The sequence below is a fragment of the Ochotona princeps genome, chromosome 2 (assembly GCF_030435755.1).
Source record: "Ochotona princeps isolate mOchPri1 chromosome 2, mOchPri1.hap1, whole genome shotgun sequence".
NCBI lineage: Eukaryota > Metazoa > Chordata > Mammalia > Lagomorpha > Ochotonidae > Ochotona > Ochotona princeps.
In genome coordinates, this window is record NC_080833.1 from 103,509,895 (window position 1) to 103,570,842 (window position 60,948).

Genomic DNA, 60,948 nt, shown 5'->3' on the forward strand with positions numbered 1-60,948 from the left:
TATGGCATCACTTGGAGTCCTAGTTGCTCTTCTGATCCAACTCACAACAAATACATCTGGGAAAGCAACAGAAGATAATCCAAATACTTGGGTTCCTGCATCCAAGTGGGAGACCAGGTTGTAGCTCTGCCTACAACCTGACCCAATGCAGCTGTTTGGGGAGTGAACCGGCAGGTGGGACATCTCTTTTTCTCTCTGTCTCTCTCTCTCTCCATGTAACTTTGACTTTAAGATAAATGTCTCTTTTTGACAAGTGGATGTTTTGACATCACACATATATAATAATTCTAAACATAGAAATAACGGTAAAATAGAGAATAAAGAAAAGGATCACAAACAATAACATCACACATAGGAAATGGACCAATACAGAAAAGAAGGCTATTTTAAAAGATGGAAAAGAAACCCAGAATAAAAGGCAGATCTTCCCATTCAGAGCACTACACCAACAAGCCACAGGAAACATACAAGATCACATTGCATTTTATGATATTAAAGCGTTTTTATTTGCCATTTTGAAGATCAACATTCAACAGTGTGGTAAACGGAGCCCCAGTTAGACTGACTTGTTTTAGTAGCTCATGTCAAATCAATCTGCACAGAAAGCCATTTCTTCTATACCTATGGGGTAAAAAGGAAATAAAATTCTGACACCAGGACTCTGAATTTTGGATCAAACAAGCTTTTCTCTGCCATCACCCTTACCCTGTATTCCCATCAACTCCCAGAGACCAAGAAAAAAGTGAGGGCAGTGAGGAAAGAGTGCCCAGCCAGTGAGTCTGTGGAGTCAGAGCACCCATGTAGCAGCAGTTAGGTACTACTCTGAAAGGGATGTTGAATTTATATGGGAAAGACTTCGTGCCAAGACTGGCTCAGTATGAGATTGTACAAGAAATCTGCCCCCAAATTTCATCCTCCCAAAACCAGCCTACCATGTTGCTTTTTTTCCTCCTTTGAGACCCAAAGAGCTTTCCCTCCCTTCAGAAGGGCCTCTAGTAAATGCAAATATGTCTATAGGTGTTAAGCTTATCAGCTAACACTTTTCTTATCAGCCATGGCACCTTTGTTATCAGCAAACACCTTGGCTTAAATTATTTGACAACTTTCAAAGTGTGTGGGAAAGAAACCCTGCTTTGTCCTTGGGAGAGGGAGGTGATGAGTGAAGATAAGGCCTTGGGGAATGCAAAGTGAGAGGAGAGATTTGGTAGAGGAGAATATAGACAAGTCTACACTAACTTCACCACTTGTTTTGCTTGCCCTGCCCTCACAGGAGAGGGGACAGAAAAAGGACAGAAGGGTGTGTGTGTGTGTGTGTGTGTGTGTGTGTGTGTGTGTGTGTGTGTGTGGTGTGTGTGTTTTCTGTAAGTTATGTAAAAGGACTTTTGGGAAGTAAAAAGCAAATTTTGAGAAGAGAAAAGCATGAACTTGGCTGGAGTACAGACAGAATAGGGAATGGCTGACTTGCCATTTCACTGGCTCATCAGAAAAATACATATGTATAATCTAGCCAGCTGCTCTCCTAATACCCTATCCAGTCTGGTTTCTGTTTCTGAAAGGCCATTGAAAAACTTACCTACTCCAAATCAGCATCACTCTAGGAAGTAAAAAGGACAAATGCAATGGCTTATTAAAAATAATATCTTAAATAATATTTTATGCTCCAAATTATTGGTCACACAAATCCATCAAATCCATCTATTTCTCTCCAGATTTCCTGCATCACTTACTCAAGTCATTATCATCTCTCACCTGGGCTTCTACACCAAGCTCCTCACTGGTCTCCCACAGCAATCTTGCCAATTCCCTTACTAGCTAGTCAAAGGTGAGCTTCCCCAGATTCAAATCTGGTGACCATGGAAACAGAATGACAAATCAGCACCATCTGCTGATAAGCAAAAAATAGTTTAACAAAACCCAATATTTATTGCACAACTATTTATTTGTAGGTTTGTTGATTGGTTTATAAAGTCTAAACTCAGATCTTGGGGCCATAGCAAATTCTGAGAATGGCAGTCTAGGCAGATTGGGACTAGAAACTGTGGATTAGGGTACTAGCTAGCTTTCTTTCACTGAGTAATAAAACACCTTGCAATAAATACAAATAGATATAGAATTTAGTAAGGACAGGAACCAGCATTGTGGAATCGCGTTCAAAGCCACTGTCTGTGAGGCTTAGCATCCCATCTGGGTGCCAATTTGAATCCCAACTACTCCACTTCTGATTCAGCTGCCTACTAATAACCTGGGGAAAACAACAGAAGATGTCCCAATTACATGGGCATTTGCCATCCACATGGGAGGCCAGATGACGCCCCTGGCTCCTGGCTTTAGCCTATCCCAGCCCTGGCTCTTGTGGCCATTTGGCAAGTGAACTATAAGACAAAAGATTTCTTTCTATCCATCTCCTTCTCTATATATCTCTTTCTGTAACTCTCTTTGAATTAGATAAATAAAAATTTTGCGAAGACTCTCATATGGATGTGATTATGTGTGTGTCTACATGTATTATTTTTTAAATTTTTTATTTATTTTTATTAGAAAGGCAGATTTATAGAGAGAAGGAATGACAGAAAAATGTTCCACACAGATTTATTTACCCAAATGGATTGGCTGAGCCAATCCAAAGCCTGGAGCCAGGAGCTTTCTCTGGGTCTCTCACATGGGTGCAGGGTCCCAAGGATCTAGACCATCCTCTTCTGCTTTCCTAGACCATAAGCATGGAACTAGATCAGAAATGGAACAGCTGGGATACAAACTGGCCCCCCCCCATGGGATCCCAGTGCTTGAAAGGTAGGGATTTAGCCCCTGAACCATCACACTGGGCACCTACATATATTCTTTAGATCTGTCCACTGAGAGGTCCAGGAGCAGCTATGCCACGATAGCAGTTAGCACACCAAGGCCCAGATCCTTGCTTCTAAATATCCTTCTCCTCTTTAAGAACACTTGGGACTTCCTATAGACAGAGACTATTTCAGTTCTAAGGTGGGACAGGGACAATATGAGCCTCTAACTTTTTTTAATCTTTTTTTTTTTTTGGTCGGAATGCAGGAGGTACTCAAAAAAAAAAAAAATAGGAATCTATCAGAAGCACACATTGCCACTTGAAGAGGCTAGTAATGGCCAAAGTGAGGAAATTTAAATATCAAAATGAATATAGTAACAGGTTATAATTCATGCAATAAAATAGGAAACCATGAGATCATATAGCTATCGGCATATTAGTACATTAGAGTTTGTTTATGAATAGAACAATTACAAAGCTTCAAAGTTTTTTTAACACAAAATAGTCACTAATTACAAAGCAAAATGAAGTTGTGACTGAAGAAGCCCTGTAGTTCTCTTCTTAATAAAAACAAAATTAAACTCATCAGCAGTGGGAAAAAAATTGCAAGAACATAGCCTCATGTTTATGTTATCCTTTTGAAGATGCATAAACTCCCTAATCTGAGGAATAACAGAAGACTTTAAACTGAAAAACACTGTACAAAATAAATGGGCTGCCATCTTCACACGTGGCAAGGATATTACCGAGAAGGGAAAATGGGAAACCAGTCCAGACAAAACTTAACCAAAGATAAGTGACATATCCAACATGTGATTTTTGAACTGGGCCCCTTTGCTGTGAAGACTGCATTGTAAGAAGTGGATGAAAGTTTGAATGGGGTCTAGTGATAGTAACACATCAAGGTTAATTTCTCACTGCTGTTGACTGTGTTGTTATTATACAGAAAAATCTCTTTGTAGGAAAGACAGCAAAGTTTCCAGGGTAGTCATAAATCAGGGGTGAACATTGGACACAGTGACTAAGTCACCACCTGAAAGGCTCCAATCTCATACTGGAGTACCTCGTTTGAGTCCCACCTACCCCACTTCCAGTCCAGCTTCCTGCCAGTGCACACCCTGGAAGGCACTGGGTAATGGCTCAGGTGCTTGTGTTCCTACCATCCATATGGAAGACCTAGATTGAGTTCTAGCCTCCTAACTTCAGCCTGACCCCGCCCTGGCTGTTGCATGCTTTAGGGAGTGATGTAACAGACGGACAATTCTGCATGCATGCACGACTTTTAAACAAAATGAAAATAAAAGGCTTTTTAAAATAATTACAAATACATAACAAATGGTTTAAAAATAATATCCCAACACAAAAAAATATATAAATGCCTGAGGAAATAGATGCATCAGTTACCCCAGTATGTACAGGGATCAAAATACCACACTCTACTCCACCATATTTACAATTACTATGCATATATTCTACTCACATGTCAATATATATAATAAAAATAATACCAGGGAAAAAAGGGTAAAATATTTGCTTCTAGCATACTTGTACATGGGCATTTCCAAGTTTGTGGACAAGGAAATTAAAAGATCAGTTTATTTTTGTGCAATCTATACATAGCTTTTTCATAATATGCATTTTACATAAACTTCTGATGTTCATTCATAGCTCTCCTCAACTCTGAAATTCTTACAAAAATATTTCATTAAAAAGTGTGCTAGTAAATCAGTTGGCTGCGATTTAACTGCCACTGGGCAGGCTGTGAGCCGTTTCGGAAATGGCCTGTGGGAATGGAAAGCAGTAGTTAGTCGCCTGTATCAGGCAGGTGACAGGAAGGCCATTGTCGCACAGCAGCAGCTGCCAGAGTGTGACGTGGGTTTCTGCTTTCAGTTCACTGGCAAATCATTTGCAGTGTTTTCAAAATATTTGCCCCATCTTGTAACAGAGTCAGCCAAATCAAAGACCTGCATCTGGCTCTGAATCTCACATTCTTAAGAGCACAAATCTCTGCCCGTCCTCAAACATCCCTAAACTAGCCAGACACCTGGGCCTCCCTGGGAATGGATTTACTTGCTATGATATGAATGGGGAACGTGGCTGACTTTTGCAAGACATTTCCTGCCTTCTTTCAGCAAGTGACTAAACTAGTGATAGCTAATTCTGCTGGGAGGTAACCAGCTGTTTTTCCAAAATCCTACAGCCATCTCTGTGAATTAATTCAGGAGCATTGAAGATCCTTGAAAAGCAGCAGAAGGCTCTGGTGCCTGCTAGCTTTAGTAGGATTTAGCGTCCTCAGCATTGGACTGAATATAAAGAAACATGAAATCTATTAACAGCTGCTCCTTACAAAGCTTATGCAGCCCTTGGTGAGATAAAGAATTTCTCTGTTCTTCTGAGTGATAAGACACTAACACCACTAACCCATACATATTGTCAAAGTGTGGGAGGATAAACTGACTGTATTCCAAGTGTCTTGAGGTATGTAGCATGAGAACCTAGTATAAAGATAGTGTGTATTTATTTGGTACCTAGTAGGAGAGAGCAATTTAAAATCCTTGCCCTGTCAAGTAAAATGAGATTTGTTGGGGACCCAGCGTGATGGCTCAATGGCTAAATCCTCACACTGAGTGCACTGGGGTCCCATACGGGCATCAGTTCGTGTTCTGGCTGCTCCACTTCCCATCCAGCTCCCTGCTTGTGGCCTGGGAAAGCAGTATAGGTTGGCCCAGGTCCTTGGAACCCTGCACCCACGTGGGAGACCCAGAGGAAGCTCCTGGCTCCTGGCTTCTGATCAGCTCAGCTCTGCCCATTGCAGCCATTTGGCAACTGAGCCAGCAAATGGAAGAACTTTCCCTGTCTCTTCTGCTCTCCATAGATCTGACCTGTCTTTCCAATGAAAATAAATAAAATCATAAATAAAGAACTAAAAAAGATTTGTGGTTACCCATAGTTAATTGAATACAAATGTTAGTTTGACTTTGATCTCACACACGTACTGAGCACATGCATCTCTTGTTATATCTCCCTTCTCGTCTCTTGTGCTATTGATGTGTATTTTCTCCCTCCTTTTTTTGATTAGTTGGGCTAGTGGGGAGTGTCTACTTTGTTGATTTTCTCAAAGAACCAGCTCTTTGATTCATTGATCTTATGTACCATTCTCTTGGTCTCTATTTGTTTTATTTTCTCCCTTATTTTGATTATTTCTTTTTTTCTATTAATCTTTGGATTGCTTTTCTAGTTCCTTCAGCTGTAAGGTTAGCTGATTTACTTGATGCTTTTCTAGTTTCTTGACATAGCACTGATTGAAATGAACTTTCCTTTTAGCATCACCTTGATTGTGTCCCGTAAATTTTGATATGTTGTGTTGATGCCTTCATTTGTTTCAAGCAATTTTTTAATTCCCCCCTTGATTTCCTCTCTAACCTATTGCTCATTTAGTAACATATTATTCAGTCTCCATGTGTTTACAAGTCTTCCTTGGTGTTTCGACTTCTTGGTCTCAAGCTTCACTCCTTGGTGGTTTGAGAAGATGTATGGTATTTCGACTCTAAATTTTGTTGAGGCTTGCTTTGTGGCCTATAACAAGGTCAATTCTGGAGAAGGTTCCATGTACTGATGAAAAAAAGTGTGTTCTCTGTGGGATGAAAGGTTCAATAGATGGCAACTAAGTCCATTTGCTCTAGAGTTTGGGTGAGTTCTATCGTTTCTTTGCTGAGTTTCTGGTTTTTTGATCTGTCGATTGATGTTAATGGGGTATTAAGGTCTCCCACTATAATCATATTGGAGTCTATTTCTCCCTTTAAACCCATTAATATTTGTTTCACTTAGCTAGATGCTTTGGCATTTGGCGCATATATATTTATTATGCTGATCTCTTCTTGCTGAATGGATCCTTTGATCATTATGTGGTATCCTTCTTCATCTCTTTTGATGCTCTTCACATCAAAGTCTTTATCATCTGATATGAGAATGGCTACACTTGCACGTTTTTCCTTACCATTTGCTTGGAATATCTTTTTCCATCCTTTCACTTTCAATTTCCTCTGATCTTTGTTGGCGCGATGTGTCTCCTGTAAGCAGCAGATAGTTGGGTTTTGTTTTCTGATCCAGTCCTCTAATCTATGGCATTTGGCTGATAAGTTTAAGCCATTTACATTCAGAGTTATTATGGATAAGGGGCTGTTTGGTCCTGTCATTTTAGCGATGTGTTGTTCTATGATTGAGTCTTCTGTTAGCCTTTTAGTGGGATGTTGTCCACATTTACCTTTGTTTTTGGTAGTTGCTATTTCTTTTTTCTTTCATGGGGACATCCTTGAGTATCATTTATAGGGCAGGTTTAGATGAGACAAATTCTTGAAGTTTTTCTTTATTGTGGAAGAATTTTATTTCATTTTCAAAGACAAAGGAGAGCTTTGCAGGATAAGTTATTCTGGGCTGAAAATTTTTCTCTTTTAGAATCTGGAATATGTCACTCCATTCTCTTATTGCCCGCAGTGCTTCCTCTGAGAGATCAGCTATGAGTTTGATTGGGGTTCCTCTATATGTCACTTGATTTTTTTTCACATGCACATTTAAGGATTTTTTCTTTTTGTTTAATTGAAGAGAGCTTGATTATCAGGTGTCGTGATGAAGTTCTTTTTTTTTTTTTATTGTTAATTATTTTGCATTATGTGACAGTTTCATAGGCTCTGGGTATCGCCCCCTCCCTCCCCCTCCCCTCCCCCCGGTGGATTCCTCCACCTTGATGCAGTATTACAGTTCAAATTCAATCAAGATTCTTTCATTGCAAACATATACCAAGCATAGAGTCCAGCTACTTATTGTCCAGATTGGTTGAACAGTTTCTTGGGGAGACCTTTTCTGGTCTGAAGTTTGAGCTGGCAGAATATCATCACAGTCAATTAAGAGTCCCAATATAACATCAACAGCAATTTGCAATGTTATGGAGTTGACATGGTTTTGAGTAACCAGTGTATTAAAAAGAAAAAAAATAAATTAAAAAAAAAAAAAAAAAAAAAAAAAAAAAAGGAAAACAAGTCCTAGCCACAACCTATGATTAGCTCATTGACATTTCAATTTTAGTTCATATACAGGACCGGCTGCTCTATACCTTAAAATGGCCATAAGGCACCATTCAGCTGTTTCGTGTCCATTTCATCTTAGTATTTAGCCAGTTGTTGTGTTGAAGTAAAATTTTGCTGATCTTGGCAGATTTTAGGATAATCCAGACTGGCTTCTGTTGGGAGTTCTGTGGCCTTTCTGTAAATTGTTTTCAAATTCTTTCCCCAGATTAGGGAAGTTTTCATTTATTATTTCATTGACTACACCTTTAATCCCAACTTCTCTTTCTGTACCTTCTGGAACTCCCATAACTCTTATGTTGGGACTTTTAACCATATCTTTTAATTCTTGGATACTTTTTTTTAGCTTGATCCAGCTCTGCATCCAGCTTTTTGTTTGTTCCTTCATGGTGACAGGAAATATCTTCCAATTTGAAAATTCTTTCTTCTGCCTCATTCATTCTATTTTTGAGACTCTCCACTGTAATTTTAATTTGCTCTACTGTGTTCTTAATTTCTGTTATATCAGCCTTGATTTGATTAATTGTTGCTATTTCTTGTGTAACATATTCCTTAAATTCTTTGAACTCTCATATGTGGTCATTGTTAGTCAGAAGCTTTATAGTGAATTTTCTGAATTCTGTGTCCCCCATTATCTCAATGTCTTCCTCAGTTAACTCTGAGGGTGGGCGAAGCTTTTGCTCCTTTGCTGGAGAGTCTTCAGTAACATTCATAGTGTCTTTGAATTTTCTTTTACCTTTTGCAGTTGCCATTCTGGCTGACGGAATCTTCTCTAAGATGTATTATCTGCAGGTCTACAAATTGATTTTTATGTTCAATCAGTGCCCTGGATTTGGAAAACACAATTGTCCTGAATAATTGCTTGGTCGGTGGCACTGATTTTTTAGGCGGCACTGATCTTGTCAACCCCTGCTGGCCAATAAGTCTGAGTGCCTCCTGGAGTTATTTTGAGTGGAGTTGGTGGCGTGCCTTGCCAGGGCTGTTTTTTTCTGTGGAGCCTGTGCAGTGATTTTGTTCTCAGCTTAGTTTTCAGGCAGCCCAGCTGTCCTTCCTTCAGTCTAACAGTGCCTGGTCCTGTGACACTGACATCTGAGCGCTACTGAATTAGTGCATGTGCAGTTTACCACTGCTTCTCTTGCAGTTTATCAGTGTTCGGAGCTCTTGCCTCTCTGTGCAAGATGGTACCATAGGGGCACTAACAAAGATCGGGGGCTGTCAGCCGTCAGCTCACACAGACCCCGCAGGCTGCAAGGCTGGCGCTGCTTTTTCTGTGGGCTCAGTTCAGTGCAATTAGCCAGTAACAAATCCACTCTGGGCCTTCACTTGAAATCCACACTTGCTGCCCTGTTACACAAGATGGCTCCAGCAGGACACTGCTGGAGACTTTGGGCTGCTGGCTTTCAGCTCCAGGGACCATACAGACCCTGCAAGGAGTGAAGCTGGTGCTACCCTCCCCACTGGATCAGTTCCGTGTGATCAGCCAGAAACAAGCCTCCTCTGGGCTGCTCAGTCAATTCCATGCTCCGCCTCTCCACACAAGATGGCAGCCTGAGTCTCCTACTCTTTCTCTGCCTGTAGCTGGTCCAAGTCACCCAGCACAACTGGCAGGTCCCAGACTGCACTCGCCTCCTGAGCTCCCCATGCGGACCCAGGCTCCCACCTGGCTGTCACAAGAGCTGAGTAGAGGCCACTGCTGGATGTCTGGCTGGCGCTGGAATCAGATTGTCGGAGTCTGGATCGCCAGAGTCTGAGTTGCCACTCGCAGACCGCTGGCGGGTTTTTCTGTCCACTGCAACACTGCTCTGCCACAGCTGCTGCTTCTCTGTGTCCAGGGGGTCTCCAGGTACCCCCTGCTTACTGCCTGACCCCTATTTTTTCCCTGTAATCTGCTTCTTGTACTTCACCCTGTCTAAAGATTCTCTGTCATATCAAATTTGTCTGTACTCTATGCTGCCTCTTGCCTCTCCAGTTTTTCCATGAATTTTTAGGAGACCTAAAGCATATGACACACACACACACTACATATATATATACACACACACACTACATACTACATACTATATATACACACAGAGTATATAAAAACAGTCTGTGGTTTAGGAAATATTTCAAATTATAGATATAAATTTTATCTAGGAATAAAATACAGAACATGTACTAAGTTTAAAAAAAAAGAACAAGAAAGAGGATATACCTTGCACAGGAATAGTGAGGCATGGATGAGGTTGAAGACAGACCTAAAATTACTTTCTTAAACCTAGAGTCCTACCTGTTCTTTAATTCCTAACTTATCTAAAAAAGAAAACAAACAAACAAATAAACCTTTCTGTAACCTTCCTAGTTACAATTAATCACTTTTATTTTTCTGTGTGAGTGCACATGCACACTCAGAATCATTCATTCACTGACTTGACTAAATTCAGTTACACTGCACCAATCAACCCACTCTGCCCAAACTCAAATCTAAATGATAGTCTCTTGAAAGATAAGAGCCATGCTTTACATCTTTTACAATCGTCACTACTCCAGCATATATTGAGTGCTCTGTAAAGGCTGGCCAGATTGAATGGCCGCAACAGGACACAGCTCTTGCAGTCACAATACGTGAATCTGAACCATTGTTTAACTGTTTACTAAGCTCTGTCTAGAATTTTAACTTTGAATTTTGAGTGGGTTAATCTTTAAAATTGCCACGGTAATATCCACATGGGGGGGATTCTAAATATCTGGTGATAGCAAAATTCATAGATTATAAATAAGTTTTTGTTCCCTCTCTCTGCAGTGCCTAATTCATTGGCTTTAGCAGGGCCGTGTGGTAAGTTCCCTTAAATGGAATAAGAAGGCACCTAACATGGGTCTTCCCAACTTCCTGTGCAGAGATCAGGTGTCAGTGACTTCTGGTCCCCAGCAGCCTCCAGTCCCCACAGTCTCTTCCCATCCTGACCAATCCCAGGAGCCACAGCAAAGCAGCTGTTCTGACGTGAGTCAGGCAGGACTACTCAGACAAATGGGTTGCTTTTCCCTGCCCCTGCTCTTCACAATATCCTAATCACACAGAACCTGGGCTCTCACAATTGTTTGCAATTCAGTAAATGTTTACTTGCTTACTGTGTTCCAAGAACTGTGCTAAGGCCAAAAGAGATTAAAAGCTGACCAAGGCATAATTCTACTGAAAGGAATCCAATCTGCTGATAGTTGAGAATACACTTAGAAATCAGTCTCCCTCAGAGAAGAATACAGCAGCCAATAAAGAGATACTTCCCTGGGGCTCTCCAGGATGCTAGAGTGAGAGATCAGCTTTAGATTGGATCAGAAAACAAGCTGCAGGAATAGTGGCATGTCAATTGTGTTTACAGGTTTTCAATAGCTATGGCGGTGGAGGGGGCATTCCAGTAGAAGCAACAGCATAAGTTTAGGCATAGAGAGGTCAAAAGGATGGGACACATTTAAGTCATCGCCAACACATAATTTGTGCAGAACCTAGGAGTAGCAGTCAAGAAGCCTGGTACAGCAGGGAGCATCTGAAATGGCTTCCAGTAACTACCTCCTGACATTCACACTCTTCCTCATTTCCTCATCATACTCAATAAGAATATAAACATTTATTTCTCTCTCTCTCTCTCTCTCTCTCTCTCTCTCTCTCTCTCTCTCTCTCCTCTCTCTCTTTTTCTGGCTTTGATTAAGCCAACTGCCCTTTGGAATAGCCCAATTGACAAGCAACTGAGGGCATCCCCAAAGCAACAGCCAGGGAAGAACTGAGGCTCATCCCAGCAACCTACCAGCAACTTAATCCTGCCAATAACCACTGGGGGATCTCCAAAGCAGATCTCACCTAAATCAAACCTTGAATTGGGCCCAGCACAATAGCCTAGTGGCTAAAGTCCTCATCTCGCATGTGCTGGGATCCCATATGGGCACCAGTTCATGTCCCAGCTGCTCCACTTCCTGCTCCCTGCCTGTGGCCTGGGAAAGCAGTCGAGGATGACCCAAAGCCTTAGGACCCTGCACCCATGTGGGAGACCCAGAAGAAGCTCCTGGTTCCTGGCTCTGGATCAGTTCAGCTCCAGCCATTGGGGTTACTTGAGGAGTGAACCAGCTCTCTGTCTCTCCTTTTCTTTGTAAATGACTTTCCAATAAAAAATAAATTCATGTTTTAAAAAAAAGTTGTATTGACTGCAGTCCACACTGACACCTTCACTACTACCTTAGGAAGCACCCTGAGGTGTAAGATCCATCTAAGCCATTGCTAGAGACCTGGTCCACAAAACTCTTCGACAGTAAGTGTGTGTTGTGTTGAGCCACTGAGTTTTGAGGTGATTTGTTAAGCAGTAGTAGGTAACTAAAGCACTTGAAAAGGCTTAGTGAGCATCTTTGGAAGACATTTAGTACTCAACTATCTCAACTACAACTATAGGTGGGGACTTTCAAAAGTTCATGGAAAATTCAATAAGAAGATAAGTTTATTTTGGTGATGAACATTTTTAGATCTGTGCATAGATTTTTCTGGAATACATATTTCCATAAATGTCCTGATGTATAGATTTCAAAGATTTGCTTTGACAAATCTTTGCATGGATTTCAAAAATACATTGCACTAAAATAAACTTATATTTTAAGTCTAGTTTCCATGTATTTTTGTCCTCATATATCTTGCATATATCTGATAGGCAACAGCAAGATATTAAAGATCGTGAGGAATGACGTGATCAGAGGTCACTGGTTTGGCATTGGTGCACTGCCAGAGTTAGAACAGGGAGTGGGAAACTTCCAAAATAAGACATTATGCAAAACTTATGATGATCTTGTGACTCTGATGAGAAACAGAGAAGGCTTGAACAACGGTAGCAACAGGGAAGAAACGGGAAGCAGAAACGCCGTCAACTGAATCTGTCTGCTCTTCACTGTAAATGGAGAGTGAGAGTGAAGGAGAGGAAAGAAACAAAGATTGGAGAAGTGGAAATACATAAATGCCGTTTGAGTGGTGACGATCACAGAAGAAAAAGCAGATTTGGAGAACCTGTTGAGTTTAAAATCCAAGTGACATATCTTGATGAATTTGATACCTGAGATTAAAGTTGAAACCAGACGAGTGAACATCCCCAAATCAAGGACAACATTTCAGTTGAGGACAGGGCTACACATCTGAGCTCTGGTGACCTGAGACCACCATAACATGCAGCAAGAAAAGGTGAGGCTGCAGTCTGGGGCTCACACTCCCTGCTTTTCTTCTTGAAATCATGGAGAGTGCAACATGGAGCGACCATTGGCTTGTTGGTTGATCAGGCCAGGAGCCCGACAACTTGCTAGAGGACCTGGCTCTGCACTTGGCCTTGAATACTGGTTTTTTTTTTTTTCTTTTTTAAATATTTATTTGACAATCTTGACATAATCAGGGTAAAAAGGTTCAAGCACTACAGGAAGGATGGGCAAGACAATTAGTTCCATATTGTTTCCTTAAAATCCCTTTTTACATCCGATATATTAAGGGAGAAGCCCCACCTAGTCTCCCACCCACCCCAGGTCCCAGATGTGGCCTTGAATACTGTTTATGTGCTGTCATATGAATATACCAAAAACCAGCTCAGAGAGCAAGGCCTTCAGGTCCCTTTCCAGATAAATATTCAAATTCATTTTATAAAAAGAAAGATTATCTCATGGAAGCATAAAGTAGAATGTATTTGCCAACAACTCAAGAGAGGGAGAAAAGAATTGCTTAATGGATACAGTTTCCATTTTGCATGGTGAAAACAATTCGGGAAATTGGTTGCACAATAATGCAAATACACTTAACAACACTGAACTACAAATTTAATATCATTAAGATGTTAAATTTAATGCTATTTGTTACCACAATGTTTCTTTTTAAACAAAAAGATTATCTAAAAATTCCTGGTGTCTTATCAACAGACATCTGGTATTAACATCAAAAATGATTAAAAGCTACTATTTACTGAATAATTTATGTTTTAAATTTAAAAATTCTTTTGTTTTTATTTTAAATGTGGTATTACAGAAAGGAAAGATAGAGAAAGAGACTAGAATACAGAGAGATCTTCTATCGATTTGTTACTCCCCTATTGGCCGCAATGGCCAGACTGAGCCTAATCTGAAGGCACAAACCAGGAGTTTCTTCCAGGTCTCCCACATGGGTGCAGCGGCACAAGCTTGAGGCTCAGATGCTCTATTTCATATTCAGCTCCCTAATACAGCTGTGAAAGCTGTGGACTGACCCACCTGTGGCTGTTGCAGCCATTTGGGAAGCGAACCAATAGATGGAAGATGTCTCTCTACAAATCTGCTTTTCAAACAAATAAATAAATCTATAAAAAATAACTTGCAGATATGCCTCTTTATGCTGCCATTTCTTTTTGCATATGTTCTGTCTTTCCATGCCTGGTTGTAACACAGCTGGAGACAGTTCCATCAGGCAGTAAGTGCATAAGGTCAAGGATGGGGCTCTGTCTTAAGAACTGCTATAATGTTAGCACTTAGCACAATACCTCACACACAGTAATCTGAGAAAACACACACTCTGTTCCTCTATGGGCTCACACATTTCTAATACCTGAACGTGCAGGTTTTGCCACATCAAGCAATACTTCAATTCTCTGGATACCAGCTGGATGTCCTACAATTTCATTCAGTGTGGCTACCAGCTACTGGGAGCTAGCCCTAGCATTAGATCCCAAAGATTAAGAGCGCATTCCTACAAGACTGCCCCAGTTTCAGATACCAGTCACAAGTTTGGCCCACCCACACTTCTGATTGACCAATTATGAATCAACTTTTTTCACAACCTCCTCTTTAAGGTAGTAATTTGCTAAACTAGCTTACAGAATTAAGAGAAACACCTTACTTACGTTTACTTGTACAACTCAGGAATAGCCAGATGGAACAGCTGTGTAGGGCCAGGCATGGGAGTAGAGGGTGAGACAGAATTGCCATACCCTCTGGGGCACACTATCCTTCCAGCCCCTCCAGGTGGTCAGCAATCTGAAAAGTGATCAACTCAGGCAAAGCAGGACGGCTAGGGGACAAATCCTCACTTTGAATGCACTGGGATCCCATATGGGCACTGGTTTGTGTCCCAGCTGCTCTACTTCCCATCCAATTCCCTGTTTGTGGCCTGAAAAAGTAGAAGAGTATGGCCCAAGGCCTTGGAACCCTGCACCCATGTGGAAGACCTAAAAGAAGCTCCTGGCTTCAGATCAGTTCAGCTGGAGCCATTATAGCCACATGGGAAGTGAACCAGTGGATGGAGCATATTTCCCTCTGCCTCTCCTTCTCTCCGTGAATCTGTCTTTAAAGTGAAAACAAATAAATCTTAAAAAAGAAGAAGAAAGAAAGAAAAGAAACGACCAACTCTTGTTCAAGAGTTGCTACTGAGCTTAATCTCCAGCCCTTCCCCTCCCCAGCTCTTCCTCTAATCTCTTGGTTTTACTAATAACCAGCCCCAGCCTGTCAATCTCTACTGATCTCATGAGCGTAAAGTCAGGTGTGATTGAAAGGGATTCATTATGAATAACAAAAGATACACCTGTCATTTAAGAAGTTTCGCTGTTTGGGGAAGCTCTGTGCCTGGAACCAGGGAGGAGGAACAAAAATCTGTATCTAATTATATCACAAAGTAAGTACTCAAGAAATATTTTGTAAACTTGCGAACAAATGAGTGAAAGATTTAAAGAGAATCAAAGCAGAATGAGTGGCAGAAAATGAGGACAGGGAAAAGACAAGGAATAAAAGTTTTCCATTTGCATGTCACAAGGTTCCCCAGAGGAACCATGGGTAAATATAGCCGTTTAAAGCAAGGAAGAATTCAGTGCCACGTCTGCTCAGCTGACACATGGGAGGCAAATCGTCGCCATGTTGGTGATCTGGCGCCCAGGACTGACTGATCAGCCCTGTACAATGTCCCCTCTCCCACTTCAGGAAAAGGAGACTCCAGGTCTAGGGTTCCCAAGTTCAATGGCCTTTCCTCTTTTGTCTTAAAAAAAAAAAAAATTGCTGAGGCATGAGATACTTCCGTTCTCCACTGGCATCTTTGCACTATGCCCAGAGAAACAATCATATCACATTCAGGAAGGCAAGGGCATACCGCAGCAGGGAAACAGGAACTGTCCCCCCGGATGTCCTCCCTGGGGGAGGGAGAGCCAGGTCCGTGAACCCACACTGTGTGAAAAGGAGAGCCAGACTTCACCAGAGGCTCTGGGTGGAGGGACTGGCCTTCCGGGCATCCAGCCTGAGCCTCAGTCACACCGCGCTGGAACTGTACATTGTTCTTAAACACACACACGCTTTCCCTTCCCATCCCCTTCCCTGCAGACTCTTCCCTTCCCCCTTCCCCGCTCCCCCACCACACACACACATTAAATCCCATGTGAAATCAAACCAAGAGGCTTTGTACTGCACGGCATCTCCCAACTCCTTAGTCTGGAGGCCAGGGCATCACCAGGTAAGTGTCCATCCCCCATCTCAGTTACATCTCCATAAGTCCATCTCCAGGCTTGGTGCTCAACTCACTGTCCCTAAGCATGTGTCAAGGCCAGCCTCACCCTGATCCATCCTCCTCAGCTCCTACCTCCTACTCCCTTCCCTCCTTCTCTGGTTGACAAGGTCTTACTCACCAGTCTTTGATGAACAGCAACTCAGCCAGAGTCATCCTCACTTTCAAATCCCAGCAGCACTTCCTGACTGTAAATCAGCCTTTCTGCATCTAGTTGAGGGAATAGAAAATGATAATATTTTTACGGCACTTAAGGCTATCGTCAGCATGAGCAGCTAGCCCAGGGATTCCAGAGGCCTGGAAGATTATAGGAACATACATCAGGCACACCTCTAGTCCATGCAAAGTCACTGCACACATGACTTTTGGTAAAGCTCAAGTTCACAGGCTGCCTGTCTGACTACTAGAGAGCATTCTGCAAGCCAGTAGGGGAACCAGCAAAGAAATATATGTTAAGAAAGTCCTTGCTTGGAAGAGTTTCCCTTTCAGAAGAAATGGAAGACACCTGCATGTGGAAGTAATACATGGATACAAAATCATTTTTTAAAGTTCTTAATGTCACACAAAGAACATTTCTTCTGGCATTAACAATGTAGGGAGATATAAAATCTGATTTTGCCACCCAGCTATTGTATGAATTCAGGCAAGATGCTATCACCTCTATTTTTTTTGTCTGTTGTTTCTTTGTTGTTTTTATTTTCTCTTTATTATTATTATTATTTTATGATACAGTTCCATAGGCCCTGGAATTTCCCTTATTCCTTCTCTAACCCTCCCCACTCACTGATTTCCCCTATTATTGTAATTGTATAGTTCATCGTTCTGCTATTTAAGCGTATCCTGATATTGTAGGTATGGACAATGGCAGACAGTCCAATATCCTATTTTCAAGTTATATTTAAGCTTCATTGGGAGTCCATTTTGATTTGGAAGTAGAGATGCATACTGCATTGTATCTTCACATCTGGATCTAATAGTCTATTACACAATGACTACACATTCCCTTAAATGAAAAGCCATAGAACAAAATCCACAACAGGAAGAAAAATTGTAAATTTACAATGAAATGAAGTTAGGTAACATGCTACAGAACGACTAATGTGTCGCTTAAGGAATGAAAAAGAAAAATCAAAAAACTTCTTGAAGAAAATGGCTATCACCTCTTTGGTCTCACTTTTCAGATATGCTAACTAGGAAAAATACACACCTATTCCAGGTTGTATTTTTCAATCATCTTTATTAAAGCACCATTTACAAACAATTAAGTTCACCCATTGAAAGCATGCAATTCAGGAGGTCTTCACAAAGATATGCAGTCAGGTAATCAACACTACAATCAAGCTGCAAAACTTTTCTCAACCCCAAAATTCCTTCTGACCTCTTCACAATCAATACTCACACCCCCATTTCTTGTTCCCTGGCAACCATGGATCTCATTTCTATCACTGTGATTTATCCTTTTCTAGTTTTTCATACAAATGGAATCATAAACTTATAGTTCTTTTTACTTGGCCCCTTTAGCTTACAACAATGTTTTCTTTAACAAATTCATGCGGATATATTTTTGTTTCTTTTGGGTAAATATACAAATTTCTTCCAAATGTTCATGAGAAAAGCCTGATTATGAAAAAGTTAAACACAGATCTAAAAATATTTTTCCATCAGCAAAACAAACTTATCTTTTAATTCCATTTTCCTACAAACATTTTAAAGTGCCTTTACATATGAGTCAAATGATTGTGTTGTTGGGTAGGGTCATATGAACATTTTTTTTAATATTTATGTATTTTGAAAGCAGAGTAACAGAGAAGGAGAGCAATAGAGAGACACAAAGTGATATGTCACCTAATGTTTCATTCTCCCAAATGACCACAACAGCCAGAGCCGGACCAGTGTGAATCCAGGACCCTTCAACTCCATCTGGGTCTCCCATCTGGTGGCAGGGACACAAACACAAAGGCCATTCTTCACTGCTTTCCCAGATGCATTAACACTGAACTGGATTGGAAGTGTAGCAGTTGGGACTCAAACCGTGCTCATCACTTTTCCCGACTGGGAGTTAGTTCACAGGATGAAGGAGTGTTGCTAGATAAAGAGTAGCATGGCTCTTGATAACGTCTTATAGACAGCTCAGTGTCAATAAGGATGAAAACAGATCCCAGGGAACCAGCCTCTTCTATGTGGTCACACCGGGATTTTTCATGCAGTTTGAAAGCATCAAAGCCTCACTTACCTGAGCTTGCTTGTTTTTGATTGTTTGTTTTGTTTTTGCTTTTACTACTGGTTCCCATTATTAGCCATGGGTGACTTGGATACAGAATCCGGAGACCTTTTAAGTAAAGGTATGAAGTATCAGCTCAGCTTCAGTCCGTGAAGGAAATGGTTTTGAGCAAAGGATTAAGAATTCACATTTGAAGAAGTGCAGATCCTGGAAACCCGGTATCCTCTTCAACCACGGAAACATCAAGGGCTTCATGACAGCAGCCAGCAAGCAGCTAATGCTTTGAAAGGTAGCTGGCTGGATGCTCCAGAGAGAAAAGATTAAACATCTCCCAATGTCAATACATTTCTGCCATCTAAAAAAAGAGAAAAAGAAATCCAAAAACTATTGCCAAGGAGTTGCACCATTTGAAACTTTCACCATCCAGCAATGTGACTTCCAGTTGCCAACTTTTGGTATTGTTAGCATTCTTAACTTTAGCCATTCTGAAGGGCATGTACTGATACTTTACTGCAGTTTTCATATTTTGTGAATGATGTTGAGAGCACATTTTCACATGCTTAACAACCATTTATGTATCTTCTTTCATGAAATCTCTGATGAAGTCTTTTTCATGTTCTGTTTGTCGGATTATGCTTATCTGGTTGGTATGTGCACATTTTGTATAGTTTTATTGGAATGAAATTCTTTGACAGATATGTTTTGCAAATATCTTTTTTGCCAAGATTATGGCAGGTCTTTGCATTTGCATGCCTTTTGTGCCATCTTCATCCCATTTGAACAGAGATTGTAAATGTAATTCTCATTTGTCATTTTTCTCTCTCTCTCTTTTTTATTAATTTGAGAGGCAGAGAGAGAGACAGAGAAAAAGAGAGGAGAGAAGGGAAGGAGAGGAGGAAGAGAAAACAAGAGAGGAAGAGAAAGTATTTCCACCTGCTGGTTCACTCCCCAAATGCCCCTAACAGTCATGGCTGGGCCAGGCAGAAACCAGAAGCTAAGAACCCAATCTAGTTCTCTAATGTGGGTGGCAGGGCCCCAACTACTTGAACCATCATTGCCACTCTCAGGGTGCACATGGAGAGTAGGGCTCCAGGCTCAAACCCAAGCATTCTGATATGGAATGTGGATATGCTAGCTGCTAAACTGAACACCTGCCCCTTTTTCTTTGAGGGTTAGTGCTTTTTTATGATTTTAAAAAGATTTTTTTCCATCTCAGGGTCAGAAAAGTTGTAGAGTTTATAATTTTAAATTTAGGTCTGTGATCCTTGTCAAATTTGCATTGTGTACAATATGGGATAAGATTTTACTTCTTCATGTATTTATCCAGTTATTTCAGCACTATTTAAGGAAAAACTGGTCTTTACTCAATTGAATTGATGATTTGCCAAAACTCAGATGCATTTATATAAATGGGTCTGTTTCTGGACATGATGGTCTGTTCCTCTGGTCTATTTTTCTAGGCAATACTACACTGTCCTCATTACTATAATTTAAAACTACTTCTTGAATCAAATACTGAGAATCCTCCAAAATCATTCTTTTTCCAAAAATTTTTAAGCTATTCAAGTCCTTTACATCCCCACATGGATTTTGGCATCAACATGCCAATTTACATTTTTTAAAAGATTTATTTATTTATTTATTTTTATTGAAAAGTCAGATATACAGAGAGGAGGAGAGACAGAGAGGAAGATCTTCCATCCGATGATTCACTCCCCAAGAACCACAATGGCCGGTGCTGAGCCAATCCGAAGCCAGGGACCAGGAACTTCTTCCGGGTCTCCCACATGGGTACAGGGTCCCAAGGCTTTGGGCCATGCTCGACTGTTTTCCCAGGCCACAAGCAGGGAGATGGATGGGAAGTGGGGCTGCCGGGATTAGAACCAGTGCCCATATGGGACCCCAGCGCGTTCAAGGCGAGGACTTTAGCCACTTCGCTGTTGCACTGAGTCCCAATTTACATTTTTTAAACATACTAAGATTTTGCCCTGAGACAGCATTGAACCGGCTTTTTGAAGATAATGAGTACCTTAATTTAATACAAATTCTTTTCATTCAGGATCATGACCTATATCTCCATTTATTTAAGTCTTCTTTAGTGTCACTCCACAAGATTTTGTTCTTCTCAGGTCATGTTGCACTACTAGCATATTTATTTCTAATTATTTTGTGGTTTTGACATTATTGTATTATATTTTAAAAGTTTGTTATACATTTTTTGGCTGTTGGTCTACAGAAATAAAGCTGATCTTTGTTATCTTGGTTAAGATTTGTTTATTTTTATTGGAAAGGCAGATTTACAGGGGAAAGGAGAGACAGAGAAAAAGACCTTCCATCTGCTGGTTCACTTTCCAAGTAGTCGGTATGACTGGAGCTGAGCTGATCCAAAGCCAGGAGGAGCCAGGAGCTTCTTCTGGGTCTCCCACATGGGTGCAGGGTCCCAAGGCTTTGGGCCATCTTCCACTGCTTTCCTAGCCCACAAGCAGGGAGTTGAATAGGAAGTGGAACAGCCAGGACACAAATATACTAACTTTATAATCAATGATTTTTTAAATTTATTTGGGGACCAACACTGTGGTATAGGGGGTAAAACCATCACTTTAGACACTGGCATTCCATATGAGCTCTTGTTCATGTGTTGGCTGCAGAACTCCCAATCCATCTCTCTCTTAATGGCCTGGAAACAGCAGTAGAGGATGACCCAAGAGCTTGCGCCCTGCTACCTACATGGAAGACCTAGATGAAAATACTGGCTGCTAGTTTAACCCAATTATCATGGCCACTTGAAAAGTGGACAGCAGATGGAAGACCTCTCTCTCTCTCTCTCTCTTCATCTCTCTTTGTAATTCTGACTCAAATAAATGAATAAATTTTTTTTAAAAGTTCAGCTATCAGGCCCGGCAGCGTGGCCTAGTGGCTAAAGTCCTCGCCTTGAAAGTCCCGGGATCCCATATGGGCGCCAGTTCTAATCCCGGCAGCTCCACTTCCCATCCAGCTCCCAGCTTGTGGCCTGGGAAAGCAGTCGAGGACAGCCCAAAGCTTTGGGACCCTGCACCCATGTGGTAGACCCAGAAGAGGTTCCTGGTTCCCAGCTTCGGATTGGCGCGTACCGGCCCGTTGCGGCTCACTTGGGGAGTGAAACATCGGATGGAAGATCTTCCTCTCTGTCTCTCCTCCTCCGTGTATATCCGGCTTTCCAATAACAATAAAATCTTTTTAAAAAATTGAATTAATGTTTACACTTGGAGGATAACTCACAGGTCTTAAATAGATGATGTGTACAAGAACACCTGACAGATACTAGGTACTCACATTAAGTTACTTTCCACGCAACAGATTAGCAACCACAACCCAGTTATCTCTGTATCGCTCAAAATATCGAACTTGGCATCTTAACCTTCCAAGATCTTCAATGACTGCTTGGTAAAAGGGAAAAATGTGCTGGGCTTGGAGTAAAAATGCTAACCATTTGCTGGCTCAACTCAAACAGGTAAACCCAGATTTCTGGATTCATTGTTCTTGTCCTGGAAATCCCAACTACAAAAAACAGAAGCAGCCTCACTACTGTTTAAGTCACCGCAGATATCTGCCAACAAGAGTTACCTAGAGACAACCAACTGACAGTGAATCTGGATGGGGCTTGCTGATGACTGGCTGGCCCCAGCTAGTCCACTAACCTCATTAACTTCTTATTTTTCATTATTGAATTTTCAGACATTGCTTAATCAATAATCAGCCAAATTTTATTAACACTGATTTTAATTAATACATTCTTGAGATGTTTGCATGTTACTGAAGGAGTCAGCCAACTTGATGGATAATTGTCATGCAATTTAATAAAGTTCATAACAGAGGTGTGGACAGGATGGGATCACTCCAGCTAAACAAAGGATCATCAACGGCTTCCTTTGTTTTGTATGTTTCAGGTTAGATTGATTATCATCATTATAAATAATACTTCCAGATTTAAAATAGACGGAATATACAGGATGGCAGGTTTCATACCATTGTTGGACGAGTGCGTTGAAGTACTACTAAACTATCAACCAGCATCCCCTATTGCAGTACAATTTTCTTTCATTGATTATATTTAGCATTATTGTAATTGTGGATATTATCTCAGTTGTTTTTGAATTAAAGCTAGAGCCACATAAAGTCTATTCTTAAACTCAGCTAATTAATTCTTACACAGGTATAAACATGAACTCCATTTCACCAAGCCAGTGAGGGAAAAAAGATCAGTTAGTTTAAGGACATTATGAAAATCATTAAACTGAAAACAAACATGAGGGAGAAAAAAAATCCCTTTGCAACCAAATCTTTTTTGCTTTCAAAAATAGGAAAAAAAATGGCAATTGTCAAAATCATGCAGTTAAGGTTTAATGCTGTGTAAGACAGCTGGAGAAGAGGCAAAGGAGAGGTTGATCTCTGGGGTGTTTTGATTGGGGTGTTCAATTTGATTGGGCTAAGGCATGATAACTGATAAAGCACCCTTTTTGACTGTGTGGGGTGAGGGACCTTTAGGAAAATTCTGGCATTTGAATCAATAGACTGAGTCAAGCTCTATAGTCCCCAGTGTTGAGTGGACAGCATCCAATTCACTGATGGCCCAAATATAACAAAAAGAAGAGTGAGAGGGTAAATCTTCCCTTTCTTCTGGAGGTAAAACATCCATCTTCTCCCACTCCCAGACCTTGGAGCTCCTGGTTTACAGGCCTGAGGACTCCCTGATTGAATCAGCATCCTACCTCCCCCACTCTTGGGTCTTCTGCATCGAACTGGAGGTTCCACCATCAGCGTCCCTGGTTCTCAGGACTTCTAACTTGAACTGAATCCTACCACCAGGTTTCCTAGTTGTCCAGCTTGCAAAGGGCCAATCGTGGAACTTTGCCTCTATACTCACATGAGCCAATTCTCACAATAAGTCTCCTCTTAGCTCAGTATATCCTGTCGGTGCTGTAGAATGCTGTCTGCTACAGGCAGTTCTCAACAGCACAAGATGAACAAAGATGAGAGAACAGAAGTCCTGATTCACTAGTCTTCTCAATGTCCTTACCTTTCTCTCTCTGCACAGCTCTTCCACTGTCTCTTCTTGCTGTACACATTAGCAATCAACCAAACAACAGCCAACTGGTCTGGTTGTAAGGGAACTTCCCAGCTCCAGAAATGGTACAATGGATTTCAGAAATGCAGTTTACAAGCATAAATCTTTGACAGGAAACATGAAAGGAACTGAGTTATGCCTGTATCTTGAAACACATCTGCCAAGTCTCCCTCCCTTAAAGTGGGGATGCAATTACACAGGGACCTGTAAAAGGGATGGAGTTAATAGGAATGGCTCCCAGACTACATGTTATCAGAACTAAAAAAGAAAGGTTAGGGTAGGACTTCTATGTCTCTTAAAACAGAAATAACCCCACTTTGGTGATCAGCCATGTGACCCCCTTCTCTGTGATTCCTGGGTCATGGTCCCTTAGGTGCTCTTTCAGAATTGCCAGTTGTGTGTCTTGGTTTCTTTCACCCTGACTGATTGCATTTTATTCCCATGTTAATGGCCGTGTGAAAGTCAAGCATCTCCTACTTCAAGCTCAGAACAGATATCTGATTTCTTAGTCTTTCATTTCAGGGCGCACTCTGTAAGAGGTGTTTACCTTACAATAATGTGAGTTCTTCTTCAATTGATCCCCAGTTGAAAATTCAGTTGTACAGGGCGGCTTTGTGGTGCAGTAGATAAAGCCACTGTGGACAATGTTGGAGCCTCTTACAGACACCTGCACCAGGCCCAGTGCCAGATGCTGTAGTCATCTTGGAAGTGAACCAGCAGATGGAAGATCTCTTTATTCTGTCTCTCCCACACTCTGTAACTCCAACTTTCAAATAAATAAATAAATCTTTTAAAAGAAAAAAAAAGTCAAAAGCTCAGCAGTAGGCTTTCCTTGCCCTCTTTTTTTTTTTTTTTTTTTAAGATTTGTTTTATTGGGCCCTGCGGCGTGGCCTAGCGGCTAAAGTCCTCGCCTTGAACGCCCTGGGATCCCATATGGGTGCCAGTTCTAATCCCGGCAGCTCCACTTCCCATCCAGCTCCCTGCTTGTGGCCTGGGGAAGCAGTTGAGGACGACCCAATGCATTGGGACCCTGCACCCGCGTCGCGCATCGGCCCGTTGCGGCTCACTTGGGGAGTGAACCATCGGACGGAAGATCTTCCTCTCTGTCTCTCCTCCTCTGTGTATATCTGACTTTGTAATAAAATAAAAATAAACCTTTAAAAAAAAGATTTGTTTTATTTTTACTTGAAAGTCACAATTACAAAGAAGGAGTAACCAAAGAAAAATCTCTTTCATTTGCCAATTCATTACCTCCAAATGGTCGCTATGATCAGGGCTGGACCAGGCTAAAGCAGCTCAAGGCCTTGGGCTTTCCTTACTGTTTTTCCAGGCCATCACTAGGGAGTTGGATCAAAAGTGGAACACCTGGGACATGATACCAGTACCACAGAGGATTAGATTGCTGTGGCATCACACAGGCCTCCCCTACCCTCTTTATTAAGAGAAAACAAAGAGTATTACCAGAGTCTTGAGCCCCAGCTGTTGTCTCTCTACTTGCAAAGAACAGTTAACACAAATGGAGGAAAATTCAGGTTTTAAAGTCCGACTGAATTTTAATATAAATCCTGATTCAGTCACTTCTTAGCACTATACAAGTAACTTGATATATTCAACTTTATTTGTTACATATAAACTGGGTATAAAAGAGCTACTCTTTAAGGTTTATATGATGAGTAAATGAAATAATGTATGAGTGAATTTCAAAAGGTTCATGAAACTATGTCTTACAAAAAATCTGTACATGAAGTTCAAAAAAATTTTGCATCAAAATTAACATTTTAATTCAAACTTCCACAAACTTTCTGAAGTCCACTCATGCATATAGGTGCTGACCATAATGTATATCTGACAAAAATTCAATTTTTATAAAAATATTAACATTCACAACCACATATGTCTGTTAAGATATAAGTGTGTACCATGAGTGATGGACAGGAGAACATCTTAGCGTTTTGGTCAAGAAGTTGCTGTGCTTTCTTACTTTTTGGTCGGGTTTCCCAGCAAAGCAAATAATGAAGTATCAGAGCTGAACTACTCGCCTGTTCCAGCAACTGGTGGAACCATCCCACACCCTGTTCCCAGCCACACCTGGAGCCTCCTCCATCTACCAGCAAAGTCTGGACGAGGAAGTTTGGGAGGAAAGTGTTGGCCAAGTTCAGCAATAACCCTTCCCTACCCTGTCCTCGTCCTAATTATCCTCCGGGCACCATTGCTCTACCTTCTGCTTCAGTGGGTGTAACTGACTAGATTTTACCATCCATGAGATTCTGCAGTATTTTCCTTCTGTGACTTACATTTCTCACCTGCCAGACTGTCTATAGATTCATCTACATTATGGCAAACGGCATAGCTCTCCCCACCTTTTTAAGACTGAATACTATTCCTTTATATTTATATTTAGCATTATATACTAGTTTTCCCATTTATTCATCAATGGACACTGAGGTTCTTTCCACACCTTGTGTGTGATCAAAGGGCACTAAGTTTCAGAGAGACAAGAAGAATGGGTTTTGAGATTTATTACACAGCAAGGTGCCTATAGTCATTAATAATGTATTACACATTTCAAAATAACTAAGAGAGTAAATTTCACATGTCTCACCATAAAAGATTACAGGCAAGTAACATAATGAATATACGTGTAAATCATTTTCATTTAATCATACAACATGTGTTAAACTTTACTTCCGTTCATTTATTTGAAAAGTACAGTGACCCAGAGAATCTTCTCCTGCTATTTCACTCCCCACTTGCCCACAACACCTAGAGCTAGGTCAGTCTCCCATGTAAGTGCATGACTTGGCACGTAGGACCTAAGTGGCTGAGCTGTCACCTACTGCCTCCCAAGATGTGCATTATCAGGAAGCTGGGTTAGAAGCAGAGTTGGGGGCCTGGCTCAGTAGCCTAGTGGCTAAAGTCCTTAACTTGTACATTACCTGCATTCCATTTGATGCTGGTTCATATCCTGGCTACTCCACTTCCCATCCAGCTCCCTGCTTGTGGCCTGGGAAAGCAGTCAAGGATGGCCCAAAGCCTTGGGACCCTGCATCCATGTGGGAGACCCGGAAGAAGCTCCTGGCTCCTGGCTTTGAATCAGCTCAGCTCCAGACATTGTGGCCATTTGGTGAGTGAATCAGCAGAAGGAAGATCTTTGTCTCTCCTTCTCTTTGTAAATGTGGCTTTCCAATAAAAATAAATAAATCTAAAGAAGAGGAGGAGGAGAAAGAAGGAAGGAGAAGGAAGTGGAGGAGGAGGGGGAGGAGGAACAGTCACTTCAACGTAGGACACAGTCATTCCAATGTGGCAGCTCAACTGTGCCACTTGCCAGCCCCAGTGACACCCATAATACACCTATATCAAAACAGCACATTGTATCTTAGATGTGTATACAGCTATGATTTGTTCATCAAGGAAAATATTTCAAAGAGTAAAATAGTTAGAAAGCTCAAACACAAACACTCCAGGCTTCAGACAGAGCAACTTCGTGACTGCTCAGAGATTCACTGTGAATCCAGTTAAGGCTGGAGTGGAGGATCCCTCAATCTTTCAGCCAACACTTCACAGTTGTCAAAGGACTTTCTAATCCTCCGGACAAAGCCAACTCTTCATTCTTTACATAGTTAGCATTCTGTCTGCGTCCTTTGGTGTGACAATACCTTCAACAATTTTTTGTGTACAGTGCTTCTTCAATGTCCAGCCCCAGGTAGACAGAGCCCACGTCCAACTAATCAAGCCATTGTCTTCCAGCTCTTAGCCCAGGGCCCAGCACCTAGTGGGTAGAAAGAACTTACAGCACTCATGCTCATCGCTCTCTAAGAAAATGTTTTTAATTCACCTAATAAATTTAGTTGGAATATTAATCTACTCCCAAAACAAAAATCATGACATTTTCCAGAGCCTTTTTGGATGATCCAGGCTGCTATTTCACAGGTCACCAGGAAAAGATAACAGACACCCCTAACCAGCAGAACATCTTCCCAAATTCCTTGGCATCAGTTTTACTTAAATAATTGTCAACCATAATATGTTGCTTCTCCCAATTTACCCTTCTTGTTTTTCTGGAAAGATGGATAGTACATCACCCTCATCCTACTCTTTTGATTTTTCCAGCAGATTCTCCTCCTAGAAGACAATGGTAAGACTCAGAGAGTGACTTATCAAAGTGGCCCTGGACCTAGAACTCATACTATATATAGCATAAAAATTTTAGGAAAAGTTCAGGTTTTTCTAGCTTAATCTTTACTGATTTCTATCCAATTTTTTTTCTTAAAAAAAAAGTTGTTTAAATCGCTTCTCGGTTTTTTGGCTAAGATCAAGTGTACAAAGTTGTTTAAGATTCATTTATTTATTTGGAAATAAGAGAAACAGTGTGGGGCAGAGAGAAATCTTCCATCTACTGGTTTACTCCCCAAATGTTCACAACAACTAAGTTGAACCAGGAGACAGAAACTTCATCTGAGTTCCCACAAAAGTGGCAAGGGCCCAAACTCGGGTAATCTTCTGCTGTTTTTCAAGCACATTAGCAGGGAACTGGATCAGAACTGAAACACCTGGGACTCCATATGGGTTGCTGGCATCACAAGCAGAAACTCAACCTGTTGCACTACAGTGCCAGCCCCAGATATTTTGCTGTTGGAGACTCTAAAAATAACCAACCGGGGATGCGTGATAGAGTCCTAAGAAGTGTTTGGTCCCTACTCTCCTCTGACCCACTGGCTTCCAATAGAATCATGTTAGAAACACTGTGTTTGCCCTGTCATGTCAGACAATGTCAAAATCTGCTTTAATTTTTTTGGAACTTTCATGTGTTTACGTTCAGAGAAAGTGACAGGTGGAGACCGCCCACTGCTGGTTTATTCCCTCCCCTAAGTGCATGCAGTAGCCAAACGTAGGCCAGGCCAAAGCTGTGAGCCAGAAAATCAACCTGGGTTTTCCACATGGATGGCAGGGACCCAGGTACTTGAGTCATCACAGCTGCATTCCAAGGTGCACGTTAATAGAAAACTAAAATCAGAAGCAGAGCCAAAACTTGACATGGGCTCTGATTTTGGGTGCAAGGCAATCCAAGTGATCTCTTCTCACCAAACGTTCACCCTTAATTTTTATTTTTAAATGCAATTGGCATGTGGCTAGCGATTCTGCCTTTGCAACCTTTGGGTCAGGTACATAGTCTTTCTGCTTTGCCAAGTTCTCCATTTGCAAAACTGATGTGGCAATAGAAATTTTCTCCCCAAACTGATGCGCAGCAACAGGGAAAATCTATAAGACTGCAGGTGGAGAGGCGCCAGACAAGTACCCCAAAGTACCTTGTTTGTGGGTTCTCCATAGACTTGCCTGTATTTCTGATTTGTCTCTCTCAGACATATCCTAAGCTCTGGGCCCTAAGTTGAAACTGTTGGATAGGCAACGCACACAAATTTCATCTGAGTGCAAACTAAATCAAATGAGTCTTCTGCAGAAACACTCATTATAGCATTCCAAAGCCAAAAGCAGAGATTGTTTTTGGAAATTCAAACTACAGCCTCGCAGGCAGTGTCATGTGGGCTTTCTTTGGGTTCTTACTATGTACCACGAACCGTTTTCAGTATAAGTGTGCACGAGCCTTTCGGTCCCTACAAGCACTCGACACAGGTGCTATTGTGCAACAGCATGTGATAGGTGAGGAAACAGGCACGGGGAGCCCAGGTGGCTTCCCGGAAACCACGGCAGGGAAGCTATCAGCTGTACATTACAGATGCACAGATAGATCTGTGTCAGCTGTCTGCACTGCATTATAAGGTCATGACTACCACCACTGTCGAACCACTGGGCCAAGTGGCTTACCTCCTTTAGATCATCTCCACCTACAAATGATACAATTGAGATTTAAAAGAGTTAATTCAGCAGATACCATATAGCTCAGCATATCCCATGTAGATCATCCTGCTGAAAAGCATCCACCCACCACTCTGCCCTGGAGCCCTGGAGCTAGCCTCCTCTCTGGACCACAGTGAAGCTCCGGAGCAAAAGAGAGATGGCACCGCCCCCTAGTGGTGCAAGGCCGGCCTCTGTGGTGTTACCGGATGGCCTCGGGGTAGAAGCAGGACCCAGATGGAGAATAAATGATGTACTGAGAACCTCTGACTGTGGGCCACTGGAGTTTCAACAGAATGCCAAGGTCTCCAAAGGGCATCAGCCTGCTCGCTTTACCCTCCCAGCCGATTTTCCACGCAGAGTAACCACACCTGTCTCTAGCACTTTTTGAAGCCAGGTTGCTCCTGTAAGACTCCAGGTTTAGTTAACAGATCAAAATTGGGGACGAAAAGAGAGGGCTGATGTCTTTGTTTTCATTTCAATCCATTTTGCACAACTGAAACAGATTTTCACTCGTCATAAATCCAAAGCATAAATAAATAAATAAACTTCTCAAACCAAACAGCATTGCACACGCACCTCCCAGGAATGATGAATCATGTGTTCAGGCAAAGGAATGGATCACAGAACCACAGTCACACCTCGGGTGGTGGGTGGTGGGGGTTGGGAGATGAACTGTGCTCCTCTGAGCACAGGTCCTGGCCTTGCACAAGGCTGGAAAGGGCGCAGGACCTCTGATGCCCACGTCAGCGCTGGTGCAGCTCTGTTGTCTCCAAACTTCACCCGGTAGGCAAGCAGCATCCTTTTCTGATTGATGTTGATTGAAAGACTGAGGTCTGGCCACCACCCTGAGGTTAGGCCCACCCCATACCTTTCCTACCTCTGCTTGGACGAAGTAAGAGGAAAGCAGATACCAGAGGAGGGATCAGGGCGTGGGTGAAGCAGCGCCCTCACGCAAGTGCAGCGCCTAGACCCACCCTGGCCAACACAGCAGCAAGAAGGGAAAGAGGCAAAAAGGACAGGGGAGCCAGCCTGTTTCCATAGATACGGATTTCAGTTGCATTTTATGACAGCTGTGCCAGGCTGCCTGGAGAGGCATTGTTTGGATGCCTGGGGACCCACTCAAAAGGAAAATGAAGTAAGAAACGATTTTTTAAAAATCTAACTGGTTGCCTTTCAGCTTCAGGCCAAGAGCCCACTCTGCCCCTCGCCCCCTGGCAAAGGTCATCTCAGATAGTACCCTTGCCTTCTTAAGGGCAACAACTTGAGTAGCTCTAGATCCCCAACCTCATGCCCCCCGGAGGTCACAGTCAGTATGATTTGTAGAACAAGCCACTGCTAATGCTTTTTTCTCTGCCACCCCTCCAGAGCGACAGCCACCACGGGGACTGTGAGAGATGAAAGCTCATCCTGGTCTCTCTGTGGGGACCTTAGCTTGAGCCCAGCAAGGACTCCCCTTCCTCCTAGACTCAAACAATCTACTCCTGCAAATATTCACTTCCCTTCCCACTTCTCCATCTTTACCCCCTGCCAATTCTACCTGGAACACCCTTCTGTCTGCTCATCATTTACCAAAATCCCACCGAGTTCTCTCGCCTGCCAGGCCTTCATGACAGACCCTCGTGGAATGCATTCCCTGCACTCAGCAATCTTACAGACGAGGGAGGAAGACCAATACTAACTGGGTCAGACAAGAATTGTAGGAGAAGGCAAAGCCCAGACGGGTCGCAGTGGAGGCGTGTTGGGGGAGGGGAGCTCCAAAGCATCGGCAGACCGTGTAGGGAAAGGCAATGGCGGCGAGACAATGGAAGAGGCAGGTGGGGAACTCAGACCGCCTGCGCTGAATCAGGTGCAAAGCCGCAAGTGACAGCAGAGGGGCCCTATGGCCACGCTAGAGGCCCCAGTCTTCACCCTGCAGGGTTTGGTTTGCCTTAGTTGTTTGGTTGGTTGGTTTGGGATTTTTGTTTAGTTTGGGTGGGGTTTTTTTTTTCTATTTTATTTGAAAGTCAGGAAGACATGATTCATTTCCCAGTAGCCAGTGCTGGACATGGTTGAAACCAAGAGCCTAGAGCTCCATCTGAGTCTCCCACAGGTGCAGCAGGGACTCGAGAACATGGGCCATCACCTGTTGCCTGCCAGAGTGCACATTAAAAGGAAGCCGGACCTGAAGCAGAGGAGCAGGAACTTACACCAGGCACACAGACTTCTTCAGTGGAGGCCAGAGGCTGTGCCCGAGGCTGCCTTCTGTCGTGGTGGTTCCTGGGCCTCACTTCTAGGAGCTGCAAGGCTTCACCAGGATGTCTCTTGTTCTTGGCCCAAGCAGCTTGTTTTACATCCACTTATCTGAGTGCTAATGAGCCACAGTGGTTTTAAGCATAGGAAGGACCTGGTGCCGTTGGTAATTCAGAAAAGCCATCCCAGCAAGCTGACCTCCGCATCCCATCAGCCCACAGGGCAGCCTCCTCCCCAAGGAAAGCTCTAATGGTAATAAATGGTTCACAGCAAAATCACAACTTCTTCGTTGCTGCCAAACACACAAAGGAGAAAATGAAATGAGGCTCTCTGTTCCCCGACTTGGATTGCCCGCGGAGACGTGTAGCAAGCTGGCTGTGTTGATGTCGCCATCTAGCGGTAAATGTGTAGTATGACCCCCGAGGCGCCTTGTGTGACGTTTATTCCAAAAAAAGTACTTTCTTGCTTTAACCCCCCAAAGACCAGAGCAAGATATTTCCATATCCATGTTGCAGGTCAGTAAACTGAGAGTTTGGACAGGAAATCATGCCTGCTTTGAAGTTTCTGTGGGCCAGCAGCGTGTTATTAGCATCCGTGGGATTGCCACCAGGGCCACTTCCAATATGGAGAAGCTGAAGACCTCGGCGATGAAGAAACCAGCCACACTAAGCCATAGACACTGAACTTTCCTTCTTTCTAGAACATTCACTCATGTTCTTCCAGATGGATCTACTCAGCTTCAAATCTTTGATCTGGGCCAGTTTTCCTGCTGTTCAGGATAACCAGACTACAACTACAGCTACTTCCTCTGTCATGAGTGGCAATCAGCACACGTTTGTAACTGACACTGCTTACAGGAAGGTTCTCCACAACCAGAACCCTTGAGGAATCTGTGTACCTGGGGCCCATCAGATGCCCATCAGGGCACATTCCTGAAGAGTATGTGGCCACCTCTCACCGCTCTGTCCTTGAGAGCCGGGAATCCATCTGGGAACCGTCATCTCAGAGCCACGCATTCTGCATCTATGGTGGTCAGACTTGCTGCCCTGCTGGCCGCCGGGCTCCTTGGACAGAGCCTGGGTCTCCTAGGGCTGCTGTAACCCACTGCCTGCAGCTTAGCAGCTCATGACCCCCGGGGGGTTTCCTTCTCTAGCAGCCGCACTCGGATCAGAGGTCAGGGATAATCTTGCCCCTGCTGAAGTTAAAGTGTCCACAGAGTTCCTGGGGTGCCAGTCTCCTGCTTGTTCCAGTTTCTAGAGGGGACTCACTGTCCTCCACTGTGTAGGTAAAGACATGGCGGCAAGACAATGGAAGAGGCAGGCGGGGAACTCAGACCTGCGCGCCACCTCCACAGTCAGCAATGACAGCTGGGCACCTCCCACGCTGTGAGCTCTCCCTCTCCGGCTGCCTCCTTCCCTTCCTGTGACTACCTGGACTCACATAGAAGCTGCTCCCCAACACAACTGCTCAGGAACCTGCACTGCACCTGAAATCTTCATCCCCATTGACAACATAATGCAGAATATCAAAGGCCAAGGAGTAGGCTGTGGACGTCGGGGGTTGGAGGAGGAGGTTGTTAATCTGCCTTCCACATAAAGCAAGACAGAAGAAACAAGTAGCCGTCAGAGGGTCAGCTCAGGCTGTGGGATTCCCAGTGCTGTTTCTGAGGCGGAAGCTGTAGACCCAATCAAGCGAGAAGCAGAACAGCCTTATATATGCATAAGAGATAGCAATTTTAAAACAAATACATAAAGCAAAACTAAAAAGAAATGTTGGAAAGCTTCCTACCCATAAAAAGGATTGCTTAATGCCCATAAAGAAAACACGAATACTCTTGCTCTCACCCACCCACTGTATCAGCATAAATCAGGAACTCAGAACCTTGGAGAGCCCAAAAACAGCAATAGCATCAAAAACAAAACAAAAAAAAACAGCAACAACAAAAAACTCCACCAACAAACTGCAAAAATCATAGTTTACTCCCCTGGTTTGACTGTCTGATGAGCAAATCAGATGGACCCTTGCAAATGATGATGATGATAAAATTTGCTACCAAATACACAAAAATGCTGAACAAATTTATATGCCTTTGTTGGATTTTTTATTTTTATTTTACTTGCAAGTCAGAATCTTACAAAGGGAAATAAACAGAGAGAGAGAATTTTCCATCTGATGGTTCATTCCCCAAATGGACTCCACGTCCAGGAGCCAGGAGCTTCCTTCAGGTCCCCCAAGTTGGTACAGAGGCCCAAGGACTTGAACCATATTCTACAGCCATCCCAGGCCACTAGCAAGGTGCTGTTTCAGAACTTGAGGCAGCCAGGATATAAAATAGCATCCATATGGGATACTGGCAACACAGATGAAGAATTAGCCCATTACACCACTGCACTGGCCAATTATTTACTTTTTTTAAAAAAATGTTTATTTATATTCATTTTTATTTGAAAGGCAGATATACAGAGAAAAGGAAAAACAGAGAGGAAGATCTTCCACCCACTGGTTCATTCCCCAAGTAGCCACAATGGCCGGAACTAAGCCAATCTGAAGCCAGAAGCCAGGAGCTTCTTCCAGGTCTCCCATGCAAGTGCAGGATCCCAAGGCTTTGCACCATCCTAGACTGCTTTCCCAGCACATAAGCAGGGAGCTGGATAGAAGTGGAACAGCCAGGACACAAACTGATGCCCATATGGGATCCCGCAAGGTGAGGACTTTAGCTGCTAGGCTACCAAGCTGGGCCCCAAAATTGGTATTTTCAAAGATCAGTTTTTAAAAAACTGCAAAGTAGGAGGAAAGAGGGGTTTTGTGGTGCAATGTCCCCATATGAGACACCTACATTCCATATTGAAGTAACTGGGTTCAAGTACCAGCTACTCCACTTCTGATGAAGTTACCTGCTAATGCACCTGACAGGCAGCAGAAGATGACCCAAGGACTTGGGTTCCTGCCACCCATGTAAAAGATCCGGATGAAACTCCTAGCTCCCAACTCTTGGGCCTGAGTGAGCCCTGATTCTCGTGGGGATTCAAGAAGTAAACCAAAGGGTGGAAGGCTCTCTCTCTCTCTCTCTCTCTCTACCTCCTACTTCCCAGAGAAATCTTTGCTTTAGAAAGAAATACCCAGAATCAAGATGGCAGAATAGGGTAAGGACACATTTAAACAGACGGAGAAACATTTAACCAGGATGAAGCAGAGAGGACACATTCCAGGAAATAGGTGAGGACAGAATAACAGCAGAGGGGTACCTGAAGAATGACAGACACAGAAAATCAGCGGACATGATGGCGTGGTGTTGCAGTGACTGATACTCCAGCAGCATTCAGCTAACAGCCATCTGACCTCCACCAGCAGCCGGAACTCCACCAGTAACAAAGTGGGAAGGGACTTGCACTGGGAGCTTGGGAGGTGAACCTAGACAAAGAACCGTTGTCCTGCTGGTCCGTTTGATTTGACCAGGAGCAGAGACAGAGCAGCAGCAGATCCCAGATGGGCAGTGCAAGAACAGGGTGCATTTCACAGTACAATCAGCCCCCTAGAGCCGAATTGGGCACCATTTTGCGTAAGGAGGCAAAAGCAAGGGAAAGGGCTGAGCACACACTGAGCTGGGAGTAAACTCATTTCTGACTCAGAGAACTGCATCAACGTGGCATTCTACAGGTTCCACCCAAGACAGGTCTAGGTAGCCCTCAGACAGACCTGACAGCCAGCAGATCAAGAACTCTAGTAGGGCCCGGCGGCGTGGCCTAGCGGCTAAAATCCTCGCCTTGAACGCCCCAGGATCCCATATGGGCGCCGGTTCTAATCCTGGCAGCTCCACTTCCCATCCAGCTCCCTGCTTGTGGCCTGGGAAAGCAGTTGAGGATGGCCCAATGCATTGGGACACTGCACCCGCGTGGGAGACCCGGAAGAGGTTCCAGGTTCCCGGCTTCAGATCGGCGCGCATCGGCCTGTTGCGGCTCACTTGGGGAGTGAATCATCGGACGGAAGATCTTCCTCTCTGTCTCTCCTCCTCTGTGTATATCTGGCTGTAATAAAATGAATAAATTTAAAAAAAAAAAAAGAACTCCAGTAGTGGTACGTCAGGTGCCATTTTGTACACTGTGGCAATAGCTTTAGGACTGCAGGAACAACAGTGAACTGAGCATGTGCTGAGCTCGCGAGAACTCACTGAGTTAAGTGGATTGCACTGGTCCTGCAGGAAAATATTACCGACTGCGGAATCGTATGGGTCAAAATAGGTCCATGTAGCACCCAGACCTAACATTCAACAGGTCCTGGCAAGATCAGCACCACCAACAACCTAGCTATATAGGACACCTGGTGTCTCTCTAATCCTGGGACCTGCTCCAACTGGAAGTGGGAGAAGGGTTGCAGAGACAATGGTGCAACTTCAGCATGGTAGCACAGGAGGTGAAGAGTGGTGAGCCAAGAGCTGGGGCTATGGAGACCACGGTGGAAATCTAACATAAGAACCCAGATCTGGAACTCGCTCAGAGGGAGTGGCACAAGTGGCTGCAAGCAAAGAGTTGTGTACCAACGGCAATAAGTGAAATCAAACTGTAGACCTGTGAGTGACACAGCTTAGAAACCTGCCCCAAGGAGAAGACCCTGCTAACCAGAAGTACAATGACCAAGAGCAAAAGAGGAAACAGAGTCTCAATGAATATTACTGAAGGCTCCTCTGCAAAGGAGCAAAACCCTATGCCAACCTCAGAGTTAACTGAGGAAGACATCGAGAAAATGGGGCACACAGAATTCAGAAAACTCATTTTAAAGCTTCTGATCAACAATGAGAAGCACATACTAGAGTTCAAAGAATTTAAGGAAGCAATAAAGCAAATCAAGGCTGGTATATCAGAAATTAAGAACACAGTGGAACAAATTAAAGTACAGTGGAGAGTCTCCAAAATAGAATGAAGCAAGCAGAACAAAGAATCTCAGAATTGGAAGATACTTCCTGTCATCAGGGGGAAGCAAACAAAAAGCTGGAAGCAGAGCTGGATCAGGCCAAAAAACGTATTCAAGAATTGAAAGACACTATTAAGAGGCCTAATATAAGAGTTATGGGAGTCCCAGGAGGTGCAGAAAGAGAAACTGGTTTTACAAATATATTTAATGAAATAATACAGGAAAATTTCCCTAATCTAGAGAAAGAATTGGGAAACAGAACTCCCAACAGGCTTGATCAAAAGCAATCTTCACCACGACACATGATCATCAAGCTCTCTTCAGTTGAACATAAGGAAAGATCCTTAAATGTGCACATGGAAAAAATCAATTGACTATAAAGGAATGCCAATTAAACTCACAGGAGATCTCTCACATGAGACTCTACAGGCCAGAAGAGAATGGAGTGACATATTCCAGATTCTAAAAGAAAAAAATTGTCAGCCATATCCAGCAAAGCTTTTTTTTGTCTTTGAAAACGAAATAAAATTCTTCCACAATAAAGAAAAGTTAAAAGAATTTGCCTCTTCCATACCTGTCCTACAAAGGATACTTAAAAATATTCTCTTGACAGAGAAAAGGAATAGCAAAGGCAAATGGGAAGAACATCCCAGTAAAATGACAACAGAAGACTAAACCAATGAACAACCCATTCCTAAAATGACAGGACCAAAGTACCATCCATACATATTAACCCTGAATGTAAATGGCTTACACTCAATCAAACGCCATAGATTAGTAGACTGGATTGAAAAACAAAACCCATGTATTTATTGTCTAGAAGAGACACAGTTCCCCAACAAAAATCAGCGGAAACTACATCGCATGGGTTTTGATGTTTTCTGTTAATTTCACCTCTTCAAAACACTTTCTTCTGATTAAATTATTCAATGACTCATAGATCATACAGTAGCATCATTTTCTGCAAGAAGGTTCTCGATTTTCATTTCTTCAGCTACACATTAGTCATTTAGTAGCATGCTATTTAACTTCATGGTGTTGTTAATTTCTTTTTTCTTCCTGATGCTGATTTTGTTTTGTGGCTCTTCATTTAAGGAGATGTACAGTAGCTGTGTAATGGAGACTGTCATATCTAGTAACATGTTATTTAACTTCATGGCATTGTAAATTTCTATTTTTCCTTTTATTGTTGATTTTGTATTATGACTTTTCATTTGAGGGGATGTACAGTAGCTGTGAAATGGAGACTAACATGTCCAGATGTAAGGATAGAATGTAGTATGCATTTCTACTTCCAGACAAAGATGGACTTACAATGAAACTGTTTACTATATCGTGACAATAGGATGCTGGACTCTCGGCCATTGTCCATACCCGCAATCATGGACATATGACTGTGTATGAAGAACTATACTTTAGTAATGATATAGAGGAACTAGGTGGGGTGGGGGGAATTGGGGCTGGGATAAGGGAAATACCAGGAGCCTATGGAACTGAATCATAAAATGATAATAATAGTAATAATAAAATGTAAAAAAAAAGAAAAAATACCCATAAAGAGAACAAGCAGCATTCATTTTGCTCTGATAATTCAGCTTCTTAACGATCAAAGCCCAAATGCTGAACCGAGACAGAAAACTACTCTGGCCGATTCTTTTTTCCTACTGGTTTCCTGAATTTTAATAACATGTAGAAGCCTTTCCAAGTCAGGCGCAAAGTCAGGAAACCATAAAATTTTAAATGACAGATTTGATTAGATAAAGGTTTGAATTCTCTGTACAGCAAAACTGACTAAAAGCAAAGTTGCAAGGCAAATGATCACTTGAAAGTTTTACAACATTTGTAAGAGAGAAATCCTGTCCACTGCCTATAAAAAAGAGCTTATAAATCAAAAATAAAATTTAATAATCAACAAGGACAAGAGACAGAACCCTCCCACCTCAATGGCCAGGGACATGAGTAGCCAAGTCAGCAAGAAAGAAACGAAAACCAATAATTAAACAGGATAAACCATTTCATGTCTTGGGCAGTCAGAAAAATCCAGAAAACAGTAAGAAGATCTTTTCTGCCTACCTCATTAGAAGAAACGTGAAGACGGACAGAAAGTCTTGGGGAAAGCGATCAGCATGTGGTCTCACAGGGTCTACCCACTGGTGTTCCAGGTCCACTTCTTTGGAATGATCAATTACACCTCTGAGGATACATCCTCCTGCAATATTCCCATGTGTACTAAAATGTCTTCATAAGGATATTGTTACTTAAAAAATTTTATACCAAGAGAAATAAAGCCCTTCAGTAAAGAACACTGAAAGAATTTGCAGGCTGGGCCCGGCGGCGTGGCCTAGCGGCTAAAATCCTCGCCTTGAAAGCCCCGGGATCCCATATGGGTGCCGGTTCTAATCCTGGCAGCTCCACTTCCCATCCAGCTCCCTGCTTGTGGCCTGGGAAAGCAGTCGAGGACGGCCCAATGCATTGGGACCCTGCACCCGCGTGGGAGACCCGGAGGAGGTTCCAGGTTCCCGGCTTCGGATTGGCGCGCACCGGCCCTTTGCGGCTCACTTGGGGAGTGAATCATCGGACGAAAGATCTTCCTCTCTGTCTCTCCTCCTCTCTGTATATCTGGCTGTAATAAAATGAATAAATCTTAAAAAAAAAAAAAAAGAATTTGCAGGCTGGCCCTCATGTAGAGAACCACCATGGGAAAACTTCGAACCTTCAGACCATAGACACCCCAAAAACTCATTTGATCTGGCCCTGCCAAAGGTACCCACAGGTGAGACAATACATCTCTAGCTGGTTCATTTTTAAGTTAAGAGTTTTGTGTGAATGATGTTATAAATATTCAAATGATCCTATGTAGAAAAACTTTTGAAAAAGAGAGTCCCCACCCAGGCAAGGTTTCTCATATATGCTGCAAAGATCACCAAGATACAAAAAGGGAGAGAAGAAAGCGGCACCACAGTACGGGGTGTAGTCGTCACCTTTGGTGTCACGCCAGAAAAGGGCCTGGTGCACACACCTGAACAGCTAAGCATGGTCACAGACAACAGCCTAGGGACCTTTATTTTCACCCTACTTGCTCCTATAGTTTTTTTAATAAGCAAATATTCATAGCATACATTTGTGATTTTCATAAAAATGAATATCCACAGAGTGAATTTCTCTATTTAGAAAAGGTTCTCAGAAATGTTGGGTTGTGTTTTTGTTTTGTTTTTTTCAGAACCAAAAAAAAATGCTAAGCACCCCAAATGTTAACTGATTAGCACAATAACCGCCCCCCCCCAACCATGATCTGAAAGGTTAGCACTGCACAAAAGGATCTCTTAATTAAAGGAGACAGCCTGGGCAGCCCCAGAGCAAACACAGATTTTGAAGTCCAGCAGATCTGGTTCCCAGCCTGGACTTGCCTCTTTCTCCCTGTGACCATGAACTAATTACTTAACCCCACCAAGCCTCAATAAAGTGGAGACAAAAGTGCATCGCCTTACCCTTGAGGCACTCAGATGCCCAAGTGTTTTCTTCTCTTTTGATTTATGATATCACATGTGGGCTCCTCAAAAAAATCCGTGAAAAATGTGTGTTAAGCAAAGATAAACTCATATTCTAATTCCATTTTTCCACAAACTTTATGAAGTGCCCTCATCTGGCAGGTATTGGCAGCATGTCACTTGGGACACCTGCAACTTAGAGTGCCTGGGTTCAAGTGCCAACTCCGCTTCCAATCCAGATTGCTGCTCATGAGCACCCTGGGAGACAGCAGACAATGATTCAACTGCTTGAGTCCCTGATACCCATGTGGGAGCCCTGGATTAAGTTCTTGGCTCCTGGCTTCAACCTGGCCCAGCCCTGGTTGCTTCAGCATTTGGTGAGTATGGTGAGTGTAGCAGCAGCTAGAAGATCTATCTATCTATCTATCTATCTATCTATCTCTTTCTTCTGCCTTCTATCCTTCCCTCTCTCTCCTTTTCAAATAAATAAAAATAGAAACTTGATTTTAAAAGAAAGAATTATCCCTGTGTGCTGGATGGGCCAATACAGAAAGTGACAGACTATAGGGTACTCTTCACAAAGATTCTTTTTTCCTCAGTGGCTATAAAGAGATGCTTCTAGAAAGGGCCCTTCTCTTGGTGGCACAATGTCCAGAAGTGCAGTGGGTTGTCCAGAAGGGCTAGGGCACCGTGGAGCAGTGGCTCTCACATGGTCCTCTGCCTTCCAATCACCTGGAGGCCTCATTAGAGCCGCTTGCTGGTCTCCATGCCCAAGTTGCTGAGTTGGCAGGCATGCAGGATGGCTCAGGAGCTCTCCTTCCTAGCAAGATCCCAGGCAGTGCTGCTGCTACAATGCCCTGCTGACCAAGAGCATTCTCTCCTGCTCCCACTCCACTGAGTTTTCTGCTGTAGTAGCTCTTTTACCCACTCCTTGTCTGGCAAAATTCACCTGGAATTTTCTCCCCAAGAATGTCAAAACACTTGCTGGTCCAAGCCCCCTTCCCACAACCCCCTATCCTGCCCCTTAAGTACCCCCTTTCTGCAGCCATTGCTAACTCTGTCCCAGGGGATGGGCAACTGAGAAAATTCAAGATTTTTGATTAAAGGAGAGCAGGTGTTGGGGAGGTGGGTGCTGAGCACCAGCACCAACCGCAGCATGGGTGCTGCCTGCTCTGTGTGCTCAGCACAAGAACAGGAAGGGAGTCCCCTTTCTGCCTAAGCAGATTGTGAAAGATAACTTTGTTAGCAGGAGAATCCTGGGCCCAGGGGTCGTGCTCCATAGAATTGGCACAATCTGCTCTCACGCATGAGCTGCCCGGTTCAATAGCAAGCCCTGCCTTGCCCTGACAACTCGTCTACACTGAAAATCCTCTCTCGGGTGAGAGTGCTCCCAGTGCCCCCTCCAGCCCACCCTTTGCCCCTCAGGGCACGGGAGCCCTTGAACCTCAGCCAAACGGTTGCAATGAAGAAAAATCTGTGGCTCACAACCAAATCAACAGATCCTGTGCTGGTAAAATACAGAACCCTTGACTCCCTGCTGGTTTCAGCTTGCTTCCTACTCGTGCTTATTGCAGCTACTACTTACTAAGGGCTTGCCACGCCAAGTATGTGCTCAACTACACACACCGTTTTATTTCATCGCTACAACTCTTGAGGCACACACTGCCACTCATGTTTTCACAAAAGAGAACGAGGCTGAGACAAGGAAAGCTGCACTACAAGGTCAGCAGCTGACAAGGGATGAAACTGAGGCCATCCGGTTCCACGGCCTGCTGTTAACCACTTGGCTGCAAGGGTTCCCATGAGAGGCAGGCTGCTAGCTCTAGGCTAGCCCAGGGTTCATGCTCACAGGGTGGACCGGATCCTCTACCTCCATCTTTGCCTTGATAGGCATGAGGCTCTCTGCACACTCTCTGCGCCGGGCATCACACCAGAAACTGTGCCCACCCTGCCTTGGTGCTCCTGGCACCACACCCAGCACACAGTGGGAACATAACAAAAGTGAGTGGAAAAAAGAAAGGTCAAGGCTGTACGTGAAATGCTGGGTAACCTCTTATTTCTTGGTGTCATTGGGGTTTTGAAAATGCGCAGGTGGACAAACAACACATGGAAAAGAAATCACATTTCCAACGTGTACTTGCCCTTGAGCACTCTCAGACTCTGGCCTTCACCCTGGACTTTTCCTCCCCATCCACCTCTCCACCCTTATACTCTTTCCCTTCCCTCTTGGACGCATGCTCAGTTCTCACCAGGTGGTCCCTGAGCACCACCGCTCCTCCACCCACTTACCCTGTTCATTTGCGGTAGCCCTCAGCACCTTCCAGCATAGTGTACACAGTTCACTTACTTACTGTGTTTCACATCCACTGTCTACCTCCCCATCAAAACATAAGTGCTGCTTATGTTTTTTTTCAATGGGTGGGAGACCATGTAAACATCCGTTGAATGACTCTCCAGGCACTTTCCACTGGGGTGTGGGCCAACAGAAGTGACCTGACAGTTCACTATGTATGTATAGATTTCATTTCCACTCAACAATAACCAGAAGAGACGGGTTCGACATCCCTTGGTCCTCTCACCACAGGGATTACCCAGCTCTCTCTGTCCCTCTACTCACGCCAGCCATGCCTTACTCTCCCCCCAGAACGTGGGTCCCAATTATGGAAGCTCCTGGAGCCGCAGAAGGCACAAGGCTCTCAGAGCTGCGTCCCAACCTCAGGGTGTCATTTCTACTCTGAGCTTCAGTCCCTCACCTATGAAATGAGGACTTTTGGACCAAGGATCTCATCCGGCCTTTCCTAGTTCTGACACTATCCCTCTGGGAAAGAGAGAGTGTGTGACAATCTACCCATGACCCTCGAACACCGAACGCAACAGTCCCTTGGAGAGGAAGTGATCATAACAAATGCAACGAATAAGTAAACAGCGGTTCAGAGAATCAGAAATTCAGGAGGAAGACACCATCTTGTTTTCATAAACCGAGAAAGGCAGTTATTATCTTCTCTGTTTCACAGATGAGAAAGCTGAGGCTCAGAAAGGCTGAGCAGGGCTTGACGTGGTGGCTCAACCGACTAATCCTCCCTCTGCAAGCACCAGCATCCCATATAGGTGCTGGTTCATGTCCTGGCTGCTCCACTTCCTATCTAACTTCCTCCTTGTGGCTTAGGAAAGCAGTGGAGGATGGCCCAAAGCATAGAACCCTGCACTTTCATGGGAAACCCAGAGGAAGCTCCCAGCTCCTGGCTTTGGATCAGCTTGGCTTTGGCCATTGTGAGCATTTGAGGAGTGAACAAGCAGATGGAAGATCTTTCTCTCTGACTCTCCTCTCTGTAACTCTGACTTTCCAACAAAAATGAATAGATCTAGGGCCCGGTGCAGTGGCCTAGCAGCTAAAGTCCTCGCCTTGAATGCACCGGGATCCCATATGGGCGCCGGTTCTCATATGGGCGCCGGTTCTAATCCCAGCAGCTACACTTCTCATCCAGCTCCCTGCTTGTGGCCTGGGAAAGCAGTCAAGGAAGGCCCAAAGCCTTGGGACCCTGCACCTGCATGGGAGACCTGGAAGAAGCTCCTGGCTCCTGGCTTTGGATCAGCGCAGCACTGGCTGTTGCAGCTCACTTGGGGAGTGAATCAGTGACGGAAGAACTTCTTCTCTGTCTCTCCTCCTCTCTGTATATCTGACTTTGCAATAAAAATGAAATAAATCTTTTTTAAAAATGAATAGATCTTTAAAAGAAAAGTGCTTAACAGAGGTGAGCTTTGTAGCTTCCACAAAGTGGAAGTGGTTAAACTTCCACTTAGAATCCTGGCATCCCATTGCTGTGCACTGGCTCAAATCCCAGCTACTGTGCTTCCAATCCAGCTTCCTGCTAATGCACCTGGGAAGACAATGATCACCCAAGTACTTGGGCTGCTGCTACTCAGGTGGCAAGCCCGGAAATAATTCCTGACTCCTGGGTTCGCCTGGCCTATCCCTGGCTGCTGCAGCATTTTGGGGAGTGAACCAGCAGATGAAAGATTTCTCTTTCTTTATCTCTATCTCTCTCTTCTATCTCTCCTCCCCTCTCCCAAAGAATGGCTGGATGAGCTGCTCACAAATAGGAAGTAGATGAGCCATACCCACAGGCAGGTCCAAATACAAGTTTTGTCTTTTCTTTTAAAAAAATTTTTTTAACTTATTTTTGTTGAAAAGGCAGATTTACAGAGAGAAGAAAAGACAGAGAGAAAGATCTTCCATCCATTGATTCACTCCCCAAGTATCCACAATGGCCAGAGGTAAGCCAATTCAAAGCCAGGAACCAGGAACCTCTTCCAGGTCTCCCACATGGGTATAGGGTCCCAAGACTTTGGTCCATCCTCTACTGTTTGCCCAAACCACAAACAAGAAACTGGAAGGGAAATGGAGCAGCTGGGACACGAACCAGCACCCATATAGGAACCCAGCTGATGCAAAGCAAGGATTTAGCCACTAGGCTATTGCTCTGGGTCCAAATTTTGTCAACTTTCAACACAACTTTCTCACTGTTTCCAAGATTCACCCTGGGGGTAACATGGTATCATTTGTTTCTCCAAATGTCAATAACTTGATAATCTATCTTTATGATTGTGAATATATGATTGGAATTTGCATTTGGGTAGATTATGTCTCTCATGTTCCAAAGGTTTACTTATTTTTACCAAATAATACAGCACAGCGCCTCAAAGATATGAGAGACTGACTGGTTCTTGGCAGGAATCGATAACTCATCTCTCAGTGACAGCTAAGATAGCCTCGCTTATCTCTTCCAAACATACGCAGGAAATAATGATTGGGTGTTATACTGTCAAGAACTTTCCAGTTGTAAACCAAAAAAAGCAACAACAACAACAACCAAAAATAACAATTCAGTCAATTATCAGCAAAGTGTCTTCTATATTTGTAGACCAAAAGTGGTTCAAGGTTGGTTTTCTAGACTCTGCTCCATCTCTCACAAAATTATGAAAGCAATGACGTCACCATTGCATTAGCCAACTTGGACCAGAAACATTAGCTGGCAAAAAGTTCATTTGAAGAGAAGCATGTGGGTTCTGGAATATTTCCGTGAATACACAAGCTTTAGGAATCAAACTGTACTGCATGTTTTCTGGTTTTTTGCCTCATTAGTGATTGGGATGACAACCTTGACACTCTAATTTTAGTACAATGATCCCCAGACAGCATTGTTTCAGTTAATGTGGACCTTAACTTTGGAGTTCTAGAGAAATATGGAGAATAAGGTTATGAGCTAATGAGCATTGTAATAAAACTGGAGACTCACATGATATTGATACCCAACTATTGCTATTAAAATGGTAAATCTGTGGCCCCCAGACAGGACAGGAAATGGGGAATGGTAAAGCAAATGCTTAGCTTTTCTGTCTGCTTACCCCTCATGTTGCCTTCCATTTAATAATCAAACATTACAGATTTCCTAGAACGATCCAAGTTTAACTGTTTTTACTCCATTATTTTCACAATTGTATTTATGGGATCGAACACTCCAATATTTGGTTTGGAAAATGTAGTCAAAATAATCCTTTCTGGTCTGAGAAAAGTAGTCAGTCCAAACAAAGGGCAGGAAGTGGGCCTAGGAGGATCTGTGTCTACGCCCTCAGAGCTGGCTGTCAACACATCATTGCTCATTAAACCACACTGATATCCCAGCCAAGAGCCTCTTAGAAAGCCAAACCTTCAGATCCTTGTTTCACAGAAAGATGTTACTTTCTGTAGGAAAAGAAACTCACATTACATAATCCGCTAAATTCAATGGTAGCTTCTCAAAAATATTTGTTATTATAAGCAAGAACATGGCAGAACTTGCTATTACCTTGGCCATTGATGCCAGAATTCTTTTGAGTATTAAGGCTCCTTTAAAAAAAAAAAAAGAGGGAGACCACCCTGCTGAAGGGTTTGGAGAACAGGAACAAACCACTAATAGAGGGTGAAATATTGTCCCTTGAAAAGGACCCAATGCTCTCTCTCAGTCTGATATGGGCAGGGGGATGCACACAGCTGCCCTCTTACCACATTACAAAATTCTCTAAGCTGATGCTAAAGCCCTGGGAAAAAAGTCCTGGGCTCATGCCCTCTGGACAGAAGTTAAAGGACTTTTGGTGTAGAGAACCAGTCAGCTGTAAAAAGAAACTTTGGGAGGTGGCAGAAGCCCATCTAGGCTTTCACAGATCAGCTGTGCCCCAACCTCCTCCCCTCGGTGCCCAACCCAGCTCTCCCATTCTCTTCCTCCTATTGTTCCCCAAACATCCCTCCCTTCATAAAAGCTGTCTGGCTGGGAGCTTAAAATATTGCTGGACAGTAAAACCTACCCATCAGGGCCAATCCAGTCATATCTGCTCAGTCGTGCAGCACGTTAGGGGCGGGGTAGAGAAGTGGGAGGTGGGCTTTTAGGTGGCAAAGGAAAGAGGCCAAAGTTGCCATTTTGCTGCTGAACGCCAAGAGAGAAAGACAGCACGTAGTTCTCCGCGGGACCCAACTCATATTGGCAAGTTTTGCTTGGGTGATACTAGTTAGAAGCCCCTCCCTAGCCCATCCTCCTGCTTCTTTCACAACCTAATCTACAAATCATAAACAGGCTGCTCCAAAGGGTTGCCATTAGGATTCAGGCTGGGGATTGGGATGGCTGCACATTAAGAGTCCAACTCCAGAACCCCCCTTGGAGTTGACCAAAGGATTGGGAGAGATTTGGAAGGGAAATACTGGAGTACTTGGACAAATGAAGAGAGAGAAAAGGTTAAATTCTAACCACAACTTAACTTCCTAAGGTCTTTTCACTTTGCAGAATGAATTAACATGCCTCCAGGAATCCAGAAGGACCTAAACCAAGTATTCAATTTGAGTTTTGCACTTTTCTCACTCAACTTAGCTATAAGTGTAATTGTCATAATGATTGGGTTCTGTGGGTGTTGGTGAAGCTTCATGCTCAGTGTTGTTTAGTTTTTGCTTTGTTTTGACAGTAGATCATTTAACAGAACACAGAGACAAATTCACTTAAGGACCCTTCCTGGGAAAATATTCTCCTGTCTGCTGGAAGTGCTGCTGGTTAGTGGCTGCTCCAGAAATAAGATCGGAAACACACACTTACCACCACATTACTAACTGGGGTGGCAAGTGGCCTCTAATGCTTTGGGGGGACTTAAAATCAATGTGTGTTGTTGTTCTGTTGTTCTGCCATCCTCAAAACTGGGGGAAGGCAGTACTACACTGGGCTTGAAGCTGGAGGACTGAGGCTCCTATCCCAGGTCAGTCCTCCTTAGCTGTGCTGCTCCGGGAAGCGCATTTAGCCTTCCAGCCTTGTCTCCCTCTTTGGGACTAGGATTGGATAATGCCAAAGATCAACTGGGAACTGGGTCTCAAACATCCATCTGTGGATCTGTCAGTTCTAACACAAGATAAAGTTTTCAGGGGCCTGTGACAAAAGTGTGATAAATATTGTAAACAGTGTAGTACATTTTCTACTAAATCAGATGTGTTCAATTAAAGGCATGTCTTTCTTCCTGAAATAATGCCCTTCCAAGTTTTATGTTACTAAAATCCTATTTTACAATATCATGCTGAAAACAGGCAAAAGTCACTGTTGATTATTTTGTAAAGTTCTTGTTTTTATGTCCTTGTTTGGCAAAATAAGGAATTCGCATTCTTACGTTGGACACCCTATTTTGTTGTTATAGTACTCTGTGAAATCCAAGTTTGAGAACCACTGGCATAGGTCAAAGCTTGTTAGAGGAATGAGATAAGCTATATGAACATGTATCGCTTAAAAACAGAGACGGGTACCCAAAATTAATCTCTAAACATCAAGCAAACCTCTAAATATCGTTCTCTGCTCGAGTATTCCTGGGAATACATGGATGCTCTGGTGTTGGGAGTTTGAGCTTCCATAAGTATATCTTCCATCTGTAATAAGTCTATACACTAAATTTTCACAAACAAAATAATAATGAGACATATTATGCTGAAGGAAATTAGAGAACTATTCTTCCTTCAGTTCATCTCTTTCTCTCTCTCTGCTTCATTGGAATGTCTACTATCCTGATGTGACTTTAAATTTTCATTATCAGAAGGCAGGGATCCAAGGCACCTTCCCTTAGTAACTGCAAAGCTTGTCACCATAATAGCAGGCTTGGTCCGCTTCAGTATGGTGGGATTGCACCAAATTACAGGTTGTTTTCTTTCAATCACCATAAGACACGTTATAAGCAGACATTAAAAAAAAGTCAAGCAATCCTAGCATCACAGGATGGGGTATAGAAAGACACAGCCTTGGCTGGCCCTGATCTGGAAGTTTCTAATGGGGTGGTCAGGAGTATCTGTGTCATAAATGTGTATCATGACACTGAAATGTCAAGAATCACTGCTCTTCCAGTTTATATTTTCAGTCTTAAAAAATTGGCAGGTGTGTTGTTCTTTTTCCTCAAAACAGCTGGTTTTCGATAAATCACCTCTCCTTTTTGCTATTTAGTGTTTTCTTGTATTTTCTTTGCCAATTCTTACTCTCTTTATTGCTGCTACAGAAAAAAAAAAAAAGACTAGAGTTACCTGGACTCTAAGGAACACTGAGACTACATGCACTCAGAGAAGGAGATTTCAAAATGATTACGGTTGGACACATCCATTGATGTCCACAGAGCTCCGTCCGGTTCCCTAGGGGGCTTTGTTCTATGCTGTGATAGCTCTCAGTAGACCAAGTCAAATTGGTCCCTGTTCTCCCTGAGCTTTTGATCCTACAGGGGGAAAAACCAGACTGAGTGACATATAGTTCTAAGAGCATCTCTGTGATCACATGAGTAAAGCACAAAATCAAAAGGACTAATAGGGCACAGCTGAAGAAAGGCCATACTTCAAAAAGCTAATGGAAGATCCATGTGCTGAAGCAATTACAGTAGATCTCAAACATTTTGTGCATAAATAAACATATCTTTTAATCCAACCTTCCATGAACTTTTTGAACTATCCTGCATCAACACAGCAAGATAATGTCAGATACTATTAGTGAACTTAGTAAATTGTCAGATGTAGAGCACGTTAAAGCCAGGTTCAATCTCATAAGAATTATGTTAATTACTGCTTTAATCAATTTTAGATTGAACTATTTTGATAAGAAACGGACTTTTCTCCCTGGCTGGAATCATTGTGTTACATGTGTGGGCTGCTTACCTGACTGTGACATTCCCCATCTATTTTCTAGAAGGCAGCAGAAGTAGCTGCCACTGTTTATAGGGCAAGCACTAGATAAAATCTGTAGTTTGAGGAGATTGTAAATCAGATTCATGTAGCTGAGATTACGAGCTGCTGGTTCTAAACAGAGGACCCCCTCCCACTCTCAAATCCCCATAACTTTATGAGTCTGTTCCCAGTGCCAGGCTCATGGCTCAGGGTACCATGGTTGCTCTTGACTTCCCAGAACGAGAGAAGCAGCTAGAAAACACCCTCCCTAATTGAAAGTTTCAGTGGTTCCAGGAGGAAGAACACCATCTGCTCTTCAACCAAATGCAGATGGCTGATGTGCATAGATGTGTATAGATTAAGGCCCCACGCTGTGGCCGCAACCTTCCCACATGGGCTCCAAATCTCAGATTGGGTGGAAGCTTTGAACTCTCATTTTGATTGCCCTCCCCTGAAGATGAAAATAATGTTTAATTTAAGATACCACTTTTCATCACTCTTTAAAATGTTTAACAAATATCCCTGTTATTACAAGCAGTGGAAAAGGATTGGGCATTTAGTCTGATGGGTAAAGTACCTGGTATTAATACTCAGCTCCAATTTCTCACTCCAGTTTCTAGTTACTGCAAACCCTAGGAAACAGCAGGGGTGGCTCAAGTAACCGGTCCCTGCTACCCACACAGGGGACCTGGATTGCACTGCCGGACCTGGAGCTGGCTTCAGCCTGATGGCTTATTATAGGCATCTGAGGAGTAAACCAATACAGGGGAACACTCTCTCTCCAACTCTGTCTCACCAAAAAATAAAATAATAATCCTTAAAGATTTATTAAAAGCACTAGATATATCACTTGAGTTGCATGTGGTCCTGAGTCTATGGAAGAGGGGTAGTGGGGGGAATGGCTGGAAGAAGCTTGGAGCAGGTGCCTGAACTATGGGCTCTTGCCTGTGTTGAGTAAGCCATGTGTAAACTGCACAATTCTAGAGATATTGTGGCTGAAGAGACCAGTCCTAGGATAAAATGGGAGTTTTGATCCTGGTCTTTCACAGGCTACAGGTTTGCACGAGATGAGTGACCCAGTTTGCACAGAGCTCCCCTGTCAGTTCAATCCCACTTCCATTAGCCACTGCTGTGCTACGGGCATTATATACTATCATGTTTAATGGTCTTCTTTTGCTACAGGCCAACAGAGCTAAAGAGCTCTATTAAAACAGCCACACTATAGACCTTGACACCTTTCCTGTCGGGCATTAAATGTGTCCTCGTGCACCTTCCTTGTCCTGTAACATGATTCTTAAGTCCTCTCTAGCTTCTTCAGATTTAAAACAGCAGTAATAAAAACATACTACCCTTTATGTGTGAAGCTATTAGGAAGGGTTTCCAGATTTCAACTTCGAGAAACAAATACATAAATTCAGAGCACAGAAGTCAGAGGATTGCATAGCTCTGATTGCAGGCAGTGTATCTCGGTGGTGTAGTGGAAAGAACTGCTTTGAACATCTGGCAGACAGAACTGCTGCTAATTAGCTGTCCGATCTTAGGCCAGTTTGGCCTCTCTGAGCCTCAGTTTTATTAGCTTACGTTGGAATCAAGCTAGCTTACACTTAGCTCACACTACGGAGTGGATATTGAGTATACAAATGTCAACAAGATGGGTGTGGTCCCTTCTCTCACGGTGATGACAGTCTAGAAGGATCAAATTAATGAAATACATGTCAAAGGTCTTTCCCAAGGTAGATGATCTGTAAGAACTGGCTCTTTCCCACTCACCTTTAAACAGATGATGCTGACATACCCCACCATAACAAAAAGAAGGTGTCACAATCACAGACATGCACACATTGTGTTGGAAGCCCAGACACCCACAAAACAAGGAATTTTTCCACTAGTGTGTCTTTTATACTCTGAATTTAAATCCACATAACCATGGATTTTTATTTATAATCAACCATGAGTTCCTATTTTTGGTGGAGTTCAAGGAATGATTACACAAATGTGGCCTCTTGTGTCCTTTCTGACCTTTTGTGAAGTGAATGAGAACAGGTAATACTATCAAATCCGTTTTGCCCATGAATAAGCTAATGGAAGCAGTTTCTTTCAGGCCTCTTTTGTCCCTACACGGCCTACACAGAGGATGCACTCAATAGATGCTGTTTACACGTCGGCTGTTTCAGCAGTGCACAAACGAGCAGCATCCCAGGAGTTAGCAAAAAGAGACTGACCCGGGTTGCACTGCGGCGGCTGAGCTTTTGCCTTCTTCCTCCTCTAGGTAGCTGCGAGATGGGTGACTGGAGTTTCCTGGGGAACATCTTGGAGGAGGTGAATGAGCACTCCACGGTCATCGGCAGGGTCTGGCTCACTGTGCTGTTCATCTTCCGGATCCTTATTCTGGGCACAGCGGCGGAGTTCGTGTGGGGGGATGAGCAGTCCGACTTCGTGTGCAACACCCAGCAACCCGGCTGTGAGAACGTCTGCTACGATGAGGCCTTCCCCATCTCCCACATCCGCCTGTGGGTCCTGCAGATCATCTTTGTCTCCACTCCATCCCTCATGTACGTGGGACACGCGGTGCACCACGTGCGCATGGAGGAGAAGCGCAAGGACCGCGAGGCGGAGGAGCAGTCTCGGGGTGACGGGAGCGAGAGGGTGCCCATGAGCCCCGACCAGGCGAGCATCAGGAAGAGCAGCAGCAGCAGCAAAGGCACCAAGAAGTTCCGGCTGGAGGGGACCCTGCTGAGGACCTACGTCTGCCACATCATCTTCAAGACCCTCTTCGAGGTAGGTTTCATCGTGGGCCACTACTTCCTGTACGGTTTCCGCATCCTGCCCCTCTACCGCTGCAGCCGCTGGCCCTGCCCCAACGTGGTGGACTGTTTCGTGTCCAGGCCCACTGAGAAAACCATCTTCATCTTGTTCATGCTCTCTGTGGCCTTTGTGTCCCTCTTCCTCAACATTATGGAGATCAGCCACCTGGGCCTCAAGGGTATCCGATCTGCCTTCAAGAGGCCAGTGGAGCAGCCACTGGGGGAGATCCCTGAGAAATCCCTTCACTCCATTGCCGTCTCCTCCATCCAGAAAGCCAAGGGCTACCAGCTCCTCGAAGAAGAGAAAATCGTGTCCCACTATTTCCCTTTGACTGAGGTTGGGATGGTGGAGACAAGCCCTCTTTCAGCCAAGCCCTTCGGACAGTTCGAGGAAAAGATTGGCAGCGGATCCTTAGCTGAGATGCCCCGGGGTTACCAAGAGACGCTGCCCTCCTACGCTCAGGTGGGAGTGCCTGAGGTGGAGGCGAAGGAGCCTGCGGTGGAGGAAGCTGCAGAACCAGAAGTAGGAGAGAAGAAGCCAGAAGCAGAGAAGGTAACCCTGGAGGCACCTGAGACAGTGCAAGTGCCGGAGGGAGAAAAAGTGGAGACCCCTGGAGTGGGGACGGAGGGAGAGAAAGAAGAGCTGCCAGCCGAGAAGGTTTCCAAGCCAGGACTGCTGGCTGAGAAGACGCCATCGCTGTGTCCTGAGCTGACCACCGATGACATCAGACCCCTGAGCAGGCTGAGCAAAGCCAGCAGCAGGGCCAGGTCAGACGATCTAACCATATGAAGTGGTGCCCAAGGAAGAAAGCTTCCAGCCAACACGGGGCAAGGTGAAATGGAAAGGTATCCACATGGTTTGAGTCCACCGTCTCTTCCCCTCCCCCTCGTCCCTAGTTGGACAAACAGCGGCCTTGGCACAGTGCCTGCTGGACAACTAAGAAACAGCATCTCCAGCTGACTCCCTTCCCCCGCCAAGGGCTACCTGGATAAACCTGCTGTCCCCTCAGAGTTCCCAGCCTCGTATGACTGCCCTGTTCCAATACCCCAACTATGGAATGTTTCTTTTGTCTCATTTCTCTATAGAAACCCGTCAGAGTTGGGGTTGCCTCAGAGCCCTTTACTAGTGTTAATCTCACTAACTCAGCCAGATTCTAATACCATAACACTTCACTAATCGATACTCTGTGACTGTTTCTGAAGGGTTTCAAACTGAAAAGCGCCCCTCCAGGACCCAGGCAAGCAATTTATATGGGCAAAATGGGGCTACAACGGAGAGAAGTGGGGGGCTGTGAAAGTTGAAGAATGGGGTGCCTGCTGCTCAATGCCAGGGGTGTGACTGCCACACAGTGTTACCTGGTATCTGATTTAATTTTTTTAAAAAAAGAAACCAGAAATCCACCTTTGAATTGAAACTTTTCAGAAGTGTGAATGTCCACAGTCAAATTTTAAATCCAACACTGGGCCGAATGAAATGTGTGCCAGTCAAAGTTAACCTGTCTGGCACCAATTTTGATGTCTGCTTGCACTGATGGGACAGTCAGCTTTCCTGTGGAGTGGGCATTACTCTTTACTGTCACCATTTGTTTCTGTGGCTTCTAAACCTCATTTCACCACCTTGGGGTGTTTAAGTCATCAGCTCAGAAGATACCCAGAATTTTCACTGACCATGCTTTTGGGTCACTGAGCCCCTAGGCGCTGAATCAGCAATACTTTTCCACATTGGTTGGCATTCTGCTCCGGGCAGCATCAGAAAAAGACATGGAGAGGCCAAAAGGTCTCCTTGTGAGATGATGAGGCCTTGAGGTATTGTCGCAGTTTTATTCCCCAAAACAAAAAAGGCCCTTCGCTTTATTCTCCTTAGCCAACATTAGTGTTCAGCCTAAAACCTTATATACCTCATTTCACTGAAGGCTGGAAGAGCGAGCCAAGTTTTAAGCTGAAGGATACCTGCTCACAGGCCTTTCCCTGAAGAGTTAGTGCTCCAGCCAGAAGAATCATCAGAGTGACAACAGGGGAGCCTCTTCCAGAGCAGGTCTCCAAATAGCCAGGGTCCCAAAGATCAGTCCAGGCCAAGCTTCCTCCCTGGAAAGGACATGGCTGCCAAAGGGACCAGGAGCAGTGTCAGAGGTCTGTGCTCCTGGAGCCACCACAACCAACCCACCTCAAACACGCAGTCCAGTCAGGGAAAATCCTCAAGGGCAAATATGTATTTCACACCAGCAGCAATCTTCCCCAGTCAATTGATTTCCAGAGAAGAGACAGAAAGCAATAACTAAGCCAGCTGAGTTAAACCAAGGCTATTTCACAGGCTGAAGTGCCAAAGGCAGGGTAAGGGGTGTAGGAACCAAGTTGCTACATCAGGAATCTGCACAGTGCATCACCAGGAAACGCAAAAGAAGTATCCAGAAAAAAAAAATGCCTTTATTCTGTCTTCCCCCACCGCCTCCATCAAGCACCATCTCAAAATCTGCGAGGCGCTTTGGTTGCTGTCTGGTTTCCACCCTCTTTTTAAGACAGCCAGTCAGGGCCCGGCATGATAGTGTAGCAGTTAAGGTCCTCGCCTTGAACACGCCAGGATCCCATATGGGCACTGGTTCTAATCCCAGCGGCCGAGCTTCCCATCCAGCTCTCTGCCTGTGGCCTGGAAAAGCAGTTGAGGATGGCCCTGAGCTTTGGGACTCTGCACCCGCATGGGAGACCCGGAGAAGGAGCCTGGCTTCAGATTGGCTCAGCACCAGCCGTTGAGGCTGCTTGGGGAGTGAGCCATCAGGCGGAAGATCTTCCTCTCTGTCTCTCCTCTCTGTATATCTGCCTTTCCAATAAAAGATTAAGAAAAAAAAAAGATAGCCATTCAAGATAAGTCTTTTCAGAGCAAGCCTTCTCCAAAGCTGTGACCATATTCCCATTTTTTGGTGCCCTATTCTAGTACAAAGTGCTCTAAAAATTAAACTTATGCTAAAGTATGACTGATATTTACTCTTGTGGAAACTAGTATTTAGCAAAGAATGCCTAACATAGATGAGAATATGTCCAAACATTCATGGAAAATGGAATTTAATGAAGTTTTGGGGCAAAAAAAAAAAAATGGAAATCAGTATGGGTTTTTTTTCATAATACACATTTTCCATGAACTTTATAAAGACTCTTCATATTTTAATTAGGTAATGCAAAGTGACAAATTTTCAGTGTATCAGGCAAAGGCAAGTTGAGCAGAAGAAATATTTATCTTATATAATGTGATTTTCTGGATACTGCTTGAATCTAACCCTTTATAGGCAACACCATCCCACATACTTTTACCCTGTATGGTAAAACAAACAACAAGACTGTAGGCCTGAAAACCAGAGACTGTATCCATGATCCCTCAATAGCTGAACTGTTACTCCTATGGTTGTACATTGATGACAGCTTTTAGAAAAATATTAGTAATTGTTTGGTCATTAAAATAATAAAGTGCCTATTTCAACCAGGACTCAAAAGAAAAAGCATCCTTATCCATAAGTGAGACCTCTGGGGCTTGGGAACCAATTATAAAGCTGTAGGTGAGGGCTTTTGGCTTCCTTATATTGGCTGGGACACAGGTGTGGCACTGCCTTCCTTTGAATAAAGCAGCATCCTGCTTCTATTTCTGTACCACTCAGCCTGCACAGAAGTTGGCATTTTTTCTTTTAGTCTTCCCAACTAGAAGAATGAGCCTATTTTGGAAGGAACAGATTCAGGCATTGAGGGACCAGGATTTTCTGTTTCTGCCATTTCGTATATGTGTTATTGTCTCTTAAGCTCTCTGTACCTCAGTTTTCTGTCTACAAACCAGATAGCGTTTACCACGTACTTCCTCCAGAGGTATCAGAAAGATCAGCAAGTTGGCTGCCAGGCCTATAGCCTGCCAAGTAGGAGTGCCATTTCCCGATAGAGTCATCTAATGGCAGTGAGAGCTGGAAGAAGGGCAACTGGTGGTGTCCATCGACCCATCCTACTTGTTTTTAGTTCTCCAATGAGAATGTTTCCATGTGGAGCAGGCAGTCTGAAGATCAGCATCCTCAGAGCAGAATCAAAACAGGATCTTAACCCATACATTTGGTAGGAGCCTGAGGTTCTGTGCCCAGATTGCAATTGCTGCTATATTCTGAAATAAGGTGCTCCTTCTATATTCTGAAATAAGGTGCTCCTTCCATATTCTGAAATAAGGTGCTCCTTCTATATTCTGAAATAAGGTGCTCCTTCTATATTCTGAAATAAGGTGCTTCTTCTATATTCTGAAATAAGGTGCTCCTTCTTGAGCAGCCACACAGGTTCCATTCAGGGACAGCTGTATGCCGGGGATGTGGCCGTGAAATCTGTGACATTGCACCCCTCAGCTGCTTAGGCAAGTAATTATGACTAATTCTGGATTGTAATCCCCCCCAGGGTGCAATGAGGTACATCTTGAGTTCCTTACTCCTAGGATGTCCCTTAAAGTCTTAGAGCAATTGGACCTCCCAATAAAAGCACATGGGAGAGCATTACATCAGAAGCGCAGCTTCCCCCAAGAGACAAAGGGCTCCTCACTTCATAGCAATTACAACACCTATGTCAGAGATGTGTGATCAAGAGGGGTGGAGTCACACAAAATTCAGTTAGAAAGTGTTCAACCTGGCCATGGAATCCCTGGCCTAGCTTTTGGAGCACATGCTTTTCACCATGACTTCCTCCGTTGACACATGGCTGAAATATCTAGCATAGCACCAGCTGAACATTCCTAAAAGTCCGTATGACCTGGAGACCCACAAAGAGCACCAACATTCAAGCCAGGAGTGAGGGGTGCCACTCACCTACCCCGGAGGAGGCCCACATGCCACCTACCTGCTCTTTATGACAACTTTCTCTAGGTTAATTGGGGATAAGTTCTTGTTCACATATTGTTATTGCTGGTTTTTTTAAAACAAAAAAAATTCACTAATTTGAAAATGAAAGGAAAGATGGGGCTTCATCCAACTGTGTAAGTCTATATTCTAAAGTGTTTACTGAAGCCATGACAGCCATCACTTTCAAATCCTGCAGAGATCGTGAAACTAAGATAATGATGAAAAGTGAGCCAAAAAGCAAAGCGCATGTGTGGAGAAGCACCAGTTCCTGAGACAGCCTCTGATACTTGGCGGAAAGACATCCATGAACTGAAAGACCCTCACGCAAGAACTCTTTGGTTCACACCATGTACAAGGCCTGGGGCAAAACTCATGCAGACTGCTACTCCTGTCCTGTTCTTGAAGAGGGTCCCCAATCATGCCTGTGTAAGAAGAAATCCCACCTTCCCCATTTCCCAACCCACCCCCTCAACCTTCTCATCTCTCCTTCCCTTGTCCATTAATTACCTTCTTTGCATATCACATGCAAATGAAGCACAGCCCAAATTAACAAAGTTTACATGAAAAATATTTGCCTGATTGGACAGAAATCTTTTCAAAATGTAAATACAATCTGCAAAACCTAGTAAGTGTGTGCCTAGTAGTGATAGTGAGATAGGCAGGGAGTCAGAGAACGGAGAATAAGGAAATGAAATTCTAGGTTCCCAAGTTGGATAAGAAGAAAGACTTTTATAAAAGAAAATTCACTCTCTACTGTCCTAGACGGTGCAACTCTGAAATCCAGGGAGAAGGTAGCGAGCAGCTCAGACAGCAGCCACCAAGTCCCTGGGAGACAAACAACAGTCTCCAGAACCACTGCTTTATGGAAGTTCTTCAGGAAAGACAAAGAGAATTCTAAGAGAACTCTTTCATTGTCTGTAAGGAAAAGTGGCTGGCATCATTGCCTTTTGATGCAGATCTCTTCCTTCTGTGAAATAAGACAGCAAAGACTCAGCTAACAAGCACATCCATACCAAATTTTCTGTGGCAAAAAAGAGAGGCATCCTTGGGAAGATGGTACTCTATTCTCCAATCCTCCACAGCCTTGTGTCAGAGCTAACAGCCACGTTAGACTGTTACAAAACGAATAAAGCTAACTTGACTTTTTGCCTTCTTTGTTTTTTCTTTTGGCCTGTCAGGCAAGGTAAACTGTGAAGAGCTAACTCATTTTCTAGTTATTCTTCCTTGGAAATTGAGGGCCTGTACCATAAGGAGATTGAGGTAAGAATGAGAAAGGTGACGGAAGGTGGGAGGTGTAATTGGTAAATGATTCACAACCAATTCCCTCCAGAGTGAAAAACAGTTGGTTGATACTGTTTTCCATATTTCTTTGGTGTGAGTCCTCTTAACGATATCAGTTTCAAGCCACCAGCCAAATGTCACTGCATGCAGAGCTGATAGGAGTACTTGACGGGATTTCTCCACCATATACTCGGACATACACTCTACAATATAAATAATCTAAAGAACAGAGATAACAGTAAAAGAAGCAGGAAGTGGTAAGCTTTGAGTGTTAACTTTGTGCTCCACATTTTTTTTAACTTTAATCGTGTTGGTAATCATTACTGTACTTAACTGGCTCACCACATTCCTAAAAATTTAGTAAACAATCCTTGCTACCAAGCCCAAGCAGCTGCCAATACTTCTGAGTGGAACAGAGAATCTGATTCAGGAAGAACATGAAAACTCCTAATCAATTCAAACCAGTCCATTTTGTCTCTGTACACAAACTTCAAGAAAAAAAAATGATATACTAGGTTGAACTATGGAAAGAGGCCAAAGAAGCATTTTCTTTTGTGTGTCAAAAGAATAGAGAGGAGTTACACTTCTTCATTATGGATAAAAATAAACTGATACCATAGAAGTAGCCAACAGTTTCAGCCAGGGTTTTATCTTGTCTCTTTCCTCCTCAAAATATTTCAATGTCTTTTCTTTCTCTATCCAGTAAATTTTAAATTCATTAACATGACTTACAGAGCCCTTTATAAAGGACTCATATTAAACTAGAGAAGATTTCTGTTTTTAACTGCCCAGGAACTAGTTATCCTTCTTTTATAATCACATCTCCATTTTACCTATGAGAAACACGGCAACTTGAATATAATCCTGGTGTACTTTTAGTCAAGTTTACTAGCCTCACCCTGGCAAAAGATCCGGATTTTTTTACACTAATAGATCAATGAATCACTCTCCCTGGATTATAAATGTGTGCTTATTTGCTTGTTTAAAAGGCAGAGACAAAAGGATAGGGATCTTCTATCTACTATTTGACTCCCCAAGTGCTAAGGACTAGACCAGACTGAAACCAGAAGACTGCAAGTTAAGCTGTGTCTCCCACAGGAGTGGCAGGGACCCACATATTTGAACCACACACCCTGCTGTCTCTCAGGGTGTGTATTATTAGCAGTAGCTAATGGATCTCAATAGCTGGTACTGAAATCAGGCACTGTAATGTAGATACAGGCATCCCAAGAGGCATCACACCCACTGTGTCAAACATCTGCCTTGAAGTGTGACTACTGAATAAGGTAAGAGAGAGACTGAAGACTGATTGGAAAGGAATGTATTCAATTTAGCAGAAATTCTCTGAAGAACCCACAATTAGTTCTTGCTTACCTGTATTTTTAATAAATGCTTGGTCCCTCTTTTTATATATTATAATTCTTAAGCCCTCACACAATTTGCTAGCAACCCCAGAATCCCTTAAAAAAAAAAAAAACTAACAGCCAAATTCATCCCTATTACCTTCCAGCAACACTCTCTGATAGACCACTTTACAACTTATTTCCTCATCTCTCTACACACGTGTGTACCCAGCCTTACAGAACCATTTGCTGGCCCCCGGTAGGGACAGTCCTGGCACATAACATGTCTCAGTGTTGTGTCATGACAGGGCTCTGTGCTGTATCTTGCATCTTTAACCCCTTGGTCAGCTGCTTCTTATCCTTCAGAATCAGCTATTCTTTATGTAAATGTCACAAACTTCCCATGACAAATTAGTTGCTTCCTCTTTGGTGGTCCTTCAGTGCTGTGTGCCCCTCTATCACAGCAGCTATAAAATTGTTTCACTTATTTGTTTTCCTCCCATCTGAATGGAAGGAACTTTTGGCAGAGATTTTATCCTGTATAAGGTTCCAAAAGTTAATGAAAATGGAATTAAAATACAATCTTATTTCTGATGCAAAACATTTTGAAAGTTGCATTTTTTTTTCATAACATGTATTTTCCCTGAACTTTTTGAAGACCCTCGCATGACACTGAATATTCAGTCCTTAGCACAGTGCCTAGAGCCAGGGGAAGGAGAGAATTAGCCAAGTGCTGGCCAGCCGTAGAGCAGGCTGACAGTTCATAGGAACAGACCTGAGGAAGAGGTTTTCCTGAAAGTGCCAAGCGTTCTAGACCTGAATGCAAGCATATTTTCCTTGTTATAAATAAGAGATATTCATATAAATTGTCAGATACCATCACCGAGAATAATCTCAGAAGCCTGTGTAGAAGATGCTGTCATCCAGGCAACCTTGGAAGCCATGTGAAGATGTCAGTCCTTGAAAGAGTAGAGCAAAGTCCTTGAATGATCATAGAGCAAATTTCTATTCAATGGACTTGGGCACTTGAGCGTAAATGAAAAATTAATAAGGCCTGAAGATGGCTCAGTTAGCTAATCCTCTGCCTGCAAGCTTTGGCATTCCATTTAGGTGTTGGGTTGTGTCTCTGCCGCCCCACTTTTCATTGAGCTCCCTGCTAATGGCATGGGAAAGCAGTGGAAGGTGGCCCTTGGGCCCCTGAATCCATGGGACATCCAAGGGAAGCTCCTGGCTCCTGGCTTCAGCTCAGCTCAGCTCTGACTTCTGTAGCCATCTGGGGAATAAATCAGTAGATGGAAG

The 60,948-nt window shown here is 43.4% G+C and overlaps 1 protein-coding gene across 1 annotated transcript; it reads left to right on the forward strand.

Annotated features, from left to right (window-relative positions):
- The first annotated feature begins 51,461 nt into the window (after window positions 1–51,461).
- Window positions 51,462–53,350, forward strand: GJA8 (gap junction protein alpha 8). The gene has a single exon (XM_004581844.2). The coding sequence runs from the start codon at window positions 51,655–51,657 to the stop codon at window positions 52,966–52,968; it is 1,314 nt and encodes a 437-aa protein (XP_004581901.2). The 5' UTR covers window positions 51,462–51,654; the 3' UTR covers window positions 52,969–53,350.
- The last annotated feature ends 7,598 nt before the right edge of the window (window positions 53,351–60,948 follow it).

Bases quoted from the DNA above. Each gene is read 5' to 3' on its own strand.
- GJA8 (XM_004581844.2), top strand. From the start codon at position 51,655: ATGGGTGACTGGAGTTTCCTGGGGAACATCTTGGAGGAGGTGAATGAG.